The 72,089-nt window shown below is 34.6% G+C and overlaps 2 non-coding genes across 2 annotated transcripts; one reads left to right on the top strand and one right to left on the bottom strand.

The window, feature by feature from the left end:
* Positions 1 to 11,035: 11,035 nt before the first annotated feature.
* On the bottom strand, positions 11,036 to 11,100 carry LOC138399230 (U7 small nuclear RNA). Its single transcript, XR_011236121.1, has one exon. It is a non-coding gene; the product is annotated as a U7 small nuclear RNA (small nuclear RNA).
* Positions 11,101 to 23,230: 12,130 nt separating this feature from the next.
* LOC138399221 (U6 spliceosomal RNA) lies at positions 23,231 to 23,333 on the top strand. Its single transcript, XR_011236118.1, has one exon. It is a non-coding gene; the product is annotated as a U6 spliceosomal RNA (small nuclear RNA).
* The last annotated feature ends 48,756 nt before the right edge of the window (positions 23,334 to 72,089 follow it).

Here is a 72,089-nt window from a genome sequence, read left to right on the forward strand (position 1 = left end):
TTTCTTAACTAATAAATTATAGATATTATATCAGCTATATTTAGAGAGTGCTCTTCATTTATTTGTATTTCCCTTATATGCCAGTTTTTACAGTTACAGATCCCAGATTTCTACATTCTTACAAAGTTGCATAATCTTCCTGATTTTTAAATACTTAACTAATATTTTTGGTTGCATGTTGTGTCTTAGATACTGAGGAGATAGAAATATTTACTAAAATGAAAGGAGTTTTATTTACACTATTAGTCTATTCTTAAATTGCCACTTTGTGCATTGCATATTTTTCTATTTTTATATTAAAACACTTTAAAAATTTTTTCATACGAATTCTCATTAAAAGTCTCATAAATCTCAGCAAATCTTTGTAAGCTCCTTGTAAAAACAATGGCACAATTTGCTATTTATTTAAAATCAATCAAAAGCAGAGTAATACTAAATAAATAAAATGAGATAAATTTTATCAATTTTGTAATGGTAATGTTTCCAAAGTCACCCATATTTAATAATGCAGCATTCAAAATCTGCCATGGAATGTGGTTTTAGGGAATAGTTGAGCTTCTTTTTCTAGGATTAGTTGTTTTATCTTAGCTATTTTTGGAAAGAAGCTAGAGAAGTCTGTAAAAAAAAAAAAAAGTATCTATTGATTATAATTCCTACATCTTATATTTCCCATAGGAATCTTATAATCTAGTTATAAAACCTTAATCTCTCTTATTCACCTGGTCCTTGAGGACTCAAAAGCAGTCAGTTTCAAACAATTTACAGCCAGGTCTTACTGCACTTGATTTGACAACTTTGAGCTCAGGATGTTTCCCAGAGGCATAGAAACTGACTAAAGAAAATCCCAAGGAGCCAAGGCAGAAGGTTATTTGAATTTATCCACTTAAATTCCCATTTCTTAAGATTTTTACCAAGCCCAATTCATAAAGCGAACTTTGTGATTGAGGCGAACAAAATTAAATCAAATTGGTTATCCTTGGAACTCTCCTCACTTGCAGAAAGGCAAGACAAGAGTTCTATGTGGTAATTCTCATACTACTTGGTAAAATATGTACTGTATTTGCTTTTATTAATTTAATTTTATATAGATTTAAAATCTAAGAGTTTAATATTGTGGGGGCAAAGGCCCTTGACCCCCTGCAGGTTTACAGAAAATCAGGGACATGAGGCAGATTGAGTAGTAGGAGGAAAAGCACACGAACTTATTTAACATGTATGCCTAGGAGGAGCCTTCAGAATGAAGACCCAAGGATGCAGGGGGAATTGTTCATTTTATGCTTAGGTTCAACAATGTAGGGGCAGCTGTATAGAAATGTGTTAGGACAAAAGGGTATGTCTGACACTAACAGACTGGGTGGGGAAAACCAGCAAGGCCTGTCTGTCTAGATGTTTCTTGGCCCCACTGAGCAGCATCCTTCTTTCTGAGTGTGGGGCAGGGCCCTCCCTGGAACAGGGGTCTTATGACCTACAGTCAGACAAGGTAGATCAGAGAATTCCTTTATGGCCAGTTTTTACATAGAAAGGTGGAGGAAAAGTTAGAGTAATATTTTTTAGGTTTTATTGTCTGGCTTTGGGGAAAAGGGGCTGTGGTTTCTATGACCCATCTTGGGGAAGAGGGATTCTCATTTCTATGGCTAGCCTTGGGGAAGAGGGATTCTCGTTTCCATGGCTAGCCTTGGGGAAGAATGGAAGTGAGAGGCAGGAGGACAGGAGAGGGTCAGGGAGAAATTTTTGCTTCTGAGGCTTTCATTTTGGGGTATGCTTATCTGAGCCCCAACAATATGATTTCTAAGATGTTATAAAATCAAAGTATTTATGTTTAATAAATTTCCTCTCTAGGACTTTTGAAAAACACACAGCATGACCTATTTTCAGACTAAGCACTTTGAGGACTGAACTCTGATCTTTTTCTTTTGCCCAAATTCCTTACTAAGAGGCCTGGTGAGTCATATCCTACAAACTATAAAATCTCATTAAACAGGTTTTTTATTAACTCCATATAACGTAGCTCACTTTCCAACCTGACTCTCGAATAGCATCACATGACAGATAGCAGCTCCTCTATCTTAACTCAAGCATTCCTTTCTACTGACTCCAAGTCGTTCGACAAAGCTTAACTTTCAAACAATTGCCAACTAAAGATTCCCAAAAACCACTTATGACTCGTAAGCCTGCACTTCGAGATGTCCTGCCTTTTTGGGCCAAACCAATGTATATCTTCCATGCATTGATTTATGATTTTACCTGTAATTCCTGCCCTCATGAATATATAAAACCAAACTATAACCTGGCCTCCGTGAGTACACTGTTTTAGGACCCCTTGAGATGATGCTTCTTGGGTCATGATCACTAACATTGGCTCAGAATAAACCTCTATAAATATTTTGGCAGAATTTGGTTTTTCCATCGACAACTTTATAACAAAAAAATAAAGTTATTGCGGCAAAGAAGGAAAATTCTCTTCTTAACAAATGACATGGTGGCTTATACTACAATCAGATATGATGCTTTTAATCTGAAAGCAGTAGGTATCTATTTATCTATCCACTTATCTGATTTTGTTTACACATTTCAGAATTGCCAAGAAAATGTTAAAGAGAGTTAATAAACTTCACTTTAAGAAACAAAAACTTCGAGAAATTGTTAAAATATACTCAAAATACATTCCATTAGGAAGTATCTCCATAGGACACTAATAATAAATGGAAGAGTAAAGGTAAATAATTTAAACGTTTTTTTATCTTACTGTTTGGCATGATGATGTTAAAAAAGTCTCATTAAATCTAGAAAAGAGTATGTGTAGTGTGTTCTATTTTTTAACTGTAGGTCTTTATTTTAAGTTATAGTACATGCTATGGAGAAATTAGATTTTATATTGTAAATATAGGAGGAATTAGATTTTGTGTTGTAAATATATTTAAAACAAGAATCCTTAGCCATAGGCACTTTTAAAAATATGTTAAATTAAAAATGTCTTGCTAAATTTTAAACTAATTTAGTGTGTTTAAAGATTTCTTGTTTTAAATACATTTGCAACATAAAATCTGATTTCTAAGACTCAAAGAAGAGACTATTTCTTGGCTAGACACTCAAAACAAGACTTAAAAATAAACTCAAATTATTAGCAAGGCTGGGTTCAAATCCAAAAAGAATGACGTTAAAGAAAACAACACATAAAGAATAGAAAATATTTCTTTCTAAATTATAGGCAGCCATTATGATTTCTAAGAAATTTCAAAAATCACATGATACAGAGAGAACTTAACCTGGTCTTTCAATCGCTCTTGACATTTTTTTTTTAACACCAATGAAAACTAATGCCAAAATACTCTAAGAAAAGTAATTCATTCTTTGTCCTGAACTCTACCACACTCAATAGCAAGTGTTTATGAAGTAGGGCAGTAAGATTTGACCATTGTCTACAAGGGCAAAATGAATGCAGCTTTTATAGTTGAGCCAGGTTGCTCATCCTGATGAGGGTTTGCAATACCGTAAATGTGACTGGCCATTAATCCTAGCAATAGCTGTTTGACTGCAAAAATAACTTTGATGGCCGATATTCTATGTAGAATTTGCTGCTTCCTTCTCTTTCTTCTCTTCCTCCTTCTTTTTCCTCTCTTCTCTTCTTCTTTCATTTTCTTTAAATAGATGATATGTCCACATGGTAAAAAATGATTCAAAGGTTTCACAAGAGAAAATGAGATCTCATTCCTGACCCCTATTTTCCAATTTTTTCCCTACAGACAAAAACTCTTCTCTTTCTGGTTCTTTTCTATCCTTCCATAGCTGTCTTATACCTGGATGGATATCTACACTCATAATTTCTAATTTCTTTATACTTAAATTATAATTTCTTTATACTTAAAGCATGCAAAGCTTATTTTGCATGCTGTTCTGTTCTTTGTATTTTTTATTTTTATTAACAATGTATCTCGGAAAAAATTGCCATCTTTCTAAAGTTATACAAGTATTACATCACATGTACTCACCAAGACTTATTTAACTAGTTTAAACATCATGAGGCTTTTGGCTGTCTCCAATATTATACTGCAACAAATAGATACATTTGAGGGGTGGTGATCAAGATGTAGTCATTTTCATGTAGATATATAATTTTATCAGAAGATATGTTTTAAGATGTGGAATTACTGAGATAAATGTATGTACATTCTTTTATAGATGTTGAAAAATTGCTCTCTATAGAGGTCATACTAATTTATGTTCCTGCCAACAAGGAATTAAAGTGCTGTTCCCCACATTCAAGGCAAGCTATTAATGAACTTTTTTGGTGTTTGATAATCTAGCAAGTAAAAAATTATCTCTCATATGTTTGCTTTCATGTTATAATCAATGAGGTTAAGTAGCTTTTCATATCTTCTCATTTCACTTGTACTTTGTAATATTTTTTATTTAGCATTATAGAGCACACCTATTTCTCTTCAATGCCCAAAGAATAGTTGGGCAGCTATCCAACGACACATATTTTTCCTCTTCTTTCCTCTTGTTCTCTAAATAAAATAAATGCATTAATCACTATGGGTTGGTGCAATCAATTATCTTTTCACTTTACATAACTTCATTAATTTGGTTTCTTCCTATTTTCTTGTCTGAGGTCACAGATTAATGCATTTGTTAACAAGTCTAGTAATAATTCCAAGAAGCATCGCCAACTCTATGAAGACATCAAGAACACCTGGAACTTGCAGCTCTCTGCTACTCATTACACTCTGGCTTCATTCTTGCCTGTTTTGTCAATGAAAAAGAAACCAAACTCTGTAAAATAATTTTAAAGAGATTTATTCTGAGCCAAATGTAAAGACCATGACCCAGAGCCATGCCCAAGAAGCCTTGAGCAAGTGGACTCGCTGTGGTTGGGTTACAGTTTACTTTTATACATTTCAGGGAGGCAGGGGTTACAGGTAAAGTCATAAATGAATATGTGGAAGGCATACATTTGTTTGGCCCAAAAAGGGCAGGATATCTCAAAGCAGGGACTTGCAAGTCATAGGTGAATTTAAGGATTCTTTAGTTGACAATTGGCTGAGTTAGGTTTTGTCCAAAAGACCAGGAATCAGCTGAAGGAATGTTTAAGGGTCTTCTATGTTTCATGTGATGCTATACTGGAATCAGGTTGGGAAGTAAACAACATCATAAAAACCTGTTTATTCAGATTTTATCATTTACAGGCATGACTCACCAGGCCCCCTTAGAAAGGAATTTTCTGGGCGAAGACAAAGATCAGGGCTCAGTACTCAGTTTGATCTTCATTTTTAAATAGTACTTTAGTTTATAGAATCATATTGAAAATTAGTCCAAATGGTGTAGTAGTTTGCAAGACCCCAAGGACACATTCACGTGCTGACAAAAATGTAAGCATTAGTTTAAAATGAATTTTTCATTTGAAAAATTTAACTTTACTTACCTAAAGCTATTAACTTGAACATATGGAGAAAACACTAGACCTTCAATAGTAGAATAAATCTGTAAATAAAACATTACAAGGTTTTGGAATAGGTGCATTATTTTCAACCACATTAGAAATTCTATATTGTTTAAACAATATTTCTATGTCTATATATTATCATCTATACTTACCCAATTTATAAATTTTTTTTTAGCTAATAACTTATGTGTCACTTCTAAAATGGTAATAATAATATTCACTCATACTTTTATATGTGTTAATGGAAAAATCAAACTTTGTAAAATATTTTAAAGAGATTTATTCTGAGCCAATACGAGTGACCGTGGCCCAATGAAAACACAAATTCAAGAAGCCTTGAGTAAGTGGTCCCAAGGTGGTCAGATTACAGTTTGACTTGATATATTTTAGGGAGACAGGACTTACAGGCAAAGACATAAATCAATACGTGGAAGGTATATAAGAGTTTGGCCCCAAAAGGTGGGATATCTTGAAGCAGGGGGCTTATAGGTTTTAGGTGGATTCAGAGATTCTTTAATTTGCAATTGGTAAAAGGAGTAAGGCTCTAGCTAGAACTTGAAGTCAGTGTAAAAGAATGTTGAAGTTAAGATAAGAACTAGGTCAAGTGACCTGTTTAGCAAGATTGATGGCCTGTAGGCATGACTTAACCCTTGCCTGGCATGGCCTTAGGTCTTGTTTGTAAGTTGGTATCTTATTGCCACAAAGAATCTGTTTTCTCAGTCTTATGATCTCTGTTTTAACATTAATGCTTATCAGTTGTTGTGTCTAAACTCCACAAGGGAGAGGGGATAATGAAGTATGTTCTACCCTCTTTCCTGGCATGGCCAGGAACTCATTTATTTTAGGTTTTTCTGGGGTCCCATTATCCAAGAGGGGGTCCATTCAGTCTGTTGGGGGACTTAGGATTTTGATTTTAGTTTATATGTGAGAATTAATTCAGCAATGCATGTGAAACATTTGGAATAGTGCCTGGCACATTGTAAGTGCTTAATAAAGATTTGCTGTTTATCAGATGGTCAAAAAGTTCTCAAATCAGTGGTGAGGATAGAGTTTCTCAAATGAGCACTATGAGTCATTATATGTCAACATTTCAGCCTTCCTACCACTGCTTTACATGTGGGAAAGAAATAGCTGTGTTCATTCAGTGGGGGATTCTCTTCTTCACATTAAGTGACTTTCAGTTGTAAGGGAAACAGCCTGGGTTATCACACAGGAAAAGTGCATGCTGACCTGAGGGTCTGGCATGCCTTGTTGCATTTTCTCAAATGTACCTAATGAAGGAGAATATGATAATGTGAAAGACATTTCACGCCTTGTAAACATCTGAAAGTGGATCTTACAAGGAAGCCTGCATGTTAAATCAAAGATAGTCATTTGAATCAGTAACCACTCAGTGAACCACTCTATGCAGAAAAATCATTTTGGGGAAAGGCTCTGCTATGCCTAATGTAGAACACTAATGTGAGAACTCAGTATTCTACTTTATAATATGCTTTTAAAAAGGTGTTAACATCATATTAGGAGGAGTGGCTCTGTGCTGATAGCAACTTGGATACCATAACCAACTGGATATGCCATAGTATGGAAGTAATTCGCGAACTACAAAATAAGAGATGAATTTATTTCTTTTCTGAAACTCACTTTTTTAAAAAAGATTTTGCCATGTTGAGATGCAGTTTACATACCATAAAATTTACCTGTGTACAATTCAATGTGTTTTAAAAGGTACACAATTCAATGAGTTTTGGTGTATTCAAAGAGTTGTGCACTTATCACCATAATTTGATTTTATTATAGAACATTTTCATCACCCCAGAAAGAAATCTAATGCCCATTAGCAGTCACTTTGCAAACCCCATCTCCTCCTCTGTCCTTCTCTTTCAGCCCTCAAATTAGAAAAACCTTAATCTGCTTTGTGTCTCTGTGGATTTGTGTATCTTGGACATTTCAAATAAATAGAATCACATGATATGTGGTCTTTTGTGACTAGCTTCTTCTGCGTGGTATAACATTTTCAAGGTTTATCTATGTTATAGCATGTATTGGTACCTCCTTATTTTTATTGCCAAGATATTCCATTGTATATTTCATATTTTATTTATCTATTTATTTTGTTTATACAAATGATACACTTTTGATTTGTTTCCACTTTTTGTCCATTATAAATAATTTTGCTGTGAACAACCATGTACAAATTTTTGTGGGGACCCATGTTTTCATTTCTTCCAGATATGTATCTCAAAGAAATACTTGGATCCTTTGGTAACTTTCTGTTTAATCATTTGAGAAACTGCCAGATTATGTTCCAAAGTGACTATACCATTTTACATTCCCACCAGCAGTGTATGAGGTTCCAATTTCTCCACATCCTCGCCAACCCTTGTTTTTATTTATTTTTTTAATGATAGCCATTCTAGTAGATTCGAAGTGGCATCTCAGTATGAGTTTGATTGGCATTTACCTAAGGACTAATGATGCTGGGAATATTTTCACATGTTTATTGGTCATTCATATATCATCTTTAAAGGAATGTCTATTCAGAAAATACTTTGTCCGTTTTTAATTGGGTTATGATCTTTCATTGTTGAATTGTAAGAGTTCTTAATAATTGCTACTGGATTTTTGAAATCAAATATACAATTTGCAAATATTTTCTCCCATTTTTAGTTTATTTTTTACTTCATTGATGGTTTTCTATGAGGCACAAAATTTTTATTTTATCTATTATATTTATTTTTTGTTTGTGCTTTAATGTCATAAAAAAAAAATCCTAATCTGAGGCCACAAAAGATTTATGCCTGTTTTCTTTTTTTTAAGAGTTTTATAGTTTTAACTCTTTGATATAATTTGACTCAATTTTTGTATGTGGTGTGAGGTAAGATCTAACTTGACTCTTTTGCAGGTGGCTGTCTAGTTGTCTCCACACCATAACACTTATTGGAAAGACTTTTCTTTCCCCAATAATTATTCTGGCATTTTTTCAAATATCAATTGACCATAAGTGTATAAGTTTATTTCTGGATTTTTAATTCCATCCCATTGAACTATATGTCTGTCCTTTCTGCCGGTACCACACTGTCTTGATTATTACAGCTGTGTAATTTTGAAATTAGGTGGTGTGAGTCTGTCAACTTTGTTTTTCTTCAAGATTATTTTGGATATTTTGGGTCTCTTCCATTTCCACATGAATTTTGCGATCATCTTGTCAATTTAGGCACAAAGAGAAGCTGGGATTTTGATAAGATTGCATTGTATCAGTAAATAAGTTGGGGAATATTGCCATCTTACCAATATTTAGTCTTCTGATCCATGAACACTAGTTGGTCTTTCCATTTATTTAGGTTCTTTCATTTTTTCCCACTTTAAAAAAATTTTTCTATGTAAAAATCTTACAATTCTGTTGTTATATTTTTCCTCAGTGTTTTGTTCCTGTTGTAAATGTAATTGTTTTCTTAATTTCATTTTCAAATTTCTCATTACTTATACAAAATTCCACAAATTGATTTATTTTTATTTATTTATTTTTTTTGAGACAAAGTCTCACTCTGTTGCCTGGGCTAGAGTGCCATGGCATCAGCTTAGCTCACAGCAATCTCAAACTCCTGGGCTCAAGGGATCCTCCTGCCTCAGCCTCCTGGGTAGCTGGGACTATAGGCACATGCCACCATGCCCGGCTAATTTTTTCTATTTTTTAGTTGTTTGGCTAATTTCTTTCTATTTATAGTAGAGGCGGGGTCTCGCTCTTGGTCAGGCTGGTCTCGAACTCCTGAGCTCAAGCAATCCTCCCACCCCAGCCTCCCAGAGAGCTAGGATTACAGGCATGAGCCACCGTGCCTGCTCCACAAATTGATTTTTTATTGATCTCATATACTGCAACTTTGGTGAACTTATGAGTTCTAATAATTATTTGGTGGGTTGCTAATTGTTTTGTGGTTTCTTAGGACTTTCTATAAACAAGATTATGTCATCTGAGAAAATAAATAGTCTTATTTCTTCCTTTATAATTGTATATCTTATTTATTTTCTTTTTCTTTTCTAATTGCTCTGGCTAGAAATCCAGTACAATGCTGAATAGAGGTAGTAAGGTCATATGTCCTTGTCTTATTCTTGCTACTTGGAGGGAAACATGTAGACTTTCACCATTAAGAATGAGTTTAGCTGGGAATTTTCATGTCTTTTATCAGTTTGATAAAGTTGCCTTCTATTCTTAGTTTATTGAATGCTTGAGCCATGAAAGGGTGTTAGATTTTGCCGTCTACATTTTCTGCCGTATACGTTTGAGATGATCATGTAAGTTTTGTCTCTTATTCTATTATTATGGTGCATTACATTGGTTGATATTTAGAGCTTAACCAATGTTGCATTACTATGATAAATTCCAAATAGATTAAAATAATAGATAATGAAAGTGATTGCTCTGATGAAGCATAATGTCCCATTTTCACCTAGGAGACACGGGCTTTCACTTTCCATTCTGACAACTGTTTGGATTTATAAATATGAAGAGGCAATAATGAAGGGAAAAATTTATTTGGAAAGTTTGACATTCTAGGCCAGATTGAAATTACCTTTGATGCTAATGCCCGTGGCTTCCTTAAGGTGTTTGTGGTGAATCAGAGCATAGGAAATAAAACAAGAATTGTAATCACCATTGACAAAGGCTGTCTGAGCAAGGAATACATTGATCAGGTAGTCGAGGAGGTTGAGGACAGCCACTGAAGATAAGAGATGCTTTCCAGGGCCTTAACTGAATCTTACACATTCAGTATGAACCCCATGGGAGAAGATGAGAAACCTCAAGGAAAGATTAATGGTGATAAAAGGTGAAAGATGTTTGGCAAGTGCATTAAATTATCAACTGGCTGGACAAAATTCAGACTTAAGGGAAGGATGGATTTGAATATCAGAAGAATGACCTGGTAAAGGTCTGCAAACTCTTCATTACCAAGTAGTTTCAAATTCAGGGAATATGCCTAGGGGGATATTTACCAACTTCCCTGGGGACAGAGCTCCCTCAGGGGGTACTTCCCCGGACCCACCATTGTAGTATGGCGGTAGTGCTTGGAATGAGAAAATTAGGGAAAGCAAGGGTGAATTTATCCCTGCTTTTCTTGTAACAGAGGTTTCTAGGAAAGTTGGAAGAATAAATGCTTCCTAACAGCCCTCCTGCAGCATAATTTAATTTTTAAGAACATAAATTACTGAGATAATAAGTGAAGGAAAGTATACTATTTATTTAATATCAGTCTAAAAACAATCAAAATATATGATGTAAAGTTTATTCTTTGAAAGTACTAGGTAATACAAAAACAAATACAATTTATTTATAATTATTTATGGCCATGTCAAGTACTTTGCTGTATGCACACCATCCAATTTAGTCTTTATTACGCTCTTAAGAGTTGACTACAAGTATTGTTTCTATTTTATAGATGAATACACTGAGATCCAGAGAGAATAAGATGCTTCGTGAAAGTTACATAGCTAAGAGGAGTTAGCTCTGCGATATAAAATCAGGCAATTTCATTCTGGAGTTTATGTTCTTTTTTGTTTTTGTTTTTGTTTTTTATTGTTTTATTTTTCTCTTTTTGAAGGAGTAGTTTCTGGTGAAAAACCAGAAAACCTGCTAGACAAATTCTAAAAGAGCTATAACACTTGGAGTTCATGTTTTTTACCAATTTTCTCCAATTCCTCCTTTTTATGTCATAATATATCAGAAAAAAGTTGTCTGTATTCATCTGTTATTTAATAACAGCTGTTACCTGATGAGCACTCCATTTACATAACATTTATTGTTTTCCATTCCTCAGATATTAAAATTGCTCACACATCTTTAGATGATTCACCCACAATATCACTTCTGGCTATAATATAATTGAACTGTCAAACAATCATAATTTCCCCCAAGTTCCTGAAAATAAAATATTATATTTTACACGAATACTCTTTAAAAAGTCAAATTCAATGTCAAATCCCTATGTTCACTAATATGATACAACTTTAATATTTGAAGATAGACTCGAGGGACAGAAAAGATTGAAATTCATTGTTCCTTCTTTTTTTCGGTATGGCACAGTATCACAGCATCAGAAAAGACACCACCTTGATTAACATGCTTGCAAATGCTGAAAGAGAAGATCTGAGTCCCCCACAGGGGTCACCAGCTACCCTAGGGGCTGCCTTTGGGATAAGATGTGTGCTTGAGGTCTGGACAACCTGTGTTCATTAAAGAACTGCCCCCTCAGCTACGGATCAATGTCGTTGTCAATGTTTTCAAACATTTACCAGGAAAATGATGCCTTCGAATGGTAATGTAATGCCTGCAATGAGAATCGTATCATTTATTTCACATTAAGATTAAGAAATTAAATTAAAAATCTGCCAAGAAATGCCCAATACTTTACTCTCAGTTTTCTTTCCTTCCTATGTTACTTGATGTGAGGTTAAAGTGGGAGGATATTTGCAATAAACAGTGCATAATGTTCTCAAAAAGTCAAAGTGTTATTTCATATATTGGGACTATTTCATTGTAAAGTGTGAGAAACTAAACAAAATTCTCAGATAAAATTATTCACTGCAAATATCAGGTCCTAACAAGGTGGAAATATTCTGTATTAAAAGATGATAATGGTTGCTAGAACTGTAGGAAATCAAATGTATATGCAATTTAAATGTAAATAGGGCTCACACTTTAGTCTTGGCCAGGAATACACACCCTATGAAAAATGTGTTACTTAGTTTAAAGAAAACTTGCTAGATATGGCAATATTAAAAGCATCCAAACATTGGACTTTAGGCTTTCTAAGATCCATTAATTTTGAATGCCCTTAGGAGAGAAAACTGGGCAATAATATCAGTATTAAATCTAAAGAGGGTTTTCTTTAAAGGGGACAAAATTACTTGCTTTAAGTATTAATATAAAGGTTTGCTTTTGTAAGTATGGCAATTAATTTATTTGAAATTATAACAGAATTTCTGATATGTCCTCTAAAGTACAAGAAATTTGGAATGGTCATAATAACATACTAGAGCAGAGGACCCACATTGAATATTTGGAGAATGTGACTGCCTGACTTTTAAGGGTTATTCTCTTTTACGCCTAACAATTTAGTTATCATATATATAGATTTAAATATTGTAAAATCACCTGCATTTGAAAAAAGTCTTGCTTATTTACTCTGTCATGTCATGCTTCTTTCTATATAGCTTCCCCTTTTCAAATTTTTGTTCACTTTCTTCTAATTATTTTCCACATGATTTTATTTTTACTGAGAACTTAGAAATGTACATTTTAAAATTACCTAGGCAATTACAATAATAATGTATAAAATAATTTCAATTAAAATAGGTATTATAATTTTGTTATCATTAGTTCTAAGAATTACTCCAAGAAAGAGCTTTTTCCTCTCTTGCGTATAAAACCATTGATATTAGGATCATGCCAATTTAGTGGAAAATAAGATCTTGCAACCTCATGCTTTGTTTCTTAAAGTTAATCAATATTTCATGATTAATGGTTTTATCAATTAGATTATACTTGTGGGCAATGAAAAAATATAGATGAGAACATGTCCTGGTAAAGTGAGATTATTCTTTTCCTTTCTGCTAGTGATAATTTGTTTCATAATTTAAGAGACAGCACCTTTGGTCCCAGACAGCTGTCCTGAAACTTAAAGTATTGGTCAAAATTTCAGTGACGATCAAAATGTGTGTTTAGATGATTTTAAATGGAATTGAAAAAAAATATAATGATATCACTCTTTAAAGGAGATATGTTGATATGGTATCTGTCATATTCAAAATTCTGTGTATAATTCCATAGAGCTACAGAGGATATGAAGTTTGTCTAGAAGTTAAAACTATTAGCAAGAGTATTGGAATTCCACATCCAGGACTGGAATGACTCATTAGAAGACCACACACCATGAGGCTTACTGACATTTCTTCCTCAAACAACAGGGCTCAGGCCTGTAGCATTTCTAAAAGTTGCTAGAGAAAATGCTATATCCACATCAAGCTAGCCTTGGCACAAGTAACTCCACAAATAGTGACACGGTCATTTACTAATGATAAAACAAGTCATGAAAAGACATACTGTCTTTCCACAAACACCAGATTTTAATCATTTACAAAAATAGAATCGATAGTTAATTGCTATACAAGAAATACGGTCTACCAGCGATTTAATTCCATTTTATTATTTGTATTACTTTAGAAATATACTGCTTTTGACATAGGAAGGGAATCTGGGACAAAGTAATTTCTGAAACACTACAAGAATACAGATTGGAGAAAAATACACAGGTGTATGCAAAGAGATGATTTTCAGCAGAATAGCAATTATTTTCACAAAATGTTGTCTTTGTATTGTAGTTGGTTCATAATTCCATTTTATCATAACAACCTGAAAGATAAACTAGGAAAATACATTGTTTATCATAAAGATGGAAGAATGTAAGTCTTACAGGAAGTGACTAATTGATGATACTATAGCTAGAAAACAGAGAACACAGGAATACAATCCTACTCTTTTGGCTTAAGTTAGGATTATTTCCACAACAGAGTTTTCCTTCTAACAATAGCCAATACTCACTTGGGTAATTATATTTTGTTAGAACAAATTTTCTATTAGATTTAGAGAAAAAATGTTAGACCATGTTCTCTGTGTGAATATTTATTTTCCTTGTTACTGCACTTGTGTAATTATACATTCAGGAAAAATTAAAAATTGAAATACAAATTTAAAAGTAAAAACAATTATATTGATATGAGAGTTAACAAATAATGTATGTAAAGTTAAATCCCTAAAACAACTTTTCAACTGATGGTTTATATTGTGGCTTCTAAAACCTGTTTGAAGTTCATCCAAACTCATTTTACATTTTGATTCTCAATTTTTCAGAAAGAACTGAAAAAACACTACTGTTATAGTCAAGGCATTTTTCCCCCTCTCATTATTAATTTTATATGTCCCTTATGTAAAATTTTCTGTCTATTCTGGTCTAAGAAAAAATAATAATAGATAAAAAGTTTTGCCTGATTGGAAACAGAAGGTAAAAAAATAAATCAATCCAGAATTCTTGTGTTTCTATATAAATAAGCAATTTAACTTGAAGTATTTTTGAATTGGAATTTATTTAATTTTAATGACCTGTGCCCACATTATTTATAGTGTTCTATAAACACTAAGGCATTTCTGTAGTCAGTGTATATTAAAAGTAGATTTAAGTCTGGATTTTTGCTTCATATTGTTTCCAAGATATAAAAGTTCATGTATACAGATGGTGGTGGTTAGATACACATTATATTGACAGCTAGGCTTAAAATACTGCAAAAAGATTAAGTAGTTTAAGATACAAAAACATGTCTAGTATCAGTTTAACAGAATCTCCCTATGAATCTTTAAAAATCATAAAATTTTTCCTTTTTGCTAATATTAATTCTCCTTAGTTAAATCTTTTTAAAGAAATGAGCTATATAACTAGCTTAGAAAAACATTAAAAACAAGTATCTTAGGGATTTCATTTGATATAAATATTATTAGTGAAATTTTAGGTATCAAATAGAAATACTGGCCAGATATAAGCATGAACTCTGGATTAATTCCATTTTCGTGTTATATATTTAAATGAAAGAAAATCATTAAAATGCATTTAAAAGAAACACAATAATTGTATTTTAAATTTTTAGCATTATTTATTCTCACCTAAGTATTTGAACTGCTTTGCAAGTTGAACTGATAGGGACAGCTCATTAAATAGTGACTGTTTCAAATTGATTCAGATAAAAATATATCTTACATTTTCACTTAACAGATCTGAAAACCCAATCTGAAAAATCTGAAATTTCAATGACTCTACAAGCATTTTGGCTGAAAGCAAAGTTACTTTCAAGACAGGGTTACACATAATGAATTTGGATATGTTACTGTAACACTCCTCCAGTTGCAAGGTAGACAAACATTTACAAGGAAAAAATATATTTGGCTCAACAAGGTTAAGCAGCTAAAATGTCTTATTCCAAAGATTAAATTGAAGAGGAACTGTCTACTTTTCTGACACTTCTACTGATGAGAAAGAATTAAAATGATTATTTCAAGTGGTGGGCGTATCCTTTCTTTAAAACCCTCTAGGTTTCTGTTAGGAGAAGAGACTCAGGAAACCTTAAGAGTATGAGAGTATCTTAAAGGTCAGTGCATCCAACCTCACAAATAAAGGTGCGATGTTCTACGATTCACCAGACAATGATCTATTTTACTTTTGTTATATTTCACAACGCTGTATTTTTTTTCCTATGCCTCCCATTCTCCAGACCCTTGTCCTCATTTCTATTAAAGGTTTGGAGATCTTAGTTACCATTTTCAAGACAATCTCTAATTTCCCCAGAGTAGCACATGACACTGGACACGATATTCCAAATGTGCTCACACCCATGCACACAGGACAGTATCATCACTCTAAACAAGTACATCATTTTTTTTTTTTTTTGGCATGGAATCATAATTGAATTATTTTTAACGGTTATGTCTTTGGCATCACAATGAGTTTATCTATTGTTAACTTCCCCTATCCTGTACTTGTGAAGTTAAATTTAAGTAGAAATACAGGGTTTTCTATTTATTCTAATTCACATTCACCTTGTTTATATGTTGAATAAAATTTTTATAACTGTAACGTCTTTTTCTCATCCAGGTTGTACCAGACAGGATCAAAGAGGAAACAAAACTGGAGATTGTGTTCCAGATTGACATAAATCCCACAGTCAACACTCTTAGTAGTAATTAAGCTGAACAATAGTGTAACTCATATCTTTGATCACCCATTAATTCATTCAACTAATATTTATTTTGGAAGTACTCTTTGCCAAAAACTTTCACAGATTTGTTTTTTTTTTTTTTTTCCAGCAATATACAAAACAGACTAATCATTCATGGAGTTTATATTCCAGTAAGGTTAGCAAATAAATACCTCATCAACTACAATATACATTATTTCTATAGAATTCATTTTGTCTACCAGTTTGCTAATTCTACCAAAGGAGAAAGAAATTTGTTTAACATGATGTACTCCTACTCAATGTCAGGTCATGTTCATTTCTTTCTTAACTTTGTCAAAATTCTGTTTGATAATATTTTCTCAACTTATTTTTTAAAAACAAAAATCGTTACAAATTTTTCCAGTCTATATTTTCTTGGATGAAATATTTGGGCATCTCTTGTAATCTCCCACATGTCAATCACCATTTTTCTTCCTTTGTGGTAACGCTAAATAAAAATTAATAAATTGTGCAGATTGATAATGTTATGCCACCATAATTCAGCAGTAACTTTCTGTGAAGACTCAAACTGAAATTCTGAATTTGCTAGTCAGTTCACTCTTGCTCCAGCTGCTGTTTCAAACATTCTCTTTTCCATTCTAACCTCTTGTACCCACCACCTCTTTCTCTCTCTCTGCTCTTTTATGGGGAGATTAGAAGCCATAAACTGACAACTCTTTGCAATGAAACCTATAAACTTTCTTGAATCTTCACTCATCTTGATTCTCATTTATTAAAAAGGAAGATGAGTTCTTGCATCTATCTTAGGCCAATTTCCTTACCAAATTCTGGATTCTTTCTTCCCTCCCGAGGGGACATTTTTCTAAGTTACTCTCTGTCTCTCCTATAATTTCAATCATCCTCTGTATGTTAATTCTTTCCTCAAACAAGCTCAGGACTTGCCATGTTAATTTTTCTTCCCTGAAATAGCTACTCTCCTACCTGGTTTCTCATCCTCACCCCAAACTTTCGTTTTTTGTCTCTCTTCTCAGTCCTGCACAGTCTGACCTCTGCTCCCATCTCCACGGAACTGCTGTACAGTGGCCATTAATGACTTCCTTGCCTGCAAATCCAGTAAACAAGCTTCATTCTCTTTTCTGCTAATAACTATATTCCTTCCTCTGACAATTTGATCTTTCTGAAACATTCTGTTACCATATCATCCAAGCCACTGTGCATTTTTGGTTTTCCTCCTAAAAATCCATCCCCTTTCCCAGTCTACTGGGAAAGACTTGGGTTTGGGGGGGCAGGGGGCTCTTCCTGAACCAAATTGTAATTAACGATGCCCTGAGGTTTCATTTCTCACTTTGCATTCTCTCTGCACTGTCTTTAATATCTACATATTCTTGACAGAACATTTAAGTCACTGGTCTATACATCTCCCCTGCACTTTCAGGGATTATAACGAACTGCCTGGTAGATATTTCCATTTGGATGTCACAGAAATCTCACATTTTGTATGTTCGATACCGAGCTTGTTATCTCAGCTCTGCCCCGGCCCCTCCCTCACACACATGCACCACACAGTTGTTCGACCTCATCTATTCTGTTTCAGTGAAAGACCTGGCAGTTCAGTCGGAAATATTGGAAACCTCTTTGACTCCAGTGCCGTTCCCCATGTCCAAATGAGCACTAAGTGGTCTCAGTTCTACCTCATAAAGACTTCTTGAATTTTTATGGTTAGCCATTCTAGACCATCAAATCTTATATTGTTGCAACAATCTCTTACTTAGCCCCCCACCTCCAATCTTTGTCTTCTTGCTTTCTCTACCATGGTACCTGCTTTCCATGAGTTTCCACTACAAGTAAGATAAGGTTTAAATTCCTTGACATGGATTTATAAAGCAAAAGTTAGAGTGAGAAATATTAGAAGAGGTTTAGACAAGGAGATAATGAACTTAGGGTTTTCTACACTTTAAAGAACATTTATCTTTATTTGTCCTCCGACAAAAACATTCTCACAAAATAATCATATTAGTTAATTATACTATGGGAAGAATTTAAATCAGTCTTGTATCTTTCCCACAGATGATTGCTTTCTGAGTCATCTCTACTGTCACTGACATGAGGGTAAGTGTTTTCTTTTGCATAGAGTCCTTCCAATGTTCGTGAAGTCGTATTACTTTCCTTCACTGTTGCTTTAGAAATAGAAAGTAGAGAACCTTTGGATCCCTAAGTGACTGCCTTGAACCATTATAGATCTGTAATTCCAATATCTAAAAGCTTTTTTAGTCATAAATATCTTATACATTTGTGGCAAATTATGACAGCAAAACTTATTCTGGTCTGACATTGAGCTATTTCTTGTTCTTTATTTATCTTACCTAGTGTGGACAGTCACACACTACACAGTATAAATATTAGTGTATTTGAATGTGGGGTGCTGCCTCAGACTCTGGGGCATGATGTAACACATGACATACACACAGTATTACCTTTCCAAGATACGAACGCCTCCGAAATTTAAAAGGCATTGGATTAAGAATTCTGTGCTTGTACTAACTTTAATTTAGCAAATCAAAGACTATCAAACTTCAGATTTGCAAAATTTATTTCTGTAAGAAAAAAGTAGATCTCTTGCTTTTAGAGAATAAGTTGATGTGCACATTTTCAGAATTTCCATTTTACGCAGTTAGGCTGACATCAGTGCCTTAGGAGGGTCTAACTCTCTCGCAGTTTGTCTTAGCCTGGCAACTGTGACTGAGACAATTAATGCCACATTCGCTGACTTAGTCAGCAAAAACCTTATAAATCCTAATACAGTTTAATACAGGCATTGGGTAATCCAAGTGATTCTGAACAATGATCTCTCAGAGTTTCTGGATTACCAAGGATCAGCTATTTCATAGCCTAGAAATGTCAGTCTCAGGGAAGTAAATGGATACACCTGGGGGCTGGGACAGTGCTCTTAGTGCCCAGCTGGGATAACAAAGCTTCGGAAAAGTTCACCACCTCTGCACGTGTGTGGTCTTCCAGGAATCCGCAGATTTGCATCACAGTTCCTGCCTTTCACTCATTACAGGTAAAATGTATGTCTTGGCCCAACTTTACCCAACACACACTTTATTCTGTTCTGGTGCTTACGCAGCAATTAGAAATTCCCAGGGTGATACCTTCTATCTCCTGCTACCATTACCAGCCTCAACCCATGTTATATTGGCTTTTATTCACAGGCCTTTGAAACACAGTCACCAAAATGCCAGGAGAGATGACCAGTAGGCTGTAGTTTAAATAAAATAATCCATAGTAACCAAAAGTCCTCAAGTGATTTATGAATATTGATAAAAATGCATATAGACATTCTTGACAACTGTTTTTTTTAATTTTCAATAGACATGTTTTGCTATTAAAAAAAAATTTTTTTTAAAGAAACTGTGTCTCACTATGTTGCCCAGGCTGGCCACAAACTCCAGGGATCCTCCTGCCACAGCTTCCTGAGTAGTTGGGACCACAGGTGTGTGCCACAACACCAGCTTCCCTGAAAAGTTTGTAAAATCTTCTATTAAAGGTGTTTTTAGGCTTTCATGCTTTAGGAGTTTTCTTTTATATATGGAAAAAAAATAAAAATTTGAAGTTAAAACATGCAAAATTAGATGTGTTTTATGTTCATGATGTAAAAAGAAAAGTTTTTATACTGTGTTCAATGACTTTCCCCTAAATGTAAACTAATATTCCCATTAAAGAAAATATAGTAATTGAATGATGCAACTTAATCCTTAAATTACAAAAATGAAGCACTTTTACCCTGATAAGAAAATCACACACAAAAAAGTTGGATTCTAATCTATAGAGTCTAGAATTGGTTTTATGGCCTCTACATAATTGTTTGTCTCCCAAGGGCTTTTTGTTAATTATTTGTTATATACAGCAATGACTGTTTGCTGCTATTGTTGAAGACATGTTAACTGTTGTTTTAGGTTTTGTTTTGTATTTGTTTTATAAGAGGATTCAAATTCTAAAGAAAACTATGCTGCTTAAGTTATTGCCAGCTTTGTGTTTCATGAAATCATTTTTATAGCATTATGAAATATGACATAAATATCAAGAACTTAAAAGTGTCAAATGGCTTAGAATTTCTAATTAGTGAAATGATCTCTGTTGTTACTAACACTGAATGCCTTGGTTCAGAACTCTTCTTTCTCTTACACACTTAAAACTTTGCCCTTAAAACTTTTAAGAGACCTAAGCTCAAATAAACATTTAAATAAAACTGAGATAGATTTGTCTTCTACAGTTTTCTTGTTGAATTCACTTTATGTGAACACAGAGCAGATATTCAGTATACCTTGCGGACTGTTCAAAGCGACATTGAATCACTTGCATTGAGATTCACATTGCCACATTTGGAATCAGTTTTTAGCCCACAATAGAATATTTAAAACAATTGTAAAACAAATGAGTAATAATGAAAAGAAATATCAGATTATTTTCTTAGATTGAAATAGATGTAAAAATGCAAATTTAATCATATAAGGTAATCCTGTAAATGCTGCTAGTTGGCAGCAATCATACAAATTAAGATCTCTTCAGCATTCATGATCGCTATACGTATGAACCAAACTCAGTGACATAATAAAAATGAGTTAGGGCATGTGATTGAGTATTATTGAAATCAGATTTTACTTCTCAGTGATGATGATTTGGAAAAACATTAATTAAGGAAATCCTAATCCATGGGACTAAATAACACAATCAAATTAATATAGAGTCTTCAGAGTGTATGTAATCAGTGACCATAATACTCAAGGTTTTCAGGAGGCCTAACATGGAGAGGGTAGAATGTTTGTAAAAAGGCTTAAAAGATATTTAAATCACTTAATTATGACTTAAGTACATTTGTGTTCATTAAGTAAGAAAAGCTCACATTTGTGCTTCTTCCATTGACTAATTTAGCCAAACAGAGATGGGTAGAAGAAAGCTTCTCTTCAAAGCACCGTGCTCTCATCTAACATAATTATAGTGATCAGTAGAAGTCAAGAAATAGGTTGTGGTCACTTTTTAAAAATGAAGACGATATTTTGGTTGCCCTGAATAGCATTGGGAGAAAATAGTTTGTGTGGGGCTTGAAACTGAGTCAATTCTTTATTGTTTATGCATAAGAAATCATAGGAGAAATAAGTGCTAACTATAATGCATGTGTAGAATTTATTACAAATGAGTTGGATAAGAAAAATAATAACAGAGAATATTGATGTAGAAATATCCTCACTTATGAGGTTCAGATGTGAAATCTAGGTGCTTTGCCCTTTAAGACTTTTGGTTTTACAAATGCTTGTTTATGGTATGTAGCTTTAGGAGGAGCCATTGAGAGAAATGGTATTCACTGAGTGGGTTTGTGAAGAAACAAAAAGACATTATGAAGTGAAAGTACCATCCACTAGGCACTGAAGGCCAAGACACACTTTCAAAAGATTTAAGTTATGTGGCCTCCAAACAGACATAGAGATGGGGGGGGGGGGGTTCTTCCTTGGATTTCCCAGGGTTGCTTAACTTCCTTGGGTCACAATTGCCACATTTGTAAGTTGTGAATAGCCATAAAAATATATAACTGACTAGAGATTTCCTGAGCAGATTATCTCCAGGTCTCTTACGACTGGGAACTGTAAAATAACAAGGTTCTAGAATCTAGAATAAAATGAGCATTTGATAAGAGATGGATAACTGAGTGATTATTTCTGATATAAAGGCAATTAGGAGTAGAAAGAATGCAGACAGAGAGCATCTTCAATTAGTTAACCTAAAGGAGAGTTTATTTCCATCAGCCCATCAGAAGAGCTTGCATCGATCGAGATAAAAACGAGGTTCGTCAAAATCGAGGCTGCTGAGAAGCAATCGTAGGTGACTGTTAAAGTGAGTCACAAACCCAGAATTGAACCAAAAGTAAAATAAGCTAAAATAAAATTAATATATCTCTGGCCCATTAAGATTAATTCAATTAAAGTTTTAAATTTTGTCATTACTGAAAAGAGTTATATACACAAATTTGTTTCCCAGTACATGCAATACAAAATAGAAACACTCACAGAGATCAACGACAAGGCACCCTATCATTCCACCTGTGTTCACCGGGGTCTAGGAACACGCTGGGCATTGACCTGGGTGCAGGGAACTTACAGTCTCGTCAGGGAGACAGATATTTCTTCGATAAATCAAAGAAATAGATACTTATATATTGTGATCATTACTTGAAGTAGTACAGAAAAAAATATAACAAAAGAACATAGTTTACCCTAAGCTTCAGCAAGGAAATATCATTTGCACTGAAAATATAGACTAAAGAATCAGGGATAGGATTCATTCCATGAGCAAGAACTACCTACCCTATGAGACTGAGATGAGGGAAAGTATGATTTTTGAAGCTTCTAAAAGACCATTTTGCTGAAATACAGAGTGAAGAAAGGGTGTTAAGAGATATTAAGAATATTATAAAGGAATATCTTGTATTTTCCTGGAAAGAGCTGGAACCCGTTCTACTAAGTGAAGTATCCCAAGAATGGAAAAATAAGCACCACATGTACTCACCATCAGATTGGTTTCACTGATCGTCACCTAAGAGCACACTTAGGAATAACACTGATCGGGCGTCAGGCAGATGTGGGTGGGGGAGGGGATGGGTGTATACATACATAATGAGTGCGATGCGCACTGTCTGGGGGATGGACACGTTTGAAGCTCTGACTGGGGGGGGGGCTGGGAAGGTAAGGGCAATACACGTAACCTAAAATTTTGTACCCCCACAATATGCTGAAATAAGAATAATAAAAAAAAGAATATTATAAAGGAATTAAACTGAAAATACTGTCAAAAATATGACATAGCCTTAAGCAAAAATTATATACATTTTTGTTCATAGATTAAGTTATGTGTTTATGGACACAAGGACTAGAAGAACATATATTAAAATGAAGAGTTGCATAAGGGTTGTGACATTATGACCTCCTCTCTCTTTTTAAAATTTGCCTCTTAGCGAACCTGCTTTGGTGGCATGTATGCTACAACTGGAACAATACAGAAAAGATGAATGTGACCCATGAGCAAGAATGACATACAAATTCCTGAAATGTTTCATATTTTGGATAGACAGTATTGGAAAATCACCATTTGACGGTCATAATGATAAAAATTAATTCAAGCAAGAATCACTGGCAGATTCTGAAAGTGGCAGGTGAAAGTTTGAGGAATAACAGAGTATTTATGGTCTCAGTTGTGCACATTTCTATTACCATGTATTAAATTTTTTTACTCAAAGTACTTAAAATGGCTTTTCTTGGATGAAATTCTGGCTGACATATTTATTAGCACATTATCTTGAGTAACCTATTGTATAATTTAACTAATAACTTTAAGTATGTCTCCAAAAGAACAAGTCTATTAAGTTTTGTGTGGATAGAGACATTTGAAAGTGGCAGGATGGAGTTTCACAACAGCTACAGAATAGTTAGAGCAGGCAAGGAGAAGAGAGAGAAACAGGGAATATGTGAGCACTTAAAACAGGTGGGAGAGATGCTGAAGCCAAGGCTTAAGTACCAGTGCCCTAGAGAAAAAGACCCACATATGCATGGTCATCTCATTGATGACAAAGGTACTATTATAATCCAGAGAAGAGAAATAATTTTTTAAAATAGTGGCAATGGATCACTGGATATTCCAATAGGGTGAAAATGAATCTCAACTTCTATTTCATTCCCTACACAAAAATCAATTCCAGATGGATTGTAGACCTAAATGTTAAAGTTAAAATAATAAAAAACCTAGAAGATAACATAGAATAATATAACTTTCATAAACTTGCAGCAGCAAAACTGTGTAAACATCTCACAAAATGAGTATACATAAAAGATTGAAAAATTGGACTTTGTTAAAACTACAAATATCTCATCACAAGATACCATTAAGAGAATGAAAAGCAAGCCACAGAGTGGGAAAAGATATTTGCAGTACATATTTCTGACAAAGAACTCATAGGCATGATATATAAAGAACTCACAAATTGATTTTATAAAAAGACAATACAATAGGAAAATGAGAAAAAGACTTAAATGGCCACTTTGCAGAAGAATCTTCAATAAAAGCCAATAAAAATATGAAAAGCTGCACAGTGTTAGCAATCAAGGATATGCAAATTAAATCCAAAATGGAGATATGACTAGCCACAATCAGAATTGTGGTAGTATTAAGAAGTACTGGCAAGTATTTGGAGTAAGAGGGAACGCCATCCAGTACTGGTAGGAGCTTAAATTGATAAAACCAGTTTGTCACATTGGAAAGCTATCAGTGTGTGCTGAAACTAAACATACACCAGGGCTTTGATCCAAATGAATTATTTTCTGTGCATATATTCAACAGAAGTACATCAAGAGACAAGTACAAGAATGCTAGTTGCAGCATTATTTATAACAGTTCCAAACATGAAATAAATTAAATCATTTTTTTTTTTTTTTTTTTTTTTTTTTGAGACAGAGTCTCACTCTGTTGCCCAGGCTAGAGTGAGTGCCGTGGCGTCAGCCTCGCTCACAGCAACCTCAAACTCCTGAGCTCAAGCGATCCTCCTGTCTCAGCCTCCCGAGTAGCTGGGACTACAGGCATGCACCACCATGCCCGGCTAATTTTTTCTCTATATATTTTTAGCTGTCCATATAATTTCTTTCTATTTTTAGTAGAGATGGGGTCTCGCTCTTGCTCAGGCTGGTCTCGAACTCCTGAGCTCAAACGATCCGCCCACCTCGGCCTCCCAGAGTGCTAGGATTACAGGCGTGAGCCACCGCGCCTGGCCTAAATTAAATCATTAAACATGTAATAGATAAATAAATGGTGTTATATTCATAAAATAAAGGATGATATGGCAACAAAAATAACAAATTGTTCCTTACTGTTTTCTCCTTTTTAAACATTTTCATCAGTGATCCTAGTATATTTGGGTTTCTAGATTTTCCAGTCTCATTTACTGTACCCAAATCTTTGCCACTGTTTTTCTGCTTAACAACAATTCCAAATTTGGAGTATAGAGTAGAAAAATTAGTGTTGGGATTCAAAATATTAACATTTGGGATTAATGTAAAAATAAATACAGTTTATTATTTTGCAAAGTTTAATAATACATTTTGGATATGCTGGTTAGTGCTGACAACCATTGCTTATATAATGAAACCTATGCCTCAATAATATTGTTTTAATTAAAATTTACTGTGTGTTCATTGTTGCCAGTAGTTATCCTGTTAGTGTATCTCACAAGAGACTCATCTATTAAATTGTTTTCCATATATCTATGAATGTTTATTTAATGCCTACACTTTTCGGTACTGGGAATACAGGGAAAAACAAAAGAGATTCCTGTCCTCATGGAATTTATAAATTAGCTAACTGGTCTGACAATAAACAGTAGAACAATAACACTATTTGAGCTGCATCCAAATGAGGTGCCCTCTGTATACACAGCTGGGAGTAGAAAGAAGAGCAGGCAGCCTGAGGAGCAGAAAGACGGCGGCGTGTTCAAGACAGAACAAAGTCTGTGTGGCTGGATGGGAGAAGTCAAGGGTGGCATGGTGGAAGACAGTACCAGGTAGGTGGCAGGGGAAGCTCATTCCAGACCTTAGGAGGCATAGTAAAAGCCTGGCTTTTATTTTGAGTGCAATGGAAAGTCATTTGAAAATTCTAATAGAGAAAGTGACAAGAGCTTATTTATATTTTACAAAGGCTACTCTAGTTATGTGAAAGATAGATTGTAAGGATGCAACTTTTGAAGCAGGGAGATCTACCCTGCACAATTTCTCTACTCCAGTTATTTCCGGAATCCACTCCATCCCGATTTTTCTCTTCTACCGCTCCACAGAAACTTTTTCATGATCACCAATGACCTCCACGTTGCAAAATTTAAGAGCCATTTCTCAGTCCAACCTAGCTAGTCTTAGCAACAGCATTTAGTTAAGTTAATTACTCCCTCCTCCTAGAAACCAATTCTTCAATTGATTCTAGGGTATTTTTCTTGCTCTGTATGCACTCATTTCTTAATTATCTCATCTCATCTCATTGTTTTAAATAACTATCTGTATGGTAGTGATCCTAGGTTGATGCTTCCAGCCTACATTTCCCTCCCTCCCTCCAAACTCCAAGCCTGCACTTCCAAGATCTAACTAGATATCTTCTCTTGCATTCTATTATAAAATGCCTTATAGACATTGGAAACTTGACATGCATTCTTCACATCCATTTTCTTCAGAAACTTCCTTTTCCCACACACTTATGCACCTCAGGTGATGGACACTGTAGTTCCTCAATCTAAAATCTTACAGTTGTTCTTTCTCTTACATCCCCTATTCAATGCATCAGCCAATCTAGCACCCAACAGCATCTTTCCTCTTGAATTAGTACTACCATAACCAAAGCTACCACCACCTCACTTGAATTATGGCAACAACCTCCCCAGGAAAGCTCTCTGCTTCTACCCTTTATCCACATTAATTCATCCTTGGAACAACTAAAAGAATCCTGTTAAAGTGTAATTTGAATCACATCACTTCTCTGTTTGAAACTCTCCTAAATTTTCTCATCTTACTCAGAGGAGGAGTCATTGTCTGTGATGGCTCCGCTGGTTCTGGCCTCAGTACCTTTCTGACTTCTACTACTCTCTCCCTAACTAACTTTGCACCAGACAAACCAGGCTTTTTTTTTTTTTTTCTTTAAACACAGACAGTAAATCTTGGTGCCTGCTATTCCCTCTGGTTGGTATATGCTTTTTCCTCAACTTTAGGTCTTTACACAAATAATAAATTTTTCTACTTCTGACACTCACCATGCCTATTCCCTGCTTCATTTTTCTCTGTAGCATATACTGTCACTCAACAGAATGCACAGAATTCAGTTTGTTAGTTTGCTGTTTATTTACTTGTTATCTGCATCCGTCAACTAAAGTGGAAGTTTTACGTGGAGAAAGAATTTTTCTGTTTCATACCACGTTGTCTTTCTAGTGCTTTGAAGAGTGTCTGGAGAACAAGAGGTTCTGATAATGTATTTGTTGAGTAAATGGCTGGGAACAAAAATTTTGCAGCAAAGAAAGCAACGATTGGACACGGAAGGGGTGACCATAGCCATTATGTCTTATAGAAGGTGAAGGGGTTGATGAGGATGAAGAGTGGGGAAACTGGCTTCTGATACTAATATTCTTTGGTTAAATAAAAACAAAGGCAGGAGATACGATTGCAAATGTAGGCATGTCTGTCATTTTGGAGTAGAATGATATGGGACTATTTCTCTGATTGCTACCATTTCTTAGGGAAGAGTATGGCAAGACCTTAGCTGAGAGAAACTATTTGTAAATCTTAAAAATCATAGCCTTGCTCTTTTAGGATTAAAAGTCATACAATAAGACATAGAAAAAATTTAAATCAGAGGGGAAAAGATATTTTCAAATGATGAGGTAAAATTATGTAACAGCAGCACAAAGGAGAGAAACCTATTTCAAATTACAGTAAGGCATATTTATAACTCCAGTGCAGAGAAGTTTGCCTTGGGCTATTGCCGTAGAAGTTACAGAAGAAACGGAAGGAAGCAAAACTTTTCTAGAATTGTATCATTTAGAAATAATGTTAATTTTGTAATTATTTTTATTGGATGGTACATATCTTAATCTGTTTGGACTTCCATAATGGAATACCACAGACTGGATGGCTTAAACAACAAAAATTTAATTTTCACAGTTCTGGGGTCTGAACAGGCCAAGATCAAGGCACCAGATGATTCAAGTCCTCGTGAGGGCTCTCTCCCTGGCTTGCAGAAGGCCAACTTCTTGCTGCATCTTCACATGGCCTTTCCTCTGTGCTTGCACAAAGAGAGAGAGGAGAGCGAGAGAGCGAGTGTGCGCGTGCATGCCAGCTCTCTGGTGTCTCTTCTTACATGGGCACTAATCTTATCTGACCAGGACCTACCCTCATGACCTCATCTAACAGTAATCATCTCCCAAAGGCCCCATCTTCAAATACCACCACGTTGGAGGTTAGGACTTCAACATATGAATTTGGGGGGGGGGGGCACAAACATTCAGTCTGTAACATTATTCCATAAATTTCCTTAAAATTTGGTGGCAACTTATACAAATAGATATACTGAAAACAGGATAATCAGGAAAACAGAAAGAGGGAAAGAGAAGAGAAATTACAGTTACTAGGAACCCTATATTGAGTTGATTATTTCAGGTGCTGGTGTTAGCTCTGTTTTCCTAGAACCTACAACACACAAAAAACAAGTTGAGGTAAAAAAGAAAAGAAAAAATGGGAGGAGGAAAACAAGAAGGATGAGGAGATAAGGAGGATGAGGACGAGAAAGAGGAGGAGGAAGAAGAGGAAGGAAGATATAAATTAATTTTTAGAAACAAACTTTTAATATTGCCATTGAATTCAAAGATGAATGTATTCTAAAGTGGGGACTTACATTTGAGATGTTGGGAAAAAATAAATGATCTTAACCAGTTGTGGACTGAAACTAAATGGTTTCAATGAACATTTCTTAAGGCCATTCTTACCAATACTTGTGTTGAGTATTACTGTAAATTTCAACTCAGAGCAGATTTTTTAAGCATCTGAGATAATACGGTCCAAGTATTTTAGTTCATGATGACTTAGTACAAGAATAGTCCTCAGGGAGTCTAAAGAAAAGGTTAATTAAAATGTTTCCTTGACATATTCTCACATATCACATGTTTCAAATGGCCTTCAGCAGAATTTCTCATTATGCTCAGAAAATTTAAGGTCTAGATTTGTGGGATTGCCTGGAGGAGTCAGTCTTCTTTTTCCTAGATGTGGAAATTAATTAAAATTAATTTAATGTTAAAATTAACAAAATTAATCCTTCAAAGGAAACATAAAAACATGGTTAAACAATTAAGGCAAAATTGTTTGGAAAGCATCATTATTTAGCATAAAGTTGACAGATTTAGTCTACAGCATATATAAGTTTTGTAGAGATGGGGTCTCACTATGTTGCCCAGGCTGGTCTTGAACTCCTGAGCTCAAGCAATTCTCTCACCTCAGCCTCTCAAAATGCTGGGATTATAGTCATGAACCACTGCATCTGGCCTAAAATATTTTTAAATTTAGTCAAAAGAGAATGTCATGACTTTTGTAAAACTTTTTTTTAAAGATGCACTTTCCATCAGGTGTTAGTTGTGAATTAAATGAAAATAGAAACTATTTACTGAATACCTCTCACGTGTAACATTTTTTCTATATATCGTCTCATTCTATCATTACAGTCACATAAGACTGGCTTAACTTTACCTCTTACACTTTACAGATGAGAAAACTAAGGCTTATAATGGGAAGTAGCTTGATTGAAGTTACACACTTTATGGGCAGCCAGATTTGCAGCACAGACCTAATTTTAGTACTAGAGTATGGCATCAATTTGTTGAATACGAAAAATTTTTAACAGAATTATTTCATATTATTTGTATTACTGTGGGAGCACATTTAGAAAATGCAATGATTTTATTTTAGTGTACTTGATTATATGTTGTATTTTTTTAGAGTAATGAATCAAGTGTTTCAGAAATTTCCTCATTCTTCTGCCCTTTGTATACAATAAAACAATTTTAACAGTATCAAAAAATGATAGATTTTTTTGGTTTGGTGTATCTGATGTATTAATATACTGATATATTTATATTCTGATGTATTTGGTAAGTCTGATATATTGATTAATGGCTGTCCTAAGTTGTTTAAAATATTATTTTTTTTTAAAAAGTGGAGCCAGAAAATAGTTATTTTATGTGTAATATATCATTTAAGATAAGATCTATTAAAAGTTTGGTCAACTTGGATTTTCATAATAGCATTATAACATAGGTTTAAAGAAGTATTAATATCATAGGACCTGTATTTACAATCTAAATTTTATCCTTAAATAATTGATAATGGGAAGTGAAAGCTATGAAAATTCTTCTTTTGATCTTATGAGAGTATGGTCTTATGAGAATACTTATCTTTGAAAAATAGGCCATGCATTAACTTTGCAAAGAAATTCTCCTTAGGGACTATTGAGTCTATTACATAAACAATCTCTCCATCTCACAAAGATTATGTATACCCTTTATAACTGAGTCTAAATTTAGTATTACAATACCCAATGAGCTATAGAAATTCATTTATTAGAGATCAGATATCCTTGAAGGAATAAAATCATTAGATCTTATGGAAAGGACCCAGAATGCCAATAGCTCAGAGAAGTCTTTTAGGAGCTGCACCCATGCATGAAATCTTTTCTCTAGTTTTCAATGGAATACCAATTGCAGTAAGACTTTTTTTTTCAAAAGTAATATTCTGGCAACAAGTAAACTCTTTGATAGCTAAACACAAATTCTATCACTGAGATTTATTATAATCAAAACCATGGTTTTGGTTTTGGTTTTTAAACTCAGTATGTATTATTTTATTAAGTCTTCAGCTGCCTGCAAGAGTTTCATTTGAGGGGTTGTCTCAATAATTTTGATACAAACTGACTTTTGACCAGCAGCTCCCCAATTTCCCCGTTGCTCAGCTTCTGGCAACCACCATTTTACTCTTGGCTTCTGTGTGTTTGACGTTTTAAGATTCCACATACAAATGTGATCATGTGGTTGTCTTCCTGTGCCTGGAATATTTCACTTAATAAAGGTTCCCCAGATTTGACCATGTTTTTGCAAATGACAGCATTTTCCCATTTTTAAAGGCTGCATAGTATTCCATTGTGTATATATACATTTTACATATATCGCACGTTTTTTAAAATCCGTTCATCTGCTGATGGACACCTAGGTTGATTCCATAACTCAGCTACTGTGAATAATGCTGCGAAGAACATGGGAATGCAGCCCTCTCTTAGATGTACTGATTTCATTTCCTTTGGATATGTAGTGGGATTGCTCTGTGCGAGTTGTGTGGGCCTAGGTGGACAAAGTATTCTGCTCAACTCTTATATTTTTGCTTTTCCTGGAAGCACTGTGGACTCTGTAAGAGTGAGATTTTGATTCATTATAGGTCATTTCTTAGTATCTTTCATTTTGTTTCTCTGTCATATGCTTGAACAGTGGGAAACACTCATATTCCTTTTAAAGCCATTGTGCAAAATTCTCCTCCTCCTATGCTCATGGATTGTGAAGTTTTCTAAAGCATAAACTTTAAGATTTCTGGAATGGTAGCATGATGAGCTCCACAGAACCTCTCCTCAAGTAAACAACCATAACTTGAAAATTCATAAGAAAAAAAAAAATCAACCATTTGAAGTCCTTGAAAATTGTCCTAAAGCATGCAACAAATGAAGAAACATTTATTCAAGAAAAATCTACAAAGTCTCATTGAAAACTGCAAACATCTGTTACACTTAATCCATGCCACAATCTGTTCTCTCTACTCATTTTCTAACCTCCGTTTCCAAACCAGCACGATGCAAGATCCAGTCTGGGCCAATATGGCCAAGAAGTTGGGGCTCCCTTTTCCCTCAGCTCCCAGTCTTCAGTGTTGGTCTCTCCCCAGGAGAGGCAGACCACCACCAATTCTAGTGCCCCGTCCAAACGCAGCTGCCTGTCGCAGGGGCTAAACTCCAATGGGGCTCAGACAAAATGTCAATGACTCCCCTCCTCTTCCCTCCCACTCAGAATGGAGAATCTACCTCTGGCATGGCAGGCCAAGAATTTTGAGGCTGGAACAGCTCCACAGTGGGCCATTTTGTTTGGGGAACCACTGTTGGCCTGGTTGAGACTATCGTAGCCATGTCCTGCAGTCTGCAGCTTTTCCTAATAAATTGTTCTCTCCTTCTTTGTTTCGGTAGGCGCCAGCCCGACTTCTGGTTGGGAGGCTTTCTCTGCCTATTCCTGATTCCTCCTTGTTTATCTTTCACGATTTTCCACCAATAAACTTCTCACAAGTTTCATTTTGCTGGGCATTTGCTTCTCAGAAGAGTGAACAGATATACTAGGTTTTTACCTCTCTAATAACAAGATTTAAAAGTAAGGAAAATAGTAAGCCTATTTCTCTTATTGAACGTCTGGTGGATAAGTTGTTATTAATAGAATAATAGTCAATTCTACTACTTAAGTCTTTTAACATGGCTAATAAACATTTTGAAAATATATTACGTAGTAAATTGTAAAGTGTGTTAGATAGCTGAAGAATCAATATGCCTACTTTCATGCAAATATGGTCATTTGTAAAAAGAATGGTTAGGTATGCACAGCTTAAAATTTTACTCTTTTTGTTCATTTTTGTTTATTTATATTGACAAATTATAATTGTAGATTAATACATTTGTGATGTTTTTGTATAGTACAACCATTATGGAAATGGTATGGTGGTTCCTCAAAAAACTAAAAGTAGAACTACTATACAACCCAATAATTTCACTTCTGGGTATAGATCCAAAATTTTACCCTTTAACTTAAATTACTTTTTCTACAAAAGAGATTGCTTCTCACATCTTGAGGATGCATGAAGATCAAATGACATAACATGAGGCTGAGATCAGGTGGGTGGAGCCAGGAGGGTGATGTCTTGGCAAGGATGTCCCTCTGGGCTTTTGAAATTATGTGAAATAATCCATTGATTCAAAGACTTATTGAGGGTGGCAATTCAGAAGCCATCATCATTGCCTTAGCATGTCCAGATTTTAGAATCAAATGTTGTATGCTGGTGTTAAACTTGGGTATCCATATAACACATGAGTATTCTGGCCCACGATGTGCAGGCAGATCCATGGTATATAATAATAAAGGAGATTCAGATAGGATGCTAAAAAATATAAGAAGAATCACCTGAATTTATTCCAAGAATGTAGAAAACAAATTTTGCCATTTGGGGAGCTATTCCTTTTTTAGTAATATCAATTTGTTTATATAAAATAGAGGATAAATTATTTGTAATATAATGTCACTTCACATTGCCATTCTTGGTGCCTACCTACATCCTTCCTTGGAAGTAAGTTATTTCTTTGAAAAATATTATGTACTCCCCTACACATACAAATTACTACGACTTCTTAGACACTAGCAGGATTGGCTGGATGTTCCTTTAAATAGTCTGTGTAGAATCAATTTAATCAAGTGGATTGAGTAGGGCTACAATTTAGGATGCAAAAGTAAAACCATGAGAAATATGCTCTGCATTGAAAATGGTCTGTCAGCCTCCCCAAATATTATAGCAACTGAACTACAAAAGATAAATATTTTTTAAAAAATAGCAAGTTACACATTCATCATCTAAATTAAATGTACTCTAAAAGATTTCATGCAACTTTCTAAGTTTATTCTGTAAGTATAAAGTGATTTTGTGTGACAGACATCTATTTGCCTTGATGTATCATCATAATTATGAAAGCACTGAAGTTACATTTTAAGGTACATGGCAGTAAATTTTGAAAAACACAAATAAAATTATATTATAGAAAGAGAACTAGTGAGGAGAAGTCATGGGGGACATTCATTTTAATATTATTTAAACTAGTGTAAGAATGACAGTAATATAGAGAAAAATATTTTTGTTTACTCATTCATCATTATAATAGATAAAATTTTAATTGCCTGATTTCCCTTGAAATGTAAATATTTGTGAAATATGAACTACTCTGTGAAGAAATTTTTATTTAACAAATAATAAAAAATGAATTATTTACACAAATAATTTTCTGCCTTTAAATATAGCCTAAGCATTTTTATAGCTGAAAAATAAGATTCAAGTCTCTATGGACAGATGATTATATGTGTACATATATAATTAATATAAACTTTAAAATTATCATATTTTAAGACTATTTTCAATAAACAAAGTCATATATAATGATCATTGAAGAAATAATAATTTTGGAAAACATCTTATATCAAAATTTTATTAATAATGTTAACCTAAAAATTCTTTCTGTTTTCCCTCAGGCTCTACATTCTTTTTAAACTCCATTAACTGGTAAATTCCTGAAATTGCAAAGAACTAAATGAATTTCATAAAAAGCTATTTATCTCTCTCCTGAGTAATGGTAAAAGTCCAAGTAAATGAGCTAATAAGATTACATATAATTTCTTTCTAAAAACACAGATGTCATTTTAAAGAATGTCTAACCATGTATTCAGACTATATGATTTCTTGTTTATTCATCTATCAAATGTATAATTATGGAAAGTAAACCTACTGACTTCAATTAATAATGAATAATTTCACTTTTGAGGAAGAAAACTGTGGGTCTTTCATAGACTTTACATTGAACTAAACTCAAATCGATGCTATTTTAACTAAATGAAAAAGCTCTGAGATAAATATATACTAAATTATAGTTTGTTAAGTTCATTAAAAAGTAATATATTGATAAACTCTAAGCTTTACACAAATTAGGGGTAGAGAATAGGTCATCCATAATATTTATTTTACTGACTGATTCCCTGGGATGATAGCATTATAAATGTGTGCTTGTGTTTGTGTGTGTGAGAGAGAGAGAGAACTTTTTGGCAAAATTCATTTCACGAACTGTTTGCATGGAAATGTGAGCATTTTGCTTATAAAAGAGTACACTTTCTTTTCATTTGGATCATATTAATTTTTATTTTAAAATTATTCCAAACAGCCATTGTAAAATTCTGCCCAGCCTTCAATAAATGTAAAAGCCCATTTCAGAAGAAACAGCTGGATGGATAGATAAATGGCAGATGTATAGACTGACAGATATAGATAACATCTTAGTTCATTTATGCTGCTATAACAGAATAGCACTAACTGGGCACTTACAAATAACAGAAACTTAGGTTTCACAATTCTGGAAGCTGAGAAGTTCGAGATCCAGGTGCCAGCAACTGGTGAGGGCTTTCTTGCTGCATCCTCACCTGGTGAAAGGCAGAACAGCAAGATGGGGATGAACGCTGTGGCCCCACATGAGAAAAGAGAAGAGAGAGAATTCACTCCTGAGAGTCCTTGTTATAGTGGCATGAATCATTCATAAAGATGGAGCCTCATGACCCAATCACCTCCCACTATGTCCACCTCGCAATGTGATTGTATTGAGAATATAACCTCCACAACATAAATTTTGGGGGACACATTCAGACCATAGCAAGTAGATATATACCATCACTTATGTAACCATATATAATGGTGGGGGGAGAGAGAGAATGACAAATGACAAACGAAAAATAACAGTGGCCTGAAAGGAGATAATGAGAACAAAAATTTATGAAAAGCAGTCACAAGGTCTGAAAAGTAACAAATATTTGGAAAAATCACAGACGTTTGGAAAAATCAGTGTTTGGATCCACTTAGTATGAATTCAAATAATATCACTAATAATTCAACACTGTATACAAATAATGTTAATATAATGGATCTGAATAGCAATGAGAATTTTGTGTAATAAATTTTGACAACTGAGAGAGATATCCTCCACCATAAATACCATATTCTTGGCTATTTCAACTATTCAGAATTTTTGAAAAGTGAAGCTCTCTCATGGAACGAGAAATTAGATTCACCTGGAGAAAAGCAATCAAGATCGAGGAAGAATGGCAAGGGTTATGAAAATGACTCACCTTTACACCCTGCCGGCCTCATCTGGTTGTGCAGTGGTGGCTTTGTCATCACCCTTAGAGAGCTGCCGTTGCCCCCTGTAACTGTTTATTCATTTTCTCATTAAAGCAAGGGGGTAGGGGCTCCTCACATGGAATACAACTCTCTGTTAAAGATCTCAAAGAGTATCATGGTCATTTTAGTGATTAGAACTGTTTTTTCAAGAATATGTTTCTCTTTTACTTCATTTGACTCTACTCACTGACACAATAGGAATTCTCCCTCCTTTCAATAACCAACTAATAACCAACCACAGTTGTCCAAACCAAACCATTTTTTTCCCCCAAAGATGTTGGGACATCATTTAGCTCCTTTGGTTTCCTTGTTTGTTTTTGCTTTCTGTTTTGTTTTTCTTTTTAATGTTTTAGCCTCATCCCTTAGGTTTGCATTCCCCATTCTAAAAGTCCTCCTTACAAATCTTCCAAGAAGAATCAGTATCCCTCACGTAAAAAGCCCTTTATGCACTATTCTCCTACAATGGAACCTTTTGCATCTAGAGATTTCAAGGTGATTGTTCCCTGTGGCACACTTTCTGTAACATTTCTGGTTTTCTTATGTGGTAGAAAAGCATTTAAATTATTTTGCTAACCATTTGCAATTCCTTTTACTTTTTCTCAGGCCTTTAAGAAGGATGAATTCTGAGGTGATGGATGCAGATGAAGTTGGAGTAGCAAAATATGGCTGGATTTTTCCATATTAAAAAAAAAAAAAAAAAAGAAAGAAATGTATTAGAGAAGCCCAACAGTAAAAATTTGAGGTCAGTCCAGTGGGTCAACAAAGAGATTAAGAAATAAGTTAAAAAATTTCTGAAAACAAATGAAAATAAAAAATAACATACTAAAACCTGTGGAATACAATAAAAGCAATAATAAGAGGAAAATTTATATCAATAAATGCCTATATCAAAAAGTAGAAAAGCTTCAAATATTAATAAATAATCTAACAATGCATCTCCAATAACTAGAAAAGCAAGAGCAAACCAAATCCAAAATTAGTAGAAGAAAAAAATAATAAAGACCAGAGCAGAAATAAATGAAATTGTAATAAAAAAATACAAAAGATCAACAAAACAAAATTTGGTTTTCTGAAAAGACTAAGAACAAAAGACAGAAGATCCAAATAAATATATGAAAAAAAGAGACATTACAACTGATACTGCAGAAAGTCAAAGGATCATTAGAGAATAGTAAGAGCAACTATATGCCAATAAATTAGAAAACCTAGAAGAATTGGACACATACAACCCACCAATTGAACCAGGAAGAAAGCCAGAACCTGAATAAACCAATAATAAGTAGTGAGATAGAAGCAGTAATAAAAAGTCTCCATCAAAGAAAATCCCTGGACCTGATGGCTTCACTACTCAATTCTACCAACCATTCAAAGAAGAAATACTAATCCTACTTAAACTAATCCAAAAAATCAAGGAGGAAGGGATACTCCCAAACTCATTCTATGAGGCTTGTATCATCCTGATACCAAAGACAGACAAAGACACGACAAAAAAAGAAAACTATAGGCCAATATCTCTGATGAATATAGATGCAAAAATCCTCAACAAAATACTAGTAAACCAAATTCAACAGCACATTAAAAAGATTATTGATCACGATCAAGTGGATTCATCCCAGGGATGCAAGGACGGTTCAACACATGCAAATCCATTGATATGATATGTCATATCAACAGAACAAAGGGAAAATATCATATAATCATTTCAAATGATGCTGAAAAATTATTTGATAAAATTCAACAACTCTTCATGATAATAACTGTCAAAAAACTAGGAGTAAAAGGAATTTACCTCAAAAAGCTAAAATATATAGGACAGATCCAAAGCAAATACCATACTGAATGGTGAAAAACTGAAAGCCTTTCCTCTAAGATCTGGAACAAGACGAGGATGCCCACTTTCACCACTGTTATTCAACATAGTACTGGAAGTTCTATCTAGAGCAATCAGACAAGAGAAAGAAATAAAGAGCATCCAAATGGGAAAGGAAAAAGTCAAATTATCCTTGTTTGCAGATGATATCATCATATATCTAGAGAAACCAAAAGACTTCACAAAAAATCTGTTTGAACTAATAAACAGATTCAGTAAGGTTGCAGGATATGAAATCAACATACAAAAATCAGTAGCACTTCTATTTGCCAAAAGCAAATAATCTGAAAATGAAACCAAGAAAGTAATCTCATTTCTAATAGCTACAAATAAAATAATATATCTAGGAATAAACTTAATCAAAGAAGTGAAAGATTTTTATAAGAAAACTATAAAACATTAATGAAAGAAATTGAAGAGGACACAAAAAAGTAGAAATATATTCCATACACATGGATTGGAAGAATCAATATTATTAAAATGTCCATACTACGCAAAGCAATCTACAGATTCAATGCAATCCCCATCAAAATACCAATGACATTCTTCACAGAAATAGAAAAATAATCCTAAAATCTATATGGAACCACAAAAGACCCAGAAATAGCCAAAGCCATCCTGAGCAAAAAGAATAGAACTGGAGGAATCACATTACCTGATTTCAAATTATACTACAGAGTTGTAGTAACCCAAACAGCATGGTATTGGCATAAAATCAGACACATATACCAAGGGTACAGAACAGAGAACCCAGAAATAAATCCACACATCTGTAGTGAACTTATCTTTGACAAAGTTGCCAAGAACATACAGTGAGGAAAGGACAGTCTCTTCAATAAATGGTACTGGGCAAACTGGATATCCATCTGTGAAGAATGAAACTAGACCTTTAGTTCTTGCCATAAATCAAATTAAAATGGATTAAAATCTTAAATCTAAGACATGAAAGTATGAAACTACTAAAAGAAAACATTGGGGAAATGCTTCAGGACATTGGTCTGAGCAATTATTTCTTGAGTAAAACCCCCAAAGCATAGGCAACCAAAGAAAAAATGGACAAATGGAATCACATCAAGCTAAAAGGATTCTGCACTGCAAAGGAAACAATCAACAAAGTGAAGAGACAACTCATATAATGGGAAACAATATTTGTAAACTACTCATCTGAAAAGGAGAACTGTATGAAAATTCCTCAATAAACTAAAAATGGAATGATCATATGACCCAGCGATCCCACTGCTGGGTATATATATCCAAAGGAGGAGAAATCAGTATACTGAAGAGATATCTGGACTCCCATGTGTATTGCAGCATTATTCACAACAGTCAAGTTTTGGAATCAATGTAAGTGTCCATCAATGGATGAATGGATAAAGAAATTATGGTACATATAAACAATGGAATATTATATAGCCACTGAAAAGAATGCAGTCCTGCCATTTGCAACAACATGGATGGAACAGAGAAAATTATGCTAAGTTAAATAAGGCAAGCACAGAAAGACAAATCTTGCATGTTCTTATTCATATGTGGCAGCTAAATATTAAAAACAATTGATCTCATGGAGATAGAGAGTACAGTGGTGGTTACCAGAGGCTGGGAAGCGTAGCAGTTGGGGACAGGGTGTGGTAAGGATGGTTAATGGGTGCAAAAATATAGTTAGATAGTTAAATAAAATGAACAATATTTGATAGAACCACAAAGTGACCATAATCAACAATAAGTCAGGGTATACTTTAAATTAACCAAAGGAATAGAATTAGCATGTTCCCAACACAAAGAAATGATAAATGTCTGAGATAATGGATACCTCAGTTGCCCTGATTTGATTAATTCAAATTGTATGCCTGTATCAAAACATCACAAGTACCCTATAAAGATATACAATTATGATGCACTCATAATTAAAAATTAAAAAAATTAAAAATAAAAACAAAAACAAAAAAACAAAAAAGTTGAGGTCAGAGAAGAGTATAATAGGATAAGAGTGAAAGTTGCAGAAGAAAAAATACTTTTATATGGAAAAGAGAACAGAGAGGTTGTGGCAGCTCTAAAATGGGAAAGATATTTTGTAAATTCAAGAAAAGGCCAAAGACAAAGATGTTCAGGGTGTTTGTGGTTTTATGTATGCTAGTCCTCCTTCTCTTATTCTCACTGTGAAATCTTTGGAAAAATATACGTTTCTTATCAATGCTTCAGGAGTTGGATTTGCATTTCTTTTTTTGTAAAATGTTCTCCAAGTGAGACCAATTACATTGCCATCCCTAACAAGGCCCTAGTTTTATAATAAATGTCTAATATAAATAAAATTCCCTTTCTTCTCTAAGCAGATTCATTACCTACTCAGTGGGCACCAGACTCAGTTCCACAGAGTCCTTGCTCTTAGTTTCATCTACTAATTTGATGGCCTATATTGATTACTTGTCTTCTAACATTTCTGTCCACCGTCCCCTCTAGCCGTCCATTACAAAATCTAGGCCATGATTTCCTCTTATTGAATATCTCTTGCCCAACCTTTCAGAATGCAAAACCACCGTCTTCATTGTTGTATCCTTTATATGACATGCATGCAGCCATTAGATTGCTGCCAGTGTCCATTCAATTGCATGTACATTCATTCATTCCTTCAGTACATTTTTATTGATCCACTACTGTGTGCCAGCCATTTTTAGTGGTGGACATTGAAAGCTAAATAATATAGATATGGTTTCTGTCCTACTGAAGTTTATATTCTAGGGACAGGCGATAAAGTAAACAAACAGGAAAATATATGTATATAAATGCTATGTGTACTACAGGAAAAGAAAGATTGATGTGTGAGATCATGAAAGGAGGAATTAAATCAGTTTAGGCAGTCAAGGAAGACCATCATGACACTTCCTTAAGGCCCACTGCCATATTTTTAAGTATTCATGATAACAGTTACAAGTTGAAATTGTATATTTATATATTTATTTTAAGGAACTTGGGAAAGTGGAAAAATTTGCACGAATTTTGTAAACTACAATGTATATTTTGCAAGCTTGCTTGGTTGCTTTTTAAAGAACCCTACCATAAATCTTGATTGAAGAATTTACTTCTACCTTTATTTTGTTCTCTTGTAAATATTTAGAGTTTTCTTTGCTTTGGTTTTTGAATGAATTTACCTCATTTTTTCCTATTAATGTTAGCATTTCCTAAAGTTCCATTTTTGCTGGGGGTAGAGTCTCATTTAGCTTGAGGCTTATTTGACCACTTTTATTAACAGCAGTTGTTGTATTATCTATGATTAGATTTCACCTGTGCCAATTCATTTCTCTCACCATCCATAGTTTGGAGTAGTTAAATAAACTTAAAACTAGTTTAAGCAATAACTTAGGGCATAGAAGGCAAAATAAATCCAGCCTCTAAGTATGTAATAACCAGCAGCAAATAAAATACTATTTTTATTTCAGTGCATTAGATGGAAAATACAAGAAAATATGCAACCATATATTTTGGATAGAATTTGCAGTTATAAACTTAACAGAAAATAAAACAAACACAGACTTTCTAAATGGAGTAATTAGAATTATGCAAAGAGGGAACATGTGATTAATAAAGGATTTTAGATTTAGGAACTCTGTTGCTGCATTTCAAGTAGGATCTCTCTGAATTCATAGCAAGTTTTCCTTAGGAAGCAATCTTACACATGATGGCTAAGGGTATATATCAACCCAGAGAAGCTAATTTAATCTATAATATGACTTTTGAGGTAATATTATAGTAGACCAACATATATCTGGACCATCATGTATATACAATGTTTATAAAAAAGATGTCTATTTAAGATCAGTTCCTTAAAAATGAAAAAATAAAAACATGTGAGCAAACAATGTACTAAGACAATCAGAAGATCAAAACAAAACAACTCAAACCAAATCAAAGAAATAGGAATAGCAGCATCTCTAAGAATATGAAATAATGAAATAACAATCTTAAATAAATGATAACAAAGATATTTACTTTCAGATTTACCTTCTGGAGAAAGCTTTTCATCCTCTTTCTTTCCACTCTACCCAAAATAAACAGATGCTTCTAGATGGCATTAGGCTCATACTTTCATATTACTCTCATCAAGTTAATTTATGCTGTTTTACCTGTGTGTTTCTCCCATTGTATTATGACCTAATTGAAAGCAAGGACTAAGTCTTCCTAATTTATAACATAAAATAAACGCTCAAAATATCCTGACGGAGTCTTTTCTATGCTTCAAAACAGCAGTCTGGTTTCGTTAGAGTAGGAGACAGGGCTGAGACCAGGTGCCGGGGCTGGCAGAGTGGGGGCAGGTGCTGAAATGAACAGCCTTCGGCAGAAGCTAACTAGGTTACTATGCTAGGAGCTGGATGCAGGGGCTTGGAGAGTGGATGCAGGGGTTAAAGACTAGCTAGGGGGCGCTGAAAACCACAGACGAGAACTGGCTACAACCAGTTTGTCAGCTATCTCTGCCACCTTACATGAACTTTGGCTAATTACAATATCATTTACATTGTGGTTGTAAAATTTTTCTACCCTTAAAATCACCGTGACAGTTCTAAAACAACCATAGAAAGTATAAAAATGGGAGAGAACTCACTTCTAGGAATTACTACCCAAATTCTTAGTACAAGCCAATGCCTTAGCCTTGACTATTCTTCCCCTTAATTAGTCAGACTTCAAAAAGCCCAAAACCACGTTCCCAGCACAGCTGCTCTTTTCAAGCCTCCCCGCTCCCTCTCTCTTGAGCGTATGTTCACCTGCACTTTCAATAAAAGCTACTTGCTTTTGCCTTACCTGGTGCAACCTGAAATTCTTTTCTTCCAAAGATCACCAAGAACCTGAAAGAAAATCCACTCAAAGAACGGTAACAGCTTTATATTACACCTGATGATTTACCGAGTTTATTTCAGGATCAAATTTATTAACATATGTGTGACTATCTTTGACTCTCCTCTCACCAACCCCCTCCCCAACTCCCAACACACACACACACACACACACACACACACAGGCACCTGCATGTGCTGAGGAGATTGCACCTCTACCAATCCTGTTCCTTAGCCTGAGGACCCAAGCCAATCTACATTTAAAGGAAAGGGATGTGAAGTGTTGGATGGAAAACAATAGTGAGAAATTCAGCCACGGGTTTTGACTTAAAGTCTCATTGATTTTTTTTTTTTTCCAAGTGCAATTTAAGTATTGGATTGGCTCTTAAAACTAATTTTTGCTGATTGGACTATGCTGCTCTATGAACTGTGCAAAGTTTGGTCCATATGAGACACTGGTTTTATTAAGATTACCTTTGCAGAGCAAGTATCTAGGGTTTGAGACAAGCTGCAGCCTTCAACTGCACCTCAGATTAAAAGCCTTGTCTTATATTGTGCAAAGAACATAACTCAACCATGACCATCTGATCCTTGGGAATATGCTATGAATAATGAAATGTGAACAGGAGCCATTGTAGTCTAAGAATATAACAACAAAATCAATGCTGAAATGAGAATTTCAATTTGTTTTGCAAATGCATGGTTTAGGAGTGAGTGTGTACTCCAATGAAGAAGCTTAAATGAAACTGCATGGATTTATAAAATGAAAATCACTTTAATAATAATAATTTTAAAGTAAATAGCAACAATAGCATCTAATATTTACTGAGTGCTTTCTCTGTGCCAAGCATTGCTTAAACACTTTATATACATCAATTTATTTAACCTTCTCCATCATCCTTTGACTTGGGCAGTGGCACTAACTCCATTTGACAGACAAGGAAGCTAAGGCACAGAGAGATTATGCAGTGGGCCCCTGAGCACCTGTTCAGTGTTGGAGCCAGCACTGAACCCAGGCACTGTGGTTCATAATGCGCACTCTTAGCCACCTCACACACTGTAATATTTCCCAAGAAACCAGCATCATTTCAAGATAGCTAGAAAAAGTCAATCCCTTGATGGGATTGGTAGAATGCTATTTCCTTCACCTTCAGAAAAATAACAGATCCTCCAAGAGGTATGAATGCTATTACATGGCTTGCAAATAAGCAGTCTTTGGAGCCATTAGTAGAGGCTGCCACCTCCAATTAGAAAATAAAGACATATAAGTAGTATAAAAATAAAAACAAAGTCTCAGGGCCATCCCAACTCCTTATGCAAAAGAGAAGGTAAAGGCCTCAGGCACCTGTGAAGAACAGGCCCTCACAGATCATTCATTAAGGAAATTCTTTGCAGACCTCCTATTAGCAAGGACTTGAGAATTATAAGTAAAATGTAGGTTTCTTGGGCCTCACAAGAATGTAACCACTACCTCATCAGCTCCAACCTTAGCTCCTCCCACCCCCCATGGCCATTTTTCTTCTCTCTCTATGCCTTTAAAATGTTGAAGCTTCCCACTTCTCCAGAAAAACAGCCACAGCTTATCTGCCGGTTCGTGTTTTTCCTGGGCACATCTTTAAAATCTTGGCTTAATAAACCTCTGTTAATTGAAATTTTTGCCTAAGTCACTTACTTGGGTCCACAGTAGCATGTGCCATGGATGGGGAAGTGTCTCTGAGCTAGGTCTTTGGCACATTATCAGTGGCTGAGATATTCTGGGGCTCAAGTCTTCAAGGCACAGCACAATATATTACCCATGAAAAGACATCTCTTGAGACTTCATTTTTGGGGAAGTTTGCCTCAGTGCCCTGAGTACGTGAATTAGTATGTGTGCAGTGGCTAGAACTTACAGGCCAGCAAAAAGGTAATGGCCACCATTTTTACATCCCAACTGGCGTATCTACGGGAGTAGGCTATTTACTAAAGGACATTGAACCAGGCCTTGGAGAAGTAGAAACAGCCCAACAAGGTCAGGGGTCAGCCCTCAAATCCAAGGAAAGGACCAGCTCAGGAAATAATTCGTAGCAATAAAGAATCTTGACCTCCTTTTCTATTAATATTATTCTCCTCTTATTTCCCCTTTCCCATGCCCCTCCTCAAGCTTGTCCCAATAATGGAATAAAATCAAAATATCCTGAATATGTACTAAATGCCACATGCCGGGTTAGTCATTTCACTTGCAATATGACTAATACAATTTCAACATATCATGACTACTAAAGCAATAAGTGATGTTTAAAAAGAAAAAAAATGAATAGTCCAATAGGCTTCTTGTCAGACACAGACAAAGCTTTTCTTTTACATAGGTCTATTATTAATTGTTTTGAATGACAACATATAATCTCACAGAAGTGAAGTTGACTGTTCACTGTTGTGTTTGCTCTGAGTGCCTGAAAGAATAATGTATTTCAAATTTCTTCTCTTAAGGAAATATGCTCTATGAGAAATAATTTCTTACTAAGGCATATTTGGACTTCTGTCAAACATATTATTGACCTCTTCGTTTTCTTTTTTCCCACTAGTCCAGGAAAGGGAGATGCTGAAACCACAGGGTCTGTGTGCCATTTCCAAGCACCATGAGCTGACAACTTCCTCACGCCTCTTACTCCTGCGATGTCCTCTTCCCAGAGCTCGGGGCCCGTCTCTGTCTTCCTGGAGGCAGAAAGTCCAAGGCAGGGCCTGCACCTCCCTCAATTTTTCAGCTCTCACAACATCCATCCTGGACTGTGTCTGCATTAAAACTTTTCTTGGTTGTTGAGTCTGGTTATACACATGGCAAAGTCCTCATTTCCTGTGGGGTTCACAGACAGCTACAAAATTAAAATAAAACCTCCCAGTAGATATCTAACTCTGGTTTTGGAAAATTAGTAAATCTTCTAAGGTTTTAATACTCTTTGTTCTGAAGGTAGGTAGAGAGCAACTCTAACACAAAACACTTTCAGTTTTTCTCTCTTGAAAGGAATTGGTTAATGATCAATACTAAGGACTTTCTTTTAAAGCACTGTCTTGATGGAAAATGTACTGGATTTTTCAATTCACAGCTTTGGTCAAAATGAATTATAGTAACTTTAGTATTGATTTCCTTTTGTGCTGAAAGTAGCTTTTGAGAAGTTAAGTATCATGTGACTTTTAACTGACATTATACCTGAGCATGAGATGTATGTCGGGACTTTGCCTGATAGAACTTTTCATGCATCTCTTCTGCAACTTTGTGTTGGACTGTTTGGAAAGTAAAAGATCATGTAAATTAGCTATTTACTGTTAAAATCTGGAATGCCCTCCCAACTGGTAAATTCAGACTATGAGGAAGCAATGTAATTGCAAACCACTCCTGAACTAAATTTAAGCTGAGTTACTTTGTTTAAGTCGAGTTTTTAATTCATGCCCACAACATTCTCAAAAGCTATGTCTTCAGGACTTAGATAACAAGTCTGCCTCTGTAAATAGTGCCTTCCATTTAAATTAAGTTAATTCTACTGACAAGTTCGAGGAAGGCCTCTGAGGACCATGCAAAGATAAAAACAGCTAGCTCTTCCTTTAGCTGACAGCTTTCCATCATTTTCAGAATGAACTAAGATTCAAAACAAGTTAAAAAAAAAAAGCCTGAGCTAGTGCCCAGGTAATTCCCTAGACTCCAGGGCATGTGGTGGTACTACAGTGAGATTTTCTGACAATTTTCAGGGATGAAGATCTTCAGGAAGTGCAGCGGTATGAGGCAGTTAGTCAAATCTGAAGTTGTGTCTCACAGACGTGGCGTCCACAGACCCCTGACTTTCCGTTCATATTCTAGAATTGTTCCCCTGGAATGAATGAAGATGGGGCCAATGGCCATTAATCGGAAAAGATTCAAACTCATGCAAATGACTGAAAACTTCTACTCTCCTCTGAATCCCAGTAAGTAAGGGGAACTGAGGAGTCATCACCCCTTTATATAGTGAGATAAAATTTTTTCTACCTAAAGTTGCAAAAATGAAACAGCAACAAATGCATTCTCAATTTGGTTAGAAACTACACAGCTCTGTCAACAATGTTAATATCATCTATATCAAATTCTTTGGTTAAATGAGCAGTTTTCATATGTCTAGTTTACTTGAGTTCAGTTATAGGTGTGGTAGAATTGGGGTCACTGGTTCAGATCTGGGTTTGATTACCAGGATTTCTAGAACACATTTTGTGTTTAACTCTTATTGTAACTGAGCCAATGAATGTTCTGACCTCTGCCTCATGAACGTGGAGGATGAATTCACTAACATACTCCTCTGCTTGTACTTTGTGTCTTATAGCCCCTTGCCCACGTCACCTGCCCCTGCACATGCTCTGGAAGGCAGCACGTCTGCATGCGTAGCTTCCACGTGGAGGCTTCTGTCACATGCTGCATTCAGGCAAGACCCCTCTGGATCTTCCCAATTGCAGCAAAAGCTCTAGTATTTAACTTCTAATTTTACAAGCAACGGTGACTTGTAATTAGTAACAGACTTCAAGATGCCCTTGTGACCAGAATTATACATGCTATTAATTTCTTCCAATCTATAATTAATTTACAATGACATTTAGCTAAATGCTAATTATAGGACACTTTGTCGTTTAGAATCAGAATTATTACCTGTACAAATATATTTTTTTCTCCATGAGAGAACTCTATTTTTGCCAGAAGTACATTTTTAAAGTTAGTAGTTTGTATTCATGGAACTAGATTAAATAATTACCCGTTGAGTGAATGATGTTTTAAGATTAAAACCTGAATTGCTCACTACAGCTTTCTAAATTCATACCTGTTCTACAACAGGATATTTAAAAATATCAGTATTGACAGTAGTCTAAGCATAAGTAGAGAAAATTGCTACTTGTTGACTATGGAAGATATAAAGACATAAAATCTCACCAAGTGACAGATTTATAAAAGTTTCATTTTGGGGGGATTTTCAAGTATTATAAAAATATTTTTAGAAACAAAACACTAAAACATTAGCACCTATTTAAAAAAAATAGTACAATCACCTTTTTAAGAAATGCAGAGCTAATTATGTGTCCTAGAGAATGTTGTTGCCACCGGGCTAGTTATGAAGCACAGTTTTTTTAATTCAAGTTGTCTTTGTCAATAAATAACTCTCTTCTTCATACTTGAAGATATGCTTTTGAAATATATAATATATATATACAAGCATATATATGTATATAGATAGATAAATAGATGATTCTTTAATATGAGCTTCAACAGCTTTTTCTCCAGCCATGGTTGTAAGAGCATGTAGACTGCAAGAGGCGATAGTGGGAAAGTTGGTTCTCTACTCCCTTTCCTTTGAAGGCCCACAGGGGACTTTCTCCTTGTGCCCAATGTGGTCAGCCTCAGAGAGACTAACTCTTCCTAATGCAGGAAACCAACCATTGGTTACTGCCCAGCGAGAACTAAGATGAATTGATTAACACACAGTGAGAACTATAATTCTCACACAGGCAAAATACTGCCAACAAGTATCTACATCTACATTAGCCTGGTTTTTAACTACTGGAATATTTGAAATTCAGTGACTAAAGCACCCACCCATCAGACCCAGATCAAAACTTGGGTACATATTGTCTATGTTTGTGCATGTCCATCTCAAAGGATGCAGAAAGGTGCACACTTTCTTCCACCTTAAGATTGTTTATTCACTATTCAGGGCAGGGGATGTTCTTGGAAAGAGAAGCTGGGAAGTATCAGATAAAGATGACTTGAATCCACTGGAAAAAAACGTTTAGTTTATAGATAGACAGACAGAAATGAACGAACGTCACATTTAGAGTTAGAGGTTTCTTACAACATCCTCTTCAATAAATATTCGGATGTAAGGAATTGCAGAGCATTTCTGGCAAAACGGATCATTAAAACTTATACCAACTTAACTCCTTCCACCTACACTCAGCTAACTGAATATTTTCCCTGCTCTCTATTCGTTGTTTATTTCTGCATCTGTCCCAGGTCTAAGGATCCTAAGGATTCTTGCCTTTCTCATCCTTTGATGACATTAAATAGAGACTTTTTTTTTGGTTAAGGTAAAGAAGATCCTGCAGTTTTTGCTTGGAAACCCTAAATTTCCAGATGTCCAGATATTTTGAATGTGAGATGAGAGGAAGGAACAAGGGAGAAATGGGAAAGTTAATGACTCATTAGTAATTTAAAATAAATAGTGTTTAATCATATATTTATTTAAAATAGGGTCCACATGATTGAAATATTTATGAAATTCAGAAGGAAACTTAATATAACTCTTAGTTGCTTATCACTATCTCCTAAAGAAACAATTTAGTTATCTTCTTGTTGTTACAAAGTAAATGAAAATATTTTTCATGATATTATAAAAGTCCAATAATATATTCTCAGATTTGCAGGAACAAAACAAGAATCTGTAGTTCATAGCAGCAATAGGGAACTAATACAACAATGTAGCGACATTTTAACCATTTTAAAATTTCCATCCATCTATAGATTAGGGAGGATGCATGTATGTTTGGAGAGAATTTATAGGTATTTTTAGAAAATAGATAATATTATATTTGCCAATGTTTGAAAAAAATGCTAACAATTAATTAAAAGATACTTGCACTCATGGCACTATTCACAATAGCAAAGATATGGAATCAATCTAAGTGCCTATCAACCAAGGACTAAATAAAGAAAATGTGGCACATATATACCACATATATATCATGGGATACTTCTCAGCCATAAAAAAAGAATAAAATAATGTTCTTAGCAGCAACTTGGATAGAATCAGAGACCATTATCATAACTGAAGTGACTCAGGAACAAAAAAATCAAATACCAAATGTTCTCACTTATAAGTAGGAGCTAAACAATGGGTATGCACGGTCCTACAGAACAGAATGATAGACACTGGAGACTCCAAAAGGTGGGATGGTGGGAGAGAGGTTAGGAATGAAAAGTTACCTATTGGGTACAAGGTACATTATTCAGGTGATAGATACACTAAAAAACTTCACCACTACACAGTATATCCATGTGACAAAATTGCAGCTGTACCCCTAAATCTATTGAAATAAAAAAACAATCAAACAAACAAAAGAAGATGTACTTGGAGGTCCGAAATGTTACGAGATGCTCTAATCTTTATATAGCATTTACTCTAAATTTTATTTTTTTCCACCTTTTACTTGTTAAAATATATATATTTAAAATTTTCAAATATTAATTAAAAATAAAAATATAAAAGCTGTTTAAAAATCTTTACAATGCACCTTGAATCCAAATGGCATTTTTTTTACACTCCCTGCATATGAATTGCATGTTTCATTTCAACATCTTAATTAATATAATTAACATGGTTAGGATTAACATCTCAATTAATCCATGTATGGCACTTAAGAGACACACAGAGGGACACAGCAGTAGTTATTGTGCCATCCACGGCTTACTTCCGAAGCAGGATTATAGAAGTTGTCCAGTTTTTGTTAACAACTGGAGTTCACTAGAGCTATGTGACTTTCTCAGTCCTCGATGATCATATGTATGGCTGTCAAATCCTTGAATCGTAGCTACTCAAGTATTAGTTGAATGAGTTTATTTCTGACTCCTCCTCATTCCCAAATCAGTTTGTCTTCCCAAAAGGATATTAAAGAAGAGAAATCAAATTCAAACTTGTTTAAGGCTCTCATCCCTTCGTAGTTAGAATCGGAAGATATAAAAGCTTCTGTTACATCTTAAGATTTATTTACTATAAATTAGATTCCTTTACACCCACACACACAATCACTAGGAAGTCTTTTAAACAGCATTTCCAGGGGAAAATAATGAGAACAAAAAATTTATTTTTCTGTGGATTCCTTCTTTAAAAGCAATCACATGTCCTTATTTTTCTACTTCTGTCCCAATTGCTGAAGTTCTTCTGAGAATGGATTGTATAATCTAAAAGAGTTTTAGACACATATATTATGTCTCTCCTTTTGAATTCCTGGGATACTGGAGGAATTTAAAATTATCTTTTATCTAAAAGATAAAATATAGCTCCGTTTTCTGGAATCCAAAGGACTGTCTTGTGGTCTCCAATTCTGAGTTCAGATCAGTCATCTCAGTCAGCCTGAACTATTATTACTTTTAGTCTGAAAATTCCTTTTGTTCCCCTGCATATAACCTCCCTCTCATTCCTCCCTTAAGAGATCAAGATTTTTCTAAAGCCCATTCATATCAATGTGGTTATAGATTCAGGATTAAATGTGACGTTCACTGTTTTTCCAATTGAAAAGGCACAACTCATCACTGCACAAGATTGTGCTAAATTTTTGAATTCCAAGAGAACCACCTCAATGGTCTATAAGATTGATGATGTCCACTCTGATTTAGACTTCAAGTGGAATTATAGTTATACATCATTAAATAATAAAAATAGATGTGGGTGTATGAAATAATGTCATTTGCAGCAACTTGAATGGAACTGGAGACCATTATCCTAAGCAAAGTATCTCAGGAATGGAAAACCAAACACCTTATGTTCTCATTAATAAGTGGGAGCTGAATAATAGGTACACATGGGCACAAAGAGATATAAAGGACATTGGAAACCAAGAAGTGGGGAGGATGGAAGGGGAGTGAGGAGTAAAAACTTACCTATTGGGTACAATGAACACTATTTTGGTGACAGACGCACCAAAAGGCTTGACTTAAGCATTATATAAGGTATCCATGTAACAAAACATTTGTACCCCCTTAATATTTTGAAATAAAAAATTGAATGTTTTTTAATCTTAGGATAAGATTCACCTAAAAATAAAGCATGGGATATTGCAGGTGATATAGATTCCTTAAAACTCTTGCTGTTGGTTGTAGCTGGTATAGCATGAGGAGTAATTGCAAGGTGAGAAGGGTGGCTTGGGCAGCCGGCCGCAGGGATGGGGGTGGTGGAAGGAGACTTTGCACTGGGCGTAGGGTCCTTCTTAGTACATTCTTCACATTAGTGATTTGATATGTGATAATGAAGTAATAATTCAGATCATCAAGGTAATACAGACTATTTGTTAAAACCTTGTAAGAAATTGATGGATGTAGCATTTATGTCTAAGGTGTCAAACTTTACCACCAATTCAACGATTGTGATCCTTGCTAGTATACTTTAAAAGATCCTTTTCTAATAGACTTTAAATAGGGAATAGAGTCATGAGAGGGGCACCCTTGGAAACAGATATACACCTTTTAAATCCTCATTTAGAAAGTACCATTTAAAAATTTTATGCATCAACTGTTTCTTAACCTGCTGTGATTTAATGAAACATTTCTCCCAGAACTGTCATTGATGAAGTCAGGAATTTTCCAGTGGTCCCATAAAAGCATTTCTTTGTTTTTCTTTTCTAGCCAGGTTCTTTAGAGGATTATTAGGTAGCACGAATAGGATAGGTTAAAATAAAGAAATAAAATTGTGCTTTAATTTGTCAGCTTAAGTATTTTTAAATTATTATTGATCCTAAATCATTTTCTGCTTTTATTTTGGGGTGGTTTTTCTTCACTCAGTATATTATACATTAACATCTCATACACACCTCTTTAATGGTTTTATTACAAAACTATAAATATGTTCCTACATGTTTGTATCCCATATGAGTTGGTGAATTTTGTGAGGGCAGAGATCATGTCCTATTCATCCATTTCCTAAATAAAATCACCTTGTATTTGATATAGAGTAAGTGTCCCATACAATTTTACTGAATAAATAAAATATCACCCAGACAGGATTCTATAATTAGAGAAATGATATAGCTATGGGACTAGAAATTAACAAGGGTTTTATAAGCCATAAACCAACTTAATTACTTTATATAATATTCACACATTTGTTTATGTAGGCATACAAATATATAAATAAATAAATAGAAATACAAATAGAAGAAAATTTATGCTTAAGTCTATTAATTTGTGAAGATACACAATATAAAGTCAGCAGGATACCTTGAAATTTTACAGACATGGCTGATGACAGCAAATTTTCCTGAGTCTAGAATTGACTCAGTTAAAATGGGGAGGGGACCGAGGACAATGGCTCCCCCTATAATCCTAACATGTTGGGAGGCTGAGGCTAGAGGATCACTGGAGGCCAGGAATTTGAGACCAGCCTGGGTAACAGTGAAATGCCATCTATACAAAACAAAACAAACAAAAAAATTAACCAGGCCCGGTGGTGTGTAGTCCCAACTACTCAGGAGGCTGAGGTGGGAAGATCTGGGAGTTGAGCCTGGGAGTTGAAGCTTGCAGTGAGCTATGATGATGCCTCTGCATTCCAGTCTGGATGACAGAGCAAGACACTATCTCAAAAAAGAAAAAAATAAAGGGTAGGGTGAAGAAGATACAGGTAGTTATATCTATTCCTCAAGATTAAAGGGGTAGCTAGGAATACCTTAACACAAATAGTCAAGGGGATATACATAAAACTTAGTAAATCTAGAGTAATTTTCAACTGGGACCAATTTCCTCCCACCTCCAATCCCCGCACCCCCTCACCGCTCCTTGGAGACATTTACATTTGTCAACGTCTGGGGACATTTTTGTTGCCACAGTCTAGGGGTGGGATGCTGTTGGAAGCTAGTGAGTAGAGGACAAGGGTAATGTTGGATGTCCCACTACCATGCACAGGGCAGCCCCTCCTCTCTTATCAAAGAATTATCTTGTCTAACGTTTCAACGGTGCCAAGGTTAAGAAAGCTTGAACTAGAGAATAGCAGTCTGTAGAAAATAAGCAAAGTTCCCATTTGAGTGTCCTTTCTCAAATAAATAATCTCAAATAAATAAATAGGAAGACACTCTTCTAGAGAAATAGAATATATTAGTTTAAATGCATCTTTTAAAACTTTGGATGAATGTGTTTTTTCAAACAAGTTATAAATAGTCTTAATATGACTGGTTATTAAATTATATCCAAAAACTAGATCCTAGTGGTTTTGCATATATTAAAAATGAATAGTCATTTATTTTCTGATCTGCTATACTTCATATTTGTTCTTTTATATAACTACTGTATACTTAATTTGGATGCTTGCTACTAGAATGAAGGGCCTGTTTATTAACTGATTTTGTACATTATCTAGTACAATAAGGAAACAAAAAAGAAGACACCATATTTTCCAAATACAGGTAAAATTTCATACCAGTTTTCACTAGAAAGAAAATTTAATTTTTTTACAATTTTTGGCTTAATCCAAATATAAGATATTTTGTGGAACAAAAATCAGAGGAGAAAATGATGTGTTTACCTTACACTTGTGAACATATCTAGAACTGGAGCTGTATCACTGAGTTGGGATATTGTTGTTTACCAATCAGTTTAGTAAAAATGGCAGTCAAGAAAACAGATATTTATCCAAAAGTCAAAGAAACTGAAATTCTAACAAACAAACAGACAAAAAATACCACAGCTGGATTATTAAACCTGAGAATTGAAAGTAGACTAAAGGCAGAAATAAACAAAGGCACATTTCAGAAGTTGTATTTGAGTCCTAAAGATCAGCCTAATATGGATGAAAATCGAGACGTGTTTTCTTCAAATATAAAGAAGCAAATTCCTTCACTTTATTTAAGACTCCAAATCTTTTGGGAGGTGCAAGACCAAGTTTTATAGAATAAAACCATCAAGTTCAAATGAGGAAGTGTTGCACCTTCAAGAACAAAAGGGCTGAATCACCTCCAGGATTGATATCGGAAAACACATGTGAAACATGGAGGTCATAGTAGTTCTCGAGGTGTTGAGGTGGGCAGCACAACATGTTAGTGAGCACAAACAACCTGTGTGTGTTCATTTATTCATCTTTAATGGAGAATGGAATTGCCTCTAGGTCACAGTAGGCTCTTGAAAGGTGCAGAATAGGTTCACTGATCTGATCATCTATCCTCTGGCAAACGTTGCTGTCGTAGGGAGAATATTAGCAGGTAAAGGAAAGCAGTTTCTACCCAATGAATGATTTGGATAATTCCCTCTTATACAACAAATGAAGAATAGAATATATACATATACATATATGCACATATATTTGACCTTCACTATAAATTTAATTTTTATATAGTATATATTGATGCTTTTCTGATCTTTGCTAGAAATATTTGCTCTTTATTACATTTTTAGGAGTATATATATAAAAAAACACAATATTCTCAGTTGAGAATTGACAATGTAGAATTCTCATAGAGCAAAGGATCTTTCCAAAAATATATTTTATTTCACTTTTAGTTTCAGGGTTCTGGTTCAATATATATGCTGAGTTTTAACACATTTTTAGTGAATTTTGCTTTGCTTAAAGCTGTCGGTTGCAATTATATGTAGACAAGTATTCATACATTACATTTTACCTGTAGAGAGAACTGAATACTATTTTAAAATAAGATTACCTCTAGTTGCAAACTGGAACAACCGCAGAGCACTCTAATATCCAATTGGCACTTCATTAAATCTTTTCAAAATTACTTAGAATTTGTTGGATGAAACATTTGCTAGAAATCATTGCTAATGTAGCCTCTTAAATAACTTCAAAATGAACTGGTACATTTCCATTAAGCAGTCTTAATGAACAATTTAAGAAGGAAAATACTCCAGCATTTTATATGGCTTTTTTCTCCTTCAAATTTTCTTTATGTGGTTGATTATTTAAAAAAAAATACTAATTTTCACAACTAGGAAACTTGCTGATAATAGAATAATTTCTCAAGAAAATTCTGGTACCCTGAGATCCTACTGGCCACTTCTTGGGGAGACCAGTCTTTGAAATGTGGAATTTTCAGGGGTGCTTTATGCAATGAGCTTTTCTTGCCCATTCCAGATCTCTTTAGCACTTTGGGGGGGGGGGGCTGGTGACTGCTTAAATATAGTACAAATTTTTATTCCATTCACAATGCCCAGTCACCTAAAGAAAGTAAGAAAAATAATGAAACAAAACTTTTTTGACCTTCTGTTAAACAAATAACTTTTTTGAATACCTACATTATTAACTTTTATATACCAATATAAAACTGTTACCATAGATGTGTCCCCAAGACTAATTCTCCAGACTTTATATAGAACAAATGAAATTCATTAATTTGATTTCATCTGTTCAGTTTCTACGTAATCTAGTGTCATATGAGGAGCAGCAGAGCTCAATGACATTTTGGGTTTTGTTGTTGTTTGTATCTTTGCTTTTAAAATTGTGTTTGCAGCATGACGATCTTCCTAGTTATATAAAATAGAAGTATTCTATAGGAAAAGTGGTGTTAGCAGCAACCTTCTTTGGGTTTAGCAACAGCGTGGCTAACCATTAATAGTTTCGCAGAGTTCTTGGGTAGAGGGGAGCTAGTTGGCATAAGGAATCCAGTGAACTTCCAGGGGAGCCCCAGTCCCCTTGTTTTCCTGGAGCAGAACTATGACACCCTTATTGAGAAGTGAACAAGATGACTCTGCCCTATCACTGCAGAAGATGAAGGCAAATAAGACCCTCAAGTAAACCTGCAATGGCTTGAAAGAGACAAGACCGGTGGACCAACTCTGAGACGAGTGTCCTCTGTCGAGGTAGGGGTGGCTGGGGGTTGGGAACAGGGAAGGCGTCAAGGGTTCAGTTATCTTTGTCTCTCTTATAGGTGAGACAGGTTTTGGTCTCTCTTAAAATGCATCTTTTTTTTTTTTATTATTCTTTTTTTAAGGTGTTAGGAGTGATAATTCTCCAAAGTTTTATTTTAAAAGGATCTGTATATCTAAAATTGCTTTCAAATGGTTTTCTGTGAACATAATTGATTTTATCTTTAAGTTTAAATTTCACTATGTAGAAGACAAAATTCTGAGATTTTAAATACTAAGTTATATTTCAAGGAAATGTTTTTGTTGTATTCTTTGAGTATCATTTCTACTGTGTGTGGAGAATGGTTCATTTATACATGCTGAGTTCAGTGAAAGCACACTGGTGGGTTCTCCGTTTAAGGAGTATTGGGGGAAGAACTTTCATTCTATTCTAATGACAATAATAACAGCTCAAGTTCGACTGGGTCTGATGTGTAGAAATGAGACTCTGAAGTAGTCAGCTCTACAAGGAAGAAATTAAACTCACAATTATGTTTGTTTGGAAGCCTGAGATTGTGGTGTAGATTCTGCAAAATAGAAACAACTAGTTCATCCAAATCAATCCAAACCTAATACCAGTTAATTATCGGATTTTTACAAATAAATTTTGTTTGTGTTTCATAATTCAGTTCAGTTATACTTTTTTCAAGAGGTGCTGCTTTGTTTACAACCCTTCGTGGCCAGTGATAAATCAAAGTCCAGACCGTATAAAAGTCTTTATTTCACATCAGAGAGTGAGAATTATTTAAATATAAATATTTTTAGAAAACACACCAGGCACATAAGGTAAACACATGTTTAAAAACCTTAAACAAATGTTTAATTTTATAACTGATGGATGGAAACAAAAAATGTGTGTTTGCTCCTTACCTTCTTAGATTAGGAGAACTGTCTTCATAAAGAAGTCAATGCCAGGCTTCTACACTTCAAAGGACAAACTTTCTCTCTTTTTAGGAGCTAATGCAGCTGGCTACGTTATGTTGAAGCCAAATGCTCTTTTACTATTCCAAAAATTGTAGGACTCTTAAGAATTATGTTCATCTATTCTGCCTGTACTTTATAAATGGAATAACAACACCTAGATGGCAGCACATCTGTTTATGGAATGGTTTATTGAATATTTTAATCTCACTGTTAAGACCTACTGCTCAGAAAAAAAGATTCTTTTCAAAATATTACTGCCCTTTGACAATGTACCTGGTCACCTCAGAGCTCTGATGAAGATGTACTGTACAAGAAGATGAATGTTTTCATATCTGCTAACACAACATCCATTTTGAAGCCCATGGATTAAGGAGTAATTTTTACTTTAAAGTCTAGCTATTTACTAAATGCGGTTTGGAAGACTATAGGTGCCAAAGATAGTGATTTCTCTGAGGGATCTAGGCAAAATTAATTGAAAACCTTACGGAAAGGACTCACCATTCCAGATGCCGTTAACAACTTTTGTGATTCGTGGGAGAAGGTCAAAAGGTCAAAATTAAGAGGATTTTGAAAGAAGTAGATTCCAAACCTTATGGATGACTTTGAGAGGCTCAAGACTTCAGTGAAGGAGGTAACTGAAGAAATAGCAAGAAAACTAGAATTCAGCGTGCAGCCTGAAGATGTGACTGAATTGCTTCAATCTCATGACAAACTTTCATGGATGAGAGTTGCTTCTCATGGATGAGCAAAGAAAGTGGATTCTCGAGATGGAAGCTACTCCTGGTGAAGATGGTGTGAATATTGTTGAAATGACAAGGGGTTTATAATATTCCATAAACTTAGTTGATAAAGCAGTGGCAGGGTTTGAAAGAATTGACTCCAATTTTGAAAGAAGTTTTACTGTGGGTAAATATGCTATCAAACAGCATTACGTGCTACAGAGAAAGGAAGGAGGAACGGAAGAGTCAATAGATGTGGCAAACTTCACTACTGTCTTATTTTAAGAAATTGCCACAGCCACTCCAGCTTTCAGCAACCAAAACCCTATTCAGTCTGCAGCTGTCAACATCAGTGCAAGGCCCGCCATCAGCAAAAAGGTTATGACTCCCTGAAGGCTCAGATAATCGTTAGCATTTTAAACAACAAGATATTTTTAAATTAAAGTTTGCACATTGTTTTTGTTAGAAATAATGATATTTCACCCTTAATGGACTACAGTATAGTATAAACATAACTTTTACATACACCGGGAAACCAAAATATTTGTGTGACTTGCTTTATTTTGGTATTTGCTTTATTGCAGTGGTCTAGAACTAAACCCATAATATTTCTGAGGTGTGGCTGTATTCTTCCCCCCAGAATTTCTTTCATGATTTTTGGTCTCTGATTAGAAGACACACAACAACCATTGTTCACCTTTTTGTCTTTTCTTGAATAGACTAACAGGGCCACCATGCTCTCATAATAACCTGCTCCTGCAGAAAATGAGAATTGTTTCCAAAAAGTCACTTTTTATTTTTGTGTCTTAACTTTTTCACTTGAGAAATAAAAAAAGATTTAGGAGAGACACATTTGCCTAACACTTCAGAAGAGCTTTGGGGATAGTGGATAATGAAACAATGATTTTTAAAACACTAGGAGATTTGGAGATAAAAGTTGCTGTGAGATGCAAAGATGATAAGAATTTTAGGCAAACAGCTCATTTAATAGCCATTTGCAAGAGAGGTTTAATTCTAACAAGTGCTGAAAAAAGTGCTTCGACTTAGCTCTTAAAGTCCAAGTGATTATTTTAGGACTTTAAAAAATGCCAACTTGGATAGAAAACAAATAAACAAGTCATAAATACGTCACCTTTGCTAAAAATCAAATTCTATTTCCTAAATTTAAAGTGTAGTAGGATTGGTTACTCTGTAAGAAAGCAAACCAAAAAAGTGCCAAAGAAAGCAGAAATCTGCATGTTTCATAACAACAGAAGTGTAGTTATAGAAGCATAAAAATAAGATCATGAAACACATTCCATTTCCCAAATTCTTCAATATAGCTTTAAGGTACCAGATAGCAGGAGCAGGAGGTACATGTTTCTATATTTAATATTGGAAAAGAGAATATAATAATTATAAACACAGGTAAAAATGTCCTTTGTTTTTATCATGTTAGTAAAATATTGCGTTGACCTAAATTTTAATTCTACATAGAGTTGGATTGCTTTTTAAAAACTAACATACATTTTTTGCAGACAGTTCTTTAGGAACTTAGTTATTTAGCTTGAATGAAGATATATTTACAAAGTATAATCTTTTTCTCAAAACAAGAGATAATGTTTTCCTTAAATTCTCCTCAAGTAAGACCTATTATCCAAGTAAATAATTCTTATTCTTATTTTCTGTGCAATGCCTTTTGGTTACCTACATCCATTCTCAGGGAAAAGGCAAACGTTCTTATTTTAGAAATATATATATTTTTTGTTTTAAAATAGTTTAAGACTCACAATAAGCCACACAAATACTACAGAGACTTCTGTACCTTTTGCCCAGCTTTTCCAGTTATGATACCTTCCAAATAACATGGTCAAAACCAGAAAACTAACACTGGTGAAATAATATTAATTTAGTTATAGGCAAAGGCAAACTTTTAAGTATTCTAAGTTTTAAATCACTACATCGAAATTATATATACGCGCACACACACACACATACACATACATGTACATATATGACTTAAAAGTTTGCCTTTGCCTATAACTGTGTTAAATTGAGTTTATTATGTGTGTGTATGTTTAATTGAGATGTGGTTTTATTCTTTGAGACAAAGATAAACAGAAGAATGGGTAGTAAATGACTTTAATTCACATGAAAAGTAGGCAAATTTAATATTTATCTTGCCATGTAAGCTCCTTAACCCCCTGCTATGCATTTTATTCTGCTTACCACCTCTAGACACTTTATTCTTATCACAATTATTGCTGTTTTCTTTGGCCATACATAGCCTCATTACCCTTCTTCCCTTCCAACTTCTTACTGAATGTCCACACATTCCGCTCTGATAACTTGCAGCCAGCATTACTCCAATAACTGGCTCAGGGTCCTCTGCCCCAAGACTAATTGCTGCCTGCGCTCCTGCTACACAACCTATATTTTGTATGTTTTAGTACTGATGCATAAATTGTATGTTTTTTTATTACTAGAAATGACTTCTATTATATCGTGCATATTTGTCTTCTTATTGCAATAGATCACAAACTGCAAAAGTAGAGGGACCATTTCTTCCATCCTTTTGAATTCCCCTAAAAGCACAACCAGTTATGTGTATGGTGAAGCCTAAAGGTGCTTGTTGAATGCAGGCCTACCTTTGACACTGAATGCAAATGGGGCAATTATCGAAGGACACATTTGCTTTTGAAACCATTTCAAGAAACAAACATTTAAATGGAAGTTTCAGGAACAATCCACATTTATTTAGAAAATACTTCTGTTTGGAATAATAAATTTGAGAGTTAAAAAAAGGTAGAAAGTCAAGAAAAATTATAAACAAAGTGACCTGGGCCGGGCGCGGTGGCTCACGCCTGTAATCCTAGCACTCTGGGAGGCCGAGGTGGGCGGATCGTTTGAGCTCAGGAGTTCGAGACCAGCCTGAGCAAGAGCGAGACCCCATCTCTACTAAAAATAGAAAGAAATTATATGGACAGCTAAAAATATATGTAGAAAAAATTAGCCGGGCATGGTGGCGCATGCCTGTAGTCCCAGCTACTCGGGAGGCTGAGGCAGTAGGATCGCTTGAGCCCAGGAGTTTGAGGTTGCTGTGAGCTAGGCTGACGCCACGGCACTCACTCTAGCCTGGGCAACAGAGTGAGACTCTGTCTCAAAAAAAAAAAAAAAAAAAAAAAAAAACAAAGTGACCTGAAAAAATTGAACCTAAAGCTTAAGACTAAAATGCTAAAACAAATTAAAATCCAAAATGCACATATCATAAAATTAGTAGGAGAAGTACAAAAATCTATTGGTAAAACACACAAAACCCCTCAAAACCAAAACTCTTGGCATAGTCTTCCTGGGGCCTCTGAGCTGCCATGTAAGAAGTCCAACTACTAGAATGCCCTTGGATGGGATCATATGCAAGTGTTTTGGTTAATAGTCCCACCTGAGCCCCACCTTCCAACTCCCCTGCCGAGGAGGCATCTGACCAGTGAACAATTCTGTCCTTGACCCTCCAGAGGAGACCCTACACCAGCTGAATATCTCTATTTGATCTCTGTCAACACCATGTGACAAGAAGAATTACCTTGCCAAGCTCTGCCCAAATTCCTGCTCACACAATTATGAGAATAAAATGTTTCTTCTTTTCAGCCACTAAAATATGAGAAAGAATGGACATTCAATTTAACATGAGGTAGCAATGCAGACTTTACACTAACAATAAACCATTTAAAAAATAATTTTATGATTGCTGCTGCAATACAATAAATATTGGGATATGAACACATGTGTGTGTGTATGACCCATGAGGAGTCTTCAAAAGGTCATGGAAAATGTGTATTGTGAAAAAATTATGCATGAATTTCAGAAGCTTTTTACACCAAAATAAACTCACATTAACTTGTTAAAACATGTCTTAACAGGATCTAGTTTGAAGTCACTTGAGGCAGTCAGAAGGATAAGACATCACTTGGAAAAGCACTTCTGTCAAAGCAACATGAATTATGCTGAAATTGAAGCAAGAACAAACACCAAATTCAACCATTCATGGTGAAGTTTGGGTAGAAGAATGGTGAAATCATCGATGCTTTGTAAAAGGTTTATGAGGACAATGTCTCAAAGAAATCAGCAGTTTATTAATGAATAACTCATTAAAAGGGATGAGATGATGTTGAAGACGAAGCCTGCAGCGGCAGACCATCCACGTCAATTTGCGAGGAAAACAATCATCTTCTTCACGTAGACGACAAGCAAAGGACCAGAAAGACTGTGTGACTTGTCAAAGATCCAACAATTATAATATCGAAAGTCATATTCTAATTTGTAATTTAAGTTTTAAAATTTGAATTTCAAAATACTTTGTACATATATAATAGTACAGGAAATAATGTAAAAAATAGATACCTACCAATTGCTGAGGTATTTAACTGACGATCATAGTTTGTCATATTTATTTCAGATCTCTACCTTTAAGAAGACAAGAAAAGAAAAAGAGGAAGAATACTGATTTTCTAGTGCAATATTCTTTTCACAACACCCTGCTGCCTGTCTTACAGCTTGGAATTATTGTAGATTTTTATTTCTGTAAAAGGTTAGTAAGTTTACTTCTTAGAGGACTTTCATCTATTAGCACATTTGATTCTCCCCATATACTTGGGAGACAGGGCATACATTACAATCTGTATTTTATAAACAAGTGAAGCATAAAAATATTAACTGATTTGCCTAAGATGTCAAAGTGATTAAAAAAAAACTGGCCAATCTCTGACTGCACATGTCTTGGTGCGCCCTGCTGCATAAGTCATAAAGTCATAAGTCAATATCAGAATATGAGAACAATGTAAAGAGAAATGCATCTTGAAGCACAGTTAGAATTCCAAATTTTTAGAATCTAAACTTACCAATATTTGACCATCACCAGAGTTGCAAACTCATCTAGAAAATCTTTATAATCCTTTCAGACTCTCAAAAACTATTAAATGTTTCTTTATCTTTGAATATCATTTTACGATTCTCAAATGCATTCATATAGTATCTTTATTGAATCATCAGTTAGTAATGTAAATAACTAAGTAAATAAATAATCCTACAAAGCAGGAATTTGTTGGTAATGCTTTTACCAATGAGAAAGTGGGATAGCCGAAAATTCACGTTAACAGTGTATGAGTGTTCCTATCCCTCCACGTCCACGTCAACATTTATTGTTTTGGGACTTCTAGTTAAAAGCCGTTCTCACTGGACTTAAGTGATATCTCGTTGTGGTTTTGATTTGCATTTCCCTGATTATTAGAAATGTTGAGTATTTTTTCACATGTTTCTTGGCCATTAGTCTATCTTCTTTGAAAAGTTTCTGTTCATGCCCTTTGCCCACTTTTTAATGGAGTTGTCGCTTTTTCTCCTGCTGATTTTTTTGAGTTCTTTGTAGATTCTGGTTATTAGCTCTTTATGAGATGTATAACTTATGACTATTTTCTCCCATTCTGTAGGTTGTCTATTTGCTCTGTTGATTATTACCTTAGCTGTGCAGAAGCTTTTAAATTTAATCGAGGCCCATTTTTTTTTTATTTTTGATGTTGCTATAATTGCCAATATTTGCCCTTAATTTTGATCATTCATTCCATGTGTGGTTAGAAACAGATCTCTATGTAATACACAGTCCCCACAACATTTTTGACATGACATCAAGTTGCAGATGAAATGTTAAGTTAACCATTTAGGTGCCAGTTTTTAATAACTTTGATTCTACTTTCAGCTCACCTTGCCCATGGCCTGTGAGTTTATTCTTGTTACCACAATGAACAGAAACTTATTTATTTTTAATTTGGGTTCTAGATCAAATGAAGTAACTTAGAATTCCCTCTGCACTTTAAAGATGGAAACAGGAGAGTTGTTGGCCGCAATAATCAACCTTGCTTTATGGATAACTACACATACCAAGAGAGTCTTGGTATGTGTTCAGGAGACCATAGTACTTCAGCTACCCAAGGATGTACCTCTTGATTGCTAATTAACATTTCCCCAAGAAACCTCAGCCCATGAGGCTCTCTCTCATTCTTGGATCATGAAAAGTAGTTGGGAACCACTGTATTCCAGTGACATGTTTACCACCATACAAACACCCTAGAAATTTCACAAGCATGTTCTCTAAATACGGACCAAGAAATTATTGCTAAGAATGTCTGTGCTCTAGTCTTTCACTTCCTTGGAGAACATGGGTCTAGAAATGAGAAGGCGTTCAAGTCAAATACTTTTATTGATTGTCTACTATTACTCCTTGTCTCTAGCAGTAAACACCGAAGCTATGAATCTAAGCCATGCATGATTCTCTCTCTCAAGAAGCTGCTTAGATTTGTAGTGGTTTGATAAGGAAGGTCAGATATTGTGCCAGTATAAAGAAAGAAATCATTTTACTACAAGCAATTGCAGTATAATTTGCTCCAGTTTATCATTTGAAGCCTTTTGGCTGTTATATATCAACAAGATTTCCTTTTCTTATAGTACATATATCACCCTTAAATCATCACGTACCTCACTGAACTTTTTATTTCCACCTTGGAGAAGTCGGTCTCTAGATATAACTAGTAGTGAATTAATTTACTACTTGGACTTACGGTAAAGTTATTGAAAAGTGCTTTAAATAATTTAACATTGCAAACAAATGGATACCCTTAATTTTGACACCATAAATATGAATTTTAATCAATGTTACATTTTCATGAGTCAAGTACCCTTTTCAGTAGGAGAAAATTTTAAATGGAATTAATAAATAATTTTATTATATAATGAAACCGCTTGCAATGCCTTCTTTTATAAAAGCCCACTTCTTAAATACTAATATACAGACAGATGACTGTGTATAAATAATAATTAAAATACATTTAAAATAAAATTAAGGTTTCCTGAATGGTATTTAATGTCCAAATCCTTTTTTATGAAACCCACTTTGCAACCTAGTCCTTAAATGCCCTGTATGAGGTAATCCTCACAATACCCAGGAAGCTTTGATTTTCTCTTTCATTGTTTTCATAGTATTTAGTAAAAGAGAAGACATATTATCTGATTATAAACTTTATGTTATAAAGCTACTATACTCATCTGTGATACCAAAATTACTATCCTGATTAGCTTCATATACTAATCAATACATTGGATTAAGATAGGGCCTACATCCCCCTGCCCCCAAATTCCATGGCATGGTAGAAAAGATAATTTTTTATATGACAAATCCAGTGCAGGATGGAAAATAAGAAATAGTATCTTTAAGGCATAGACATTTGATAGGGTCTTTAAAAGGTGGAAAATACACAGGAATCAAATATATGGATAAATACAATCAGAAGAAATAAATGTCTAAAACAAGTGCTGAAGAAGGCTATTTTTAAAGGTAGGAATGGTGTGTAGAGAAGCTCAAGGTCCAAAATCAATGGCTGAAAGAAGTTGGAAGGGCCCTGGGAAATCTGACATGATAGAGCAAGGGGTGCACTAAGAGAAGCCAGGTCATCTGACATACACGGGAAATTACACAAGTGGACACTTGAGGGAGCATTCATGCTAAGCAGCACATAGTGGTGCAGTTCGCCTCCCAGATGATAGCACAGGTGCAGGAACTGGCCCAGAGACGTAGAACAGTTCCCCAGGAAGGGCAGGATCTCACACACAGGAGCCAAATCCCGTCTCTCAGTTACCAATTTAGACCTCAGTAAACATACTAGGAAGATGAAAAGGAATTCTCAAATACAAATATGAGTAGACAATCCCAAATCCCCAACACTGGAAGAAAATCAACACCATAAAAAGAAGTTACCAAGCTCAACAGAACTAACACCCAATGAAAGAAATAGAGCCAATAAAGACTTGAGAATAAGTTTCAATAAGTGATGTGTATCGTCAGAGATATACAACAGGACATTTCTTCCCATGATATTATATCTCTCTCTCTCTTTCTCTCTCTCTCTCTCTTTCTCTCTCACACGCGCGCACACACACACACACACACACACACGTTCTTATCCATGGCTCCAGGCTCATACATCCCAAAGCCCTTGTTATAGTCTTTTGTTATAATGTTGGGGCACGTTAGGCCTCAGCGGCAGGCCTTAGAGAAATCATAAAAAGGGAGTGTAAGTGATGAGTTAAGGGACATAGATGTTCTATCCAGAAGTCCAACTATCCCTCTAACTGAAGTGTGAGAAGGGAAAATAGAAAGAATGTGGGGGGATGTGCACAAAAGAAATAATAAAAGGAAATACATAACCCAAGTCCTTCACTTCTTCCTTCTAGTCCATTCTAAAAATTATCTTTTCCATATTAACATCTTCAGCATAGTTTAAAAAGTTCAAATAATATTTATTTATATTCCTAATTTTTCGATAGTCTTATAAAATGTTACAATGAGCACAATGGAAAAACTGATATTTAATTTAATTCCACCACTTTTATCTGTCTTCAGCTGACACTTCTCTTGGTCTCAAGGAGCGCAGATATGGAAGAATAGAGATTTTCATAAACTTTCTCCAAATATAACCACAAACTTAAGATTCTAAGTGAATTAAATCATGATGGAAGAAGTAGAATGACTGAGATCCCATCAACCAAGTATAACCAATGTGCTGGATACAGACAGTTTCCATGCTTTTTGCAGTGAAGACTTTCATATCTTAATAAATTCTTCTTGCCCTGTTATGTATTCTCATATCCTCATAAAATTAACAAATTATTTTTGCCCATGGTAGGCAAACCTTCTGCATAAATCTTAAACCTGTTTTAAATATATGTAAATAATAAGCATGAAATTTGTTTTTCCCATGGCAATGATAAATAAATTTTTGTGCTTTTTGCTCATGACTAAAATCATGCCTAATATTTTGTGAACTCTATGGGAAATACTCCATATGGCAAAGAAGACCCAGCCCTGCATTTATGTTGTGAGGACTGGAAATGCCATTTCAAGTATGTGCACTAACGTTTACAGCACAATCAAGATTTATTAAAACTACTCCACAGAGCAATATTGTACAGAATTTATGAACCATAAAACTGCTATAAAGGTCACTTGAGATGCAAAAGTTTAATTTGGAATATCATGTTATGGTACAGAATTGCTATATTCAATGCTTGTTAAAATAAATGGTTTAAGGATATTTGTCTCAGTCTGTGAAGTTTATGAACTTCAATAAAAATAATTTCATATTCTCTAATATTTTACATAGCTTTGATTTCTTTAGGGTTTGTTCACAAATCATAAGTCATCTCATATAAAATAACAAAGAAATCAGATACAAATTTGATCTCATTTTCAAAACTCACTGTTGTTTCATAGAGCATATTACAGATCATTACTTACCCAACTTCCAACATTTCCATTTCATACAATTATCCATTCATTCCTCTTGTGATACCAAGATCTGAAGGAATGGATAGCTTCTCAAGAGATATCAAGAAAATGAACAAGACATTATGTATTTGTAATAGAAATATTTGGGAAGGCATTGCCAAATGAGATTATGGATTATTATAGTGTCTGAATTTGTGATGTTATGTTACACATATAAAGATATATGCAAAATTATAAAACAATCCAAGAAAATAAAATGTAGGAAAACATCAATTATAGAGTGTTGTTATTTTTAGTATGACAAATGTCATACAATAAAAGTGTAATAAAATGAAAGACAACATAAAAATAGTGAGCATTTGCAAAACTTTTCTTACAGTAGATCTTTTCATGGAAAAAAAGCATAAAATGATTTTTCTACATTTTGATTATTCATCAAAACCAATATTTATTATCAAGTTCCAAAATGTAGAATCAGAATATTATTTAATATTTGTAAGATTTCTGAATAGCACAGTACAAAGCATAGCCTTTTCTATGGTGTTTATTTACATTGTAAATCTTAGACTATAAAATATTATGCTCATATTTCCCTCCATCAATTAAAAAATTTGAAAATCAGAGTTTCATTTATGATAAGGATATCATAATATCATATGATTCAATTCTCTCATTTTTGAGATAAAGATGTTTGAGATGATATGTTCCCCAAATAGCCAGGACTGGAACTTGCTTCTGATCATGAAAAAAGTGTCGCTAAAATGTTTTGTGTACTTACAGTTTATTAAGTATTATACTAAGCTAGTCTTTGAAATTATTTTTTTTCTTTCAACAAGCCTTTGTCAGAGATACTAAATTATCCATATTTTCAAGATGGGAAAAACTGATTGTTGAGGGGGTTACATAAATATGCGTATGGTGACACAGCCACAAAACAGTGGAGCTGGCACTTGAATGGGCAGTTGAACCACAAAATATAGTTTCCTTTTTTTTATACTGTGAATTTTTAAAACACATTTCAGAATATTATGGGGGTGCAAATGTTTTGGTTACACGAATTGCTTGTGTACAGTTTGAGTCCGAGTTCTAGGTGTGCCATCCCCCAGATAGTGTGCATTGTACCTGTCAGGTGTGAATTGACCCATCCCCATTTCCTCCCACCACCTGCTTGATTTATGTTGAATTTTACTACCATATACATGAGTGTTGATCTATAAGTTTCAATTTAGTAGTGAGTACATATGGTTTTTGCTCTTCCAATCTTGTGATATTTAACTTAGAAGGATGGTCTCCAGTTCTATCCAGGTTGTTACAAAAGGGATTAGTTCACCATTTTTTTTTTTTTTTTTTATGGCTGAGTAGTACTACATGGTATACATATACCACCTTTTATTGATTCACTCATGTGTTGATGGGCACTTGGGTTGTTTCCACATATTTGCAATTGTGAATTGTGCTGTTATAAACATTCTCGTCCAAGTGTCTTTTTTATAAAATGTCTTTTTTTCCTTTGGGTAAATATCCAGTAGTGAAATTGTGGGACTGTATTTATGCTAAGGTCAAGTAGAGCAGGCTATGAGGATACATCTAGGTAGGCAAAAGAATCGCAGATTATTATGGGAAGTGTAAGTGTTTCAGTCTGGAGGATTGTCTGTTTGCAAATACCCCGGGCATGTGTCTACCAGCAGTTGTAGGTAATGTATAAAAGATGGCAGAGTTTAGTTCATTCCTCTCATTCTGGTGTCAACTGCAGGCTGTCTCCCTCTCGCACAGTTCAGTGCATGGAAAGTCTCTGCATGCATTTGTAGATCTCCCTTTTTTTCAACTTTCCTCGCCAGGGTCATGCTTTTCCATAGCCTTAATTCTTTTCCTAGTCTTGTGGCTCCAGTTGCCTAATCGAAGGAAACAAACAAATTCTCACTAGAGCAGTGACATTTTATCATAAAAATATATAGACAATGAGACAAAGAAAACTAGAGGGAAGCCGAAGAAAGCATCAAAACAGAAAAGAATAGGGAAAAAAAGGAACAGAGAAGAAGAAAATGTTTTAAAATAAAATATGAACAATTTGTATTTTAAAAAATCAATATTCATGAGGTACAATGTCTGATGTGCACTACAGAGAAAAATTAAAATATTTCACAAACAAAATTTCAAAGAAAATGTGCATCTAACAGTGTGAGCAAAGGAGGGCCGTAAGGAAGAATCAGAGAAAAAGAAGCAGAGAAAAATAAGGGACGAAATGGTATGTAGAAATTATCAAAGAAATCGCACAATTCAATTTCCCATTACCTGCAAGTCTCCAGATTGGAGGGGTGCAGAGTGCCCGGGTCAATAAAAGAGAATGACTGTCTCAGGAACAAATCATGAAATTCCAAAACACTTGTGATGAATTTAAGATCCTACAAGCTTGCAAGAGGTGGGGTGGATATAAATTTGCAAAATAATGGGATCCAGAAAGGTGTCAGAATTCTCACTGGCATAAGTGGATTCTAGAAAGTGGTGGAGCCAGGCCTTAAATCCCTAGGAAAAAGCACTTTTAGTCTAGAATCCCATACCCATCTCTACTATCATTGAAGTGTAATGATAGAGTAGAAATATTTTCAAATATCCTAGGGCTAAAATACACATAACTCATGTTATTCTAAGCTATGCTTTAGACCAATTATTATGGCAAATAGACTACAAGAAAGAGAAAACCTACCAGAGAAACATGTCGAGGATTAGAATAGATTAGTCCAGATGGGAGCGGGGAGTGAAGGAAGATCAGTCTTCAGGAAATAAAAAGTAGATGGATAGGTTTGTGATATGGAAAAAAATTGAGAGTAGATAGATGGTAACTTATAACATGAATAGTGATAAGTACATAGAAAACTAATCCAATGAAAAACATTAAAACTTTAATTTAATTTAGTAAAATAAAAAATAAAATGATGGTCTACAAAAATAATCAATATTTAGTTTATACAAATAGAAACACTAACTCTTGATTAAACCAAAAAGTTATGCTTTGACAATATTGAGGTGCATGAAGAAGTTGTGATGTGGCATCAAAAAGAGAGATATTCTCAAAAATAAGTTCATAGATAATGTTTAAATCGATAATTAGTGCCATAAGCATATAATTTCAAAATACGGAGTTATCCACACCTTGAATATTCAAAGCTATTTAAATTACTTTGTAAAAAAATCTGCAAGACTTACTGTATCACAGTTCTAAATGCTAAATGTTGGTTTTTTTTTTTAAATGAATCAATTCTGATTCATTTTCCCATTTATATGAGAGCCAACACATTTCTTTTTCTCCTTGAATCAACTCTCAATGATACAGCCAACTTTCAGGGAAAATCATTTTCTGAAATTTTTCATCTGATCAATTTTTTGCTAATAATGATTGAACATATGGCCACAAACCAGATGTACAGGTCATGCCTTGCCAAATACTTCCTTCCACCACGTAGGTCTCAGTTATCAAGAGCATAAAAATGAACTCCTATTACAGTCCAATAATTTCATTCTACTGACTCATCCCTACTGTCAGTAATCAAAAACGACACGTTTAGGAAGACAACAGTTACCCACTGAGAAGGACTAATAGATTGGTCTTTTCCCCAAATGTTTGGTTAATGAACATAACTGTGATATGATTTTACTTAATTATAATAATTTAGACATGATCTGTAAGAAAGCTACTAATTTAAGTAAAGCATTAATTTAGTAATATATGAAAATGTACTTTGATAAGAATAAGCTTTATATTTAATAGACCTAACCAGAAAGCAAATTGTTCTAACATTATCATTTGACATGTTTCACCAATATTTTTTCCTAATTTGAAAGATCAGAATCTGAAGAAATGTAATTTAGAAATTATATTGCCCTGAGTATTTTTTTCAGTGCAGATATAATTTAATTTTTAGTTTCTATTATATGAGTGAGGGTAAGAAGAGTTTATAGATTTCATACTCTTTTCCTATATTTTTTACTATTACTTAATTTTACAATGATGCAATCAGAAAAGTAAGATGCTCCTTTATCTGCCTTTTATTATTTTTTTGCAGCCAAATTTTAAAGGAAAGTTTGTGTTTATATCTTATCTTGATTTTATTTTATTTTTATCTAAGCACATTTATGATGTATTTCTTTCATCCCACACAGCATGGAAATCTCCTTTGAGAAGCTTTCCTTCACATGGGTAAAAATCTCTCTAGAAAAGTTAAGTCCACATAGCTATGCATTTGAAATGAGAGGGATAGTTGTTGCTGGGAGAGACAAAAAGAAAGGAAGGACAAAAAAAACTTGCCAATTTATTCTTCATTTAAATTGCTTTGTGACAATGATATGGGTTTGCCTTGTATTATGCATTGTGAAAGTGATGACCTATACTGACAATAGAAATAAAGTACTAAAATCAAACATATTTGAGAAATATTAACAGAATGTTATTTATTAATGCCCTTTGATGACTTATAACAAACGTGACATTGCATATTTAAAGAAATGAGCACCATATATAAAGAATGAAAGCCGTTATTTGCTGTCTAGATTCCATAGCTATGGGTAATAACACTTAGTAGTCTTGATCTTAGAATAGAAGAAAGAAAGAGAATTCTAGAGCACACAAACAAGTTTAGAGAGATATTAGAGAATTAAAAGAAATCATTCAAAAAACTCTATCAGATTTATTTGGAGTCCTTCAATTTTTTTTTCAGGCTCAAGATCAACTATAAAGCTTACAATCAACTCTTTCCCCTTGCTGTGATCTCCTTTCCCAGGGAGGTATAGTAAGAATTAAGTTTAGTGATTACCAGGGGTAGAGTACTGAAACCGTTCAGATGAAATGTGGGCGATAAGGATTGCATTGTCTGAAGAAAATTCAAAGCCAGTTGGCTTCTCCTTATCACCATGCACTGGCAATGCTAAACCACGCCGATGACAAAACACTCCTTCCAGCCAAGGCAGATCATGCCCACCGCCCTTCCCTTAGACAACCAAATGACAAATGATAGCAAAC

The sequence above is a fragment of the Eulemur rufifrons genome, chromosome 18, assembly GCF_041146395.1.
Source record: "Eulemur rufifrons isolate Redbay chromosome 18, OSU_ERuf_1, whole genome shotgun sequence".
In the NCBI taxonomy this organism is placed as follows: domain Eukaryota; kingdom Metazoa; phylum Chordata; class Mammalia; order Primates; family Lemuridae; genus Eulemur; species Eulemur rufifrons.